The sequence below is a fragment of the Phyllobates terribilis genome, unplaced genomic scaffold (genome assembly GCF_046119375.1).
Source record: "Phyllobates terribilis strain yellow unplaced genomic scaffold, ASM4611937v1 Scaffold_3__8_contigs__length_932513732, whole genome shotgun sequence".
Lineage (NCBI taxonomy): Eukaryota > Metazoa > Chordata > Amphibia > Anura > Dendrobatidae > Phyllobates > Phyllobates terribilis.
The window spans coordinates 635130983-635203071 of NW_027362763.1; positions in this window are offsets into that span (position 1 = coordinate 635130983).

A 72089-nucleotide genomic window follows, 5' to 3' on the forward strand; every position below is an offset into this window, starting at 1 on the left:
TATATATATAACAGGGGTAAAATTGAAAAAAGTTGAAAAAATTTTTTTTGGGACTTAGTCATTTTTCCCACGCTTGTCACAATTTCAGAGAGTGGAAAAAGTGAGGGAGAGTTCCGATTTCAGTTCCAGAGCGATACGCCCGATGAGTACTTGATATTTAGTCGTTTTCAGCCAATTTTCTGACTTTTTGAAAATTTCACTTTTTGGTGAAAATATCCATTAGGGTTAGGGTTAAGGTTAGGGTTAGGATTCCAAATGTTTGTAGGTAGAATATATATATAACGGCGGTAAAATTGAAAAAAGTTGCAAAAAATTTTTTTGGGACTTAGTCATTTTTCCGGCGTTCGTCAGACTTTCAGAGAGAGGAAAATGTCAGTGAGCTTTCTGAATTCAGTTCCAGAGCGATTCGCCAGATGAGTCCTTGATATTTAGTCGTTTTCAGCCAATTTTCTGACTTTTTGAAAATTTCACTTTTTGGTGAAAATATCCATTAGGGTTAGGGTTAGGGTTCCAAATGTTTGTGGGTAAAATATATATATAACGGGGGTAAAATTGAAAAAAGTTGCAAACATTTTTTTTTGGACTTAATCATTTTTCAGGCGTTTTTCAGACTTTCAAAGAGAGGAAAATATCAGTGAGCGTTCCGATTTCAATTCCATAGCGATTCGCCAGATGAGTCCTTGATATTTAGTCATTTTCAGCCAATTTTCAGACTTTTTGAAAATTTCACTTTTTGGTGAAAATATCCATTAGGGTTAGGGTTAGGGTATCAAATGTTTGTGGGTAGAATATATATATAACAGGGGTAAAATTTTAAAAAGTTTAAAAAAGTTTTTTTGGGACTTAGTCATTTTTCCCGCGTTTGTCAGACTTTCAGAGAGGGGAAAATGTCAGTGAGCAAGCCGTTTTCAGTTCCAGAGCGATTCACCCGATGAGTCCTTGATATTTAGTCGTTTTCAGCCAATTTTCAGACTTTTTGAAAATGTCACTTTTTGGTGAAAATATCCATTAGGGTTAGTGTTAGGGTTAGGGTTAGAGTTCCAAATGTTTGTTGGTAGAATATATATATAACGGGTAAAATTGAAAAAAGTTGAATTTTTTTTTTTTGGGACTTAGTCATTTTTCCCACGTTTGTCACACTTTCAGAGAGTGGAAAAAGTGAGGGAGAGTTCCGATTTCAGTTCCAGAGCAATACGCCCGATGAGTACTTGATATTTAGTCGTTTTCAGCCAATTTTCTGACTTTTTGAAAATTTCACTTTTTAGTGAAAATATCCATTAGAGTTAGGGTTAGGGTTAGGGTTAGGCTTCCAAATGTTTGTGGGTAGAATATATATATATAACGGGGGTAAAATTGAAAAAAGTTGCAAAAAATTTTTTTGGGACTTAGTCATTTTTCCGGCGTTCGTCAGACTTTCAGAGAGGGGAAAATGTCAGCGATAGTGTTGAGCGATACCCTCCGATATCAGGAAATATCGTATCGGATTGGATCGGACCGATACTCAAAAAGTATCGGGTATCGCCGATTCCGATACCGGAAAAAAATGCAAGTCAATGGGACACTAATATCCGAAAGAAAATAAACCCTTTCTTTCCTTGTAGGTTAATTCTACATGAAGTAAAACAACTAAGAATAATGTAGAATGTATTATGCGAAAAGCCGGCAATACATCAGCGCATACACCGGTACCCGACAATTTACAACAGAAAGAATAGAGCTTCACACATAGATTAGATAGATAGAAACATGTCAGTCACATATATATGAAGTACTGTGACAGTGTTGGTTACTGTACTTGTCATTTAGTGTAAAGGATTTCTTTAAAAAAATAATAGTGTTTTCATGCACCGTCTCTTTAAAAAAGCCGGCCGGCAATTCAGCATCTGTACCCGACAATTTAGAATAGAAAGAATAGAGAATCATACATAGATTAGATAGATAGAAACATGTCAGTCACATATATATGAAGTACAGTGACAGTGTTGATTACTGTACTTGTCATTTAGTGTTAAAATAAAGGATTTATTTAAAAAAAAATTGGCTTGGGGTTCCCCTTAATTTTAGTCTCTAGCGGAGGTTAAGCAGACAGCTGGGGCAGATGTTTGAAGCCTGGGAAGGGGGTAATACCCACGGAGCTTCCCAGGCTACTAATATCAGCCCCCAGCTGAATACATAGCCTTTACTAGCTATTAAAATGGGGGACCACCCCAAAAAAATGACGTGGGGTCCCCCCTAATTTAATAGCTAGCAATGGCTTGGCAGACAGCTGGGGGCTGATATTAATAGCCCAGGAAGGGAGCCATGAATATTGGCCCCCTCCCAGGCTAGAAACACCAGCCGTCAGCCGCCCCAGAAATGGCACATCCATAGGATACGCCAATTCTGGCACTTAGCCTCGCTCTTCCCACTGCCCTGTAGCGGTGGCAGTGGGGTAATAGGGCTGGGGTTGATGTCAGCTTATAATGCCAGCTGACATCAAGCCCAGGTTGGTAATGGAGAGGCGTCTATAAGACACCCCCATTACTAACCCCATAGTCAAAGTTAAAAAAAAACCAAACACCCAGAATAAAGTCCTTTAATTGAAATAAACACACAATTCTTTATTGTTCTAAATTAAACCATACTTACAGTCACGCCCATTCCAGCTGAAGCCAAAGATCTCCTGCAATAAAAGAAAAATAATAAACCAACATCATCCTTACCTTTCCATGGTTCCCACGATGGCTCCAGCTCTGCTACATCGAGATGACAGGCTGGACCGCAGCAGAACACTGCCATCCAGCCTGTCATCCCGCGGACACTGAGAAGCACAGGTATGCTTGCGCTCCTCAGTGTCTCTCTGTGACGTCATCCAGATGAGCCGACAATGAACTCAGCTCACCTCATGCACGTCACTGACAGCGTGGCATAATTCTCCTGCACTCAGCGCTTCAGCGTGAGAATTTTCCCACGCTGTCAGTGACGTGCATGAGGTGAGTTCATGTCCAATGAACTCTGCTCACCTCATGCACGTCACTGACAGCGTGGGAGAATTCTCACGCTGAAGCGCTGAGTGCAGGAGAATTTTCCCACGCTGTCAGTGACGTGCATGAGGTGAGCCGAGTTCATTGGACATGAAATCACCTCATGCACATCACTGACAGCGTGGGAAAATTCTCCTGCACTCAGCGCTTCAGCGTGAGAATTTTCCCACGCTGTCAGTGACGTGCATGAGGTGAGCTGAGTTCATTGGACATGAACTCGGCTCATCTGGATGCCGTCACAGAGAGACACTGTGGAGCGCAAGCATGCCTGCACTTCTCAGTGTCCGCGGGATGACAGGCTGGATGGCAGCGTTCTGCTGCGGTCCAACCTGTCATCTCGATGTAGCAGAGCTGGAGCCATCGTGGGAACCATGGGAAGGTAAGGATGATGTTGGTTTATTATTTTTCTTTTATTGCAGGAGATCGTTGGCTTCAGCTGGAATGGGCGTGATGGTAAGTATAGTTTAATTTAAAGAATTGTGTCTTTATTTGAATTAAAGGACTTTATTCTGGGTGTTGTGTTTTTTTTAAATATTTTACTAGAAATTCATGGTGGTCATGTCTAATATTGGGGTGACCCCATGAATTTCAGGCTTAGGGCCAGCTGATAATGCCAAGCTGGCCTTAACCCCTTTATTACCCAGTGAGCCACCGCACCAGGGCCCTGGATGAGTTGGGTACAGCGCCAGAAGATGGCGCTTCTATGAACGCGCCATTTTCCGGGGCGGCTGCGGACTGCAATTTGCAGCGGATGGGGCCCAGAAAGCTTGGGCCTCCCTGCGCTGCGGATTCCAGCCCCCAGCTACCTAGTTGTACCTGGCTGGACACAAAAATAGGGCGAAGCTCCACGTATTTTTTTTTTTAATTATTTCATGAAATTCATGAAATAATTAAGAAAAAAAGGGCTTCCCTATATTGTTGTGTCCGGCCAGGTACAAATAGGCAGCTGGTGGTTGGGGGCAGCCCGTTCCTGCCTGCTGTACCTGGCTGGACACAAATATAGGACGAAGCCCCACATCAATTTTTTTTTAATTATTTCATGAATTTCCTGAAATAATTAAAAAAAAATTGACGTGGGGCTTTGCACTATATTTGTGTCCAGCCAGGTACAGCAGGCAGGAACGGGCTGCCCAAAACCACCAGCTGCCTATTTGTACCTGGCCGGACACAACAATATAGGGAAGCCCTTTTTAAAAAAAATTATTTCATGAAATAATTAAAAAAAAAATGACGTGGAGCTTCGCACTATATTTGGGTCCAGCCAGGTACAGCAGGCAGGAACGGGCTGCCCCCAACCACCAGCTGCCTATTTGTACCTGGCCGGACACAACAATATAGGGAAGCCCTTTTTTTCTTAATTATTTCATGAATTTCATGAAATAATTAAATAAAAAAATACGTGGAGCTTCGCCCTATTTTTGTGTCCAGCCAGGTACAACTAGGCAGCTGGGGGATGGAATCTCCAGCGCAGGGAGGCCCAAGCTTTCTGGGCCCCACCCGCTGCAAATTGCAATCCACAGCCGCCCCATAAAATGTTGCGTTCATAGAAGCTGGATGCTGTACCTGGCTGGCATACAAAAATATGGCAAAGCCCACGTCAAAATTTTTGGGAAAAATTAATTAAAAAATAAATAATAATTTAGGGACTGCATCTTTATTAACTCCTCAAATGTCATTTAGTGTTAAAATAAAGGATTTATTTAAAAAAAAAATTGGCGTGGGATCCCCCATAATTTTAGTCTCTAGCGGAGGTTAAGCAGATGGCTGGGGCAGATGTTTGAAGCCTGGGAAGGGGGTAATACCCACGGAGCTTCCCAGACTACTAATATCAGCCCCCAGCTGAATACCTAGCCTTTACTAGCTATTAAAATGGGGGACCCCCCAAAAAAATGACGTGGGGTCCCCCCTATTTTAATAGCTAGCAAAGGCTAGGCAGACAGCTGGGGGCTGATATTAATAGCCCAGGAAGGGAGCCATGAATATTGGCCCCCTCCCAGGCTAGAAACACCAGCCGTCAACCGCCCCAGAAATGGCGCATCCATAGGATGCGCCAATTCTGGCACTTAGCCTCGCTCTTCCACGCTGCCCTGGTGCGGTGGCAGGGGGTAATAGTGGTGGGGTTCATGTCAGCGCCAGCTGCCATGAAGCCCAGGTTAGTAATGATGGGCGTCTATAAGACACCCCCATTACTAACCTACAAAGTGTTAAAGAGAAAAAACACACTACACCCAGAAAAAAATAATTTATTTAAACTAAAACACACCATTTTATTTAATTCTTAGATTACAAAAAAAAAATAGTTACCTGTCCACGTTCCTGCGCTGATCTCCCATGCACAGCTGTCACATCTGGAGATGGTGACAGCTGTGCATGGCTGCTGTCAGCTCACACTGCCGGGAACACGTCCGCTCCCGGCAGCGTGAGCCCCTGACTGAGGTCACCGGAGTGCAATCAGGCAGCGCAGCTCCGGAGACCTCCTTTACTGCACTGCTGTACCGTGGGAATTTCTCACGATACAGCAGGGCCGTAAAGCAGCTAACCGGAGCAGCGCTGCCTGAACTCCGGTGAACCCGCTTATGCAATGACGGGGCTGCTTTATGGCCCCGTCATTCTAGCGGCGGCAGCGGTTCAGAGCGGTCACATTCTATGTGGCTGCTCTGAACTGGAGATCATCGTGGGAAACTCGTGGACTACTACGGAGGGGTAAGGATAAGGTTGTGGTTTATTATTTTATATTTTATTACAGGAGATCGATGGCTTCGGGGAATTAGGTGTCTAGGTGAGTATAGGTGTAGTTTTTTATATTTTACTTTATTTTAGGTGGCGATCGGCGGGGACAGGTAATGTATGAACTAATTTAGTGTAGGTAACCACTGGCCACCAATGACATGTATTTAACATTTATTGGGGACCATGGGGCAATTTAAATAGCAGGATCAGGCTGATGGGAACAACTGCTCCCATCGAGCTGATCCTGCTGGCACGAGTGGACGGGGAACAGACATAGGCCGATGGGAGTAGTAGTGTCACATCGGCCTATGTCTGCCTGCACGCACACACCCCCAGACATCGCACAGACACCGCGCACACACACCCGCAGACATCGCACAGATACCGCGCACACCCGCACACACTCGCAGACATCGCACAGACACCGCGCACACCCCCGCAGACATCGCACAGACACCGCGCACACCCGCACACACTCGCAGACATCGCGCACACCCGCAGACATCGCACAGACACCGCACACACCCGCACAGATACCCACACACACCAATCATGACGGGTCTGGGAGGTGAGGCTGACCTGTGCGACCGTGGGAAAGTTCATGTGAGTTCATGCAATGCAGTCAAGCATGAACTCACATGAACCGTCCCAGGGCACCGCGGCGACTTCAAATGAACAGCTGATCGGCATCACCTGATACCTCAGCTGTTCATTTGAAATAACCGGCGGGAAAGCGCAGCACAGAACGGGAAAGCCGGCGGTGAAGTCTTTTCACTGCCGGCTTCCCCGCCCGGGTCCTTCGCTCCCCGCTCCTTGGGGCTGCGCTCCCCGCCCGGTCCTAACTTACGAACGGGATGGGAGGTGGCGAGGGGAGTGGAGGATCGGGGTGGGAGGCTGCGGGGAAGCAGTATGGGGCTGTGTGATTGTTTAAAAGCCGGCGGCTTTTTACCGCCCGCCGGCTTTTAAACAATCAGGAGAAATCTCCGACGCTGGGATGGCATTCTGATGACAAGCTGGATCGCAGCTGAGCGCTGCCATCCAGGTTGTCATACTTCAGAGACACTGCAGAGCGCAGGCATTATGGGAACTTCCAATTCCGGTATTCGATATTGTAAAAGTATCGGAATTAAGTATCGGAATTCCGATACCACGAATATCGGCTGATACCCGATATTTCAGTATCGGAATGCTCAACACTAGTCAGTGAGATTTCTGAATTCAGTTCCAGAGCGATTCGTCAGATGAGTCCTTGATATTTAGTCGTTTTCAGTCAATTTTCTGACTTTTTGAAAATTTCACTTTTTGGTGAAAATACCCATTAAATGAGGGAATAATATGTGTGAGGGTACCCCAGGAGAGTTCCAAATGTGTGTGGGTAGAATAAATATCCCACGGGGGTAAAATTGAAAAAAGTTGAAAAAATTTTTTGGGACTTAGTAATTTCTCCGGGATTTTTCAGACTGTCAGAGAGGGAAAAATGTCAGTGAGCGTTCTGATTTCAGTACCAGAGCGACTCGCCTGATGCGTCATTGATGTTTAGTTGTTTACAGCCAATTTTCTGACTTTTGGAAAATTTCACTTTTTGGTGAAAATATCCATTAAATGAGGGAATAATATGTGTGAGGGTACCCCAGGAGAGTTCCAAATGTGTGTGGGAAGAATATATATCCCATGGGGTAAAATTTAAAAAAGTTGAAAACAAAATTTTTTTGGACTTAGTCATTTTTCCGGCCTTTGTCAGACTTTCAGAGAGGGGAAAATGTCACTGAGCATTCCGATTTCAGTTCCAGAGCAATTCGCCTGATGAGTTCTTGATATTTAGTCATTTTTAGCCAATTTTCTGACTTTTTGAAAATTTCACTTTTTGGTGAAAATATCCATTAAATGAGGGAATAATATGTGTGAGGGTACCCCAGGAGAGTTCCAAATGTTTGGGTAGAATGTATATCACACGGGGGTAAAATTGAAAAAAGTTGAAAAAATTTTTTTTTGGACTTAGTCATTTTTCCGGCATTTTTCAGACTTTCAGAGAGTGGAAAATATCAGTGAGCGTTCTGATTTCAGTTCCAGAGCGATTCTCCCGATGAGACCTTGTTATTTAGTCGTTTTCAGCCAATTTTCTAACATTTTGAAAATTTCACTTTTTTTGTGAAAATATCTATTAAATGAGGGAATAATATGTGTGAGGGTACCCCAGGAGAGTTCCAAATGTGTGTGGGTAGAATATATATTTAACGGGGGTAAAATTGAAAAAAGTTGAAAAATTTTTGGGGGGTACTTCGTCATTTTTCCGCCATTTTTCAGACTTTCAGAGAGGGGAAAATGTCAGTGAGCGTTCTGATTTCAGTTCCAGAGCGATTCTCCCGATGAGACCTTGATATTTAGTCATTTTCAGCCAATTTTTTGACATTTTGAAAATGTCACTTTTTTGTGAAAATATCTATTAATAGAGGGAATAATATGTGTGAGGGTACCCCACAAGAGTTCCAAATGTGTGTGGGTTGAATATATATCCCACAGGGGTAAAAAAAATTTTAGGATATTGTCATTTTTCCGGTATTTGTCAGACTTTCAGAGAGGGGAAAATGTGAGTGAGCCTGCTGATTTCAGTTCCAGAGCGATTCGCCCATTGAGTCCTTGATATTTTGTCGTTTTCAGCCAATTTTCTGACTTTTTGAAAATTTTACTTTTTGGTGAAAATATCCATTAAATGAGGGAATAATATGTGTGAGGGTACCCCAGGAGAGTTCCAGATGTGCGTGGGTAGAATATATATATAACGGGGATAAAATTGAAAAAAGTTGAAAAAATTTTTTTTGGACGTAGTCATTTTTCTGCGTTTGTCAGACTTTCAGAGAGGGGAAAATGTCAGTGAGCTTTCAGATTTCAGTTGCAGAGCAATTCGCCCCATGAGCCCTTGATATTTAGTCATTTTCAGCCAATTTTCTGACTTTTTGAAAATTTAACTTTATGGTGAAAACATCTATTAAATGAGGGAATAATATGTGTGAGGGTACCCCAGGAGAGTTACAAATGTGTGTGGGTAGAATATTTATCACACGGGGGTAAAATTGAAAAATGTTGAAACATTTTTTTTTTGGAATTAGTAATTATTCTGACATTTTTCAGACTTTCAGAGAGGGGAAAATGTCAGTGAGCGTTCCGATTTCAGAACCAGAGCGACTCGCCTGATGAGTCCTTGTTATTTAGTCGTTTTCAGCCAATTTTCTGACTTTTTGAAAATTTCACTTTTTGGTGAAAATATCCATTAAATGAGGGAATAATTTGTGTGAGGGTACACCAGGAGAGTTCCAAATGTGTGTGGGTAGAATATATATCCCACGTGGGTAAAATTGAAAAAAGTTGAAAAAATTTTTTTGGATTTAGTCACTTTTCCGGCGTTTTTCATACTTTCAGAGAGGGGAAAATGTCTGTGAGTGTTCCAATTTCAATTAACAGAGCAATTTGCATGATGAGTTCTTGATATGTAGTCGGTTTTAGCCAATTTTCTGACTTTTTGAAAATTTCACTTTTTGGTGAAAATATCCATTAAATGAGGGAAAAATATGTGTGAGGGTACCCCAGGAGTGTTCCAAATGTGTGTGGGTAGAATATATATCCCACGGGGGTAAAATTGAAAAAAGTTGAAAAAATTTTTTAGCACTTAGTAATTTCTCCAGGATTTTTCAGACTGTCAGAGAGGGAAAAATGTCAGTGAGCCTTCCGATTTCAGTTCCAGAACGACTCGCCCGATGATTCCTTGATATTTAGTCGTTTACAGCCGATTTTCTGACTTTTTGAAAATTTCACTTTTTGGTGAAAATATCCATTAAATGAGGGAAAAATATGTGTGAGGGTACCCCATTAGAGTTCCAAATGTGTTTGGGTAGAATGTATATACCACGGGGGTAAGATTTAAAAAAGTTGAAAAAAAATTTTTTGGACTTCATTTTTCTGGCATTTTTAAGAGTTTCAGAGAGGGGAAAATGTCTGTGAGCATTCCGATTTCAGTTTCAGAACAATTCGCCTGATGAGTTCTTGATATTTAGTTGTTTTTAGACAATTTTCTGACTTTTTGAAAATTTCACTTTTTGGTGAAAATATCCATTAAATGAGGGAAAAATATGTGTGAGGCCACCCCAGGAGAATTCCAAATGTGTGTGGGTAGAATGTATATACCACGGGGGTAAGATTTAAAAACCTTTAAAAAATTTTTTTTGAACTTAGTAATTTTTCCTGCGTTTTTCATACTTTCAGAGAGGGGAAAATGTCAGTGAGCATTAGGATTTCAGTTCCAGAGCGATTCGCCCGATGAGTCCTTGATATTTAGTCATTTTCGGCCAATTTTCTGACTTTTTGAAAATTTCACTTTTTGGTAAAACTTTTCATTAAATGAGGGAATAATATGTGTCAGAGTACAACAGGAGCGGTCCAAATGTGTGTGGGTAGAATATATATCCCACGGGGGTTAAATTGAAAAAAGTTGAAAAATTTTTTTTTGGAGTTAGTCATTTTGCCAGCGTTTGTCAAACTTTCAGAGAGGGGAAAATGTCAGTGAGTGTTCTGATTTCAGTTCCAGAGCAATTTGCATGATGAGTCTGTGATATTTCGTCATTTTCAGCCAATTTTCTGACTTTTTGAAAATTTCTCTTTTTGGTGAAAATATCCATTAAATGAGGGAATAATATGTGTGAGGGTACCCCAGGAGAGTTCCAAATGTGTGTGAATAGAATATATATATAACGGGGATTAAATTGAAAAAAGTTAAAACAATTTTTTTGGGGATTTCCGCATTTTTCTGGCGTTTTTCAGACTTTCAGAGAGTGGAAAATGTCAGTGAGTGTTCCGATTTCAGTTACAGAGCGATTCGCCCGATGAGTCCTTGATATTTAGTCCTTTTCAGCCAATTTTCTGACTTTTTGAAAATTTCACTTTTTGGTGAAAATATCTATTAAATGAGGGAATAATATGTGTGAGGGAACCCCACGAGAGTTCCAAATGTGTGTGGGTAGACTATATATCCCACGGGGGTAAAATTGAAAAAAGTTGAAAAATTTTTTTTGGACTTCGTCATTTTTCCGGCGTTTTTCACATTTTCAGAGAGGGGAAAATGTCAGTGAGCATTCCGTTTTCAGTTCCAGAGAAATTTGCCTGATGAGTTCTTGATATTTAGTCGTTTTTAGCCAATTTTCTGACTTTTTGAAAATTTAGCTTTTGGTGAAAATATCCATTAAATGAGGGAATAATATGTGTGAGGGTACCCCAGGAGAGTTCCAAATGTGTGTGGGTAGAATATATATCCCACGAGGGTAAAATTGAAAAAAGTTTAAAACATTTTTTTTTGGACTTAATCATTTTTTAGGCATTTTTCAGACTTTCAGAGAGGGGAAAATGTCAGTGAGCGTTCCGATTTCAGTTCCAGAGCGATTCACTCGATGAGTCCTTGATATTTAGTCGTTTTCAGCCAATTTTCTGACTTTTTGAAAATTTCACTTTTTGGTTAAAATGTCCACTAAATGAGGGAATAATATGTGTGAGAGTACCGCAGGAGAGTTGCAAATGTGTGTGGGTAGAATATATATATAACGGGGTAAAATTGAAAAAAGGAAAAAAAGAAAAAAAAAATTTTTATGGACAAAGTCATTTTTCCGCCATTTGTCAGACTTTCAGAGAGGGGAAAATATGCACTAAATGAGGGAAAATATGTGTGAGGGTACCCCAGGAGAGTTCCACATGTGTGTGGGTAGAATATATATCCCACGGGGGTAAAATTGAAAAAAGTTGAAAAAAATTTTTTTTGGACAAAGTCATTTTTCCGGCATTTTGAGACTTTCAGAGAGGGGAAAATGTCAGTGAGCGTTCCGATTTCAGATCCAGAGCGATACGCCTGATGAGTCCTTGATATTTAATCGTTTTCAGCCAATTTTCTGACTATTTGAAAATTTCACTTTTTGGTGAAAATATCCATTAAGTGAGTGAATAATATGTGTGAGGGTACCCCAGGAGAGTTACAAATATGTGTGGGTAGAATATATACCCCACGGATGTAAAATTGAAAAAAGTTTAAAAAAATTAAAAATCTTTTTTTTGAACTTAGTAATTTTTCCGGCATTTTTCAGACTTTGAAATCGGAAAGCTAAAAGACATTTTCCCCTCTCTGAGTTCGAGTGTGATTAGCCCGATGAGTCCTTGATATTTAGTCGTTTTCAGCCAAATTTCTGACTTTTTGAAATTTTCACTTTTTGGTGAAAATATCCATTAAATGAGGGAATAATATGTGTGAGGGTACCTCAAGAGAGTTCCAAATGTGTGTGGGTAGAATATATATCCCACTGGGGTAAAATTGAAAAAAGTTGAATAAACTTTTTTTTGAACTTAGTCATTTTTCCGCCATTTTTCAGACTTTCAGAGAGGGGAAAATGTCAGTGAGTGTTCCAATTTCAGTTTCAGAGCAATTCACCTGATGAGTCCTTGATGTTTGGTAGTTTTTAGCCAATTTTCTGACTTTGTGAAAGTTTCACTTTTTTTGTGAAAATATCCTCTAAATGAGGGAAAAATATGTGTGAGGGTACCCCAGGAGAGTTCCAAATGTGTGTGGGTAGAACATCTATCCCACGGGGGTAAAATTGAAAAAAGGTGAAAAAATTTTTTTTTGCACGTAGTCATTTTTCCACCATTTTTTAGACTTTCAGAGAGGGGAAAATGTCAGTGAGCGTTCCGATTTCAGTTCCAGAGCGATTCGCCCGATGAGTCCTTGATATTTTATCGTTTTCAGCCAATTTTCTGACTTTTTGAAAATTTTACTATTTGGTGAAAATATCCACAAAATGAGGGAATAATATGTGTGAGGGTACCCCAGGAGAGTTCCAAATGTGTGTGAGTAGAATATATATAAAATGGGGGTAAAATTGAAAAAATGTAAAAAAAAATTTTTGGGACAAAGTCTATTTTCCCTCATTTTTGAGACTTTCAGAGAGGGGAAAATGTCAGTGAGCGTTCCGATTTCAGTTCCAGAGCAATTCGCTTGATGAGTCCTTGATATTTGGTCGTTTTAACCAATTTTCTGACTTTTTGAAACCTTCACTTTTATTGTGAAAATTTCCACTAAATGAGGGAAAAATATGTTTGATGGTACCTCAGGAGAGTTCCAAATGTGTGTGGGTAGAATATATCCCACGCGGGTAAAATTGAAAAAAGTTGAAAAAATTTTTTTGGGGACTTAGTCATTTTTCCGGCATTTTTCAGACTTTCAGAGAGGGGAAAATGTCAGTGAGCATTTCCATTTCAGTTCCAGAGTGATTCGCCCGATGAGTCCTTGATATTTAGTCGTTTTCAGCCAATTTTCTGACTTTTTGAAAATTTCACTTTTTTTTTGAAAATATCCACTAAATGAGGGAAAAATATGTGTGAGGGTACCCCAGGAGAGATCCAAATGTGTGTGGGTAGAATATGTATCCCGCGGGGGTAAAATTGAAAAAAGTTGAAAAATTTTTTTCTTGGACTTAGTCTTTTTTCTGCGTTTGTCAAGACTTTCAGAAAGGGGAAAATATCAGTGATCGTTCCGATATCAGTTCCAGAGCGATTCGCCCGAATAGTACTCGATATTTAGTCGTTTTCAGCCAATTTTCTGACTTTTTGAGAATTTCATTTATTTTGTGAAAATATCCACTAAATGAGGGAATAATATGTGTGAGGGTACCCCAGGAGAGTTCCAAATGTGTGTGGGTAGAATATATATCCCATGGGCCTAAAATTGAAAATTTGAAAAAAAAATGTTTTGAACTTAGTCATTTTTGCGCATTTTTCAGCCTTTCAGAGAGGGGAAAATGTCAGTGAGCTTTCCGATTTCAGTTCCAGAGCGATTCGCCCGATGAGTCCTTGATATTTAGTAGTTTTCAGCCAATTTTCTGACTTTTTGAAAATTTCACTTTTTTGTGAAAATATCCACTAAATGAGGGAAAAATATGTGTGAGGGTACCCCAGGAGAGTCCCAAATGTGTGTGGGTAGAATATATATACATAACGGGTGTAAAATTGAAAAAAGTTGAATAAAAATTTCTTTTGGACTTAGTCATTTTTCTGCCATTTTTGAGACTTTCAGAGAGGGGAAAATGTCAATGAGCGTTCCGATTTCTGTTCCAGAGCAATTCGCCCGATGAGTCGTTGATATTTAGTCGATTTCAACCAATTTTCTGACTTTTTGAAAATTTCACTTTTTGGTGAAAAGATCCATTAAATGAGGGAATAATATGTGTGAGGGTACCCCAGGAGAGTTACAAATGTGAGTGGGTAGAATATATATCCCACCGGGGTAAATTTGAAAAAAGTTGAAAAAAATAATTTTTGGGACTTTGACATTTTCCCCTTTCTGAAAGTCTGACAAACGCAGGAAAAATGACTGTGAGTATTCCAATTTATAATAATAATAATAATAGTTTATTTTTATATCGCCAACATATTCCGCAGCACTTTACAAATTTTAGGGGGGACTTATACAGACAATACAGAATAAGCATATCTCATATCGAAAGGAGTGAGGGCCCTGCTCGTGAGCTTACAGTCAATGAGGAAGTGGGGGAGACACAAAAGGTAAAAAGTACATATATTGTATAATGCAGCCTTGATATACTGAATAGGATAAATAATAATACATGGACTGGTCGCCAGCCAGTATGTGTGCAGTCCTGACAGAGGCTATTATGTGCATGGTTGGTTTGAACCCGAAGTTGAAGAAGATTTTAATATGGGGGAAAGCTGGGATGGACAGAGTGTGTTTAGGTGATACGCCAGTCTAAAGAAATGTGTTTTTAGGGTTCGCTTGAAACTGTGGGTATTGGGAATTAATCGAACTGTCCTGGGTAGTGCATTCCAGAGAATTGGCGCAGCACGCGAGAAATCTTGGAGACGGGAGTGGGAAGTTCGGATTATGGAGGATTTTAGTTTCAAGTCATTTGCAGAATGGAGGGCACGTGTAGGGTGGTAGACTGAAACAAGGGAGGAGATGTAGGGGGGTACTGAAGCATGGAGCGCTTTGTGGGTAAGCGTGATAAGTTTAAAATGAACTCTATATTGGATGGGCAACCAATGCAATGACTGGCACAGGGAAGAGGCATCTGAGTAGCGGTTGGCGAGGAATATGATCCTGGCTGCTGCGTTCAGGACGGATTGGAGAGGGGAGAGTTTAGTAAGAGGGAGACCGATTAGTAGAGCGTTGCAATAGTCAAGACGAGAATGAATAAGAGCTACAGTAAGAGTTTTTGCTGAGTCAAAGGTGAGAAAAGTCCTGATTCTTGAGATGTTTTTGAGGTGTAGATGACATGAACGAGCGAGTGATTTGATGTGAGGAGTGAAAGAAAGATCTGAATCAAAAATGACCCCAAGACAGAGGGATTGTTGCTGTGGTTGAGCCACAAACGGAAATGGCAATATTGGGCACAGGTAGGTTAGTGGAGGGAGGAAATACGAGTAGTTCAGTTTTTGACAGATTCAGTTTTAGGTAGAGGGAGGACATAGTGTTAGACACAGCAGAAAGACAATCACTGGTCTTTTGTAGTAATGCAGGGGTGATGTCCGGAGCAGAGGTGTATAATTGGGTGTCATCAGCATAGAGATGGTACTGAAAACCGAATCTACTGATTGTTTGTCCAATAGGAGCGGTGTATTAGGAGAAAAGAAGGGGGCCTAGGACTGAACCTTGAGGAACCCCGACAGTAAGAGGAAGTAGGGAGGAGGAGGAGCCGGCAAAAGACACAGAGAAGGAGCGGTCAGAGAGATAAGAGGAGAACCAATAGTGAGGCCAATAGTGCGGAGCATAGTGAGGAGGAGCTGGTGATCCACAGTGTCGAATGCTGCAGAGAGATCCAGGAGAATCAGCAGGGAGTAGTGACCATTAGATTTAGCTGTTAGTAGATCATTAGAGACTTTAATGACGGCAGTTTCAGTAGAATGTAAAGAGCGGAAACCAGATTGTAAAGGGTCAAGAAGAGAGTTGTCTGAGAGATAGCGGATTAGACTGGAATGGACCAGGCGTTCCAGGAGATTAGAGATAAAGGGAAGATTGAAAACAGGTCTGTAGTTGGCCGTGCAGTTCTGGTCGAGGGATGTCTTTTTAAGTAATGGTTGTATGCTGGCGTGTTTAAAAGAAAAATGACTGTGAGTGTTCCGATTTCAGTTCCATTTAATGGAAATTTTCACAAAAAAAGTGAAATTTTCAAAAAGTCAGAAAATTGGCTAAAAACGACTAAATATCAAGGACTCATCGGGTGAATCACTCTGGAACTGATATCGGAACGCTCACTGACATTTTCCCCTCTCTGAAAGTCTGACAAACGTCGGAAAAATGACTAAGTCCAAAAAGAAAATTTTTCAACTTTCTTCAATTTTACCCCGGTTATATATATTATCTACCCACACACATTTGGAACTCTCCTGGGGTACCCTCACTCATATTGTTCCCACATTTAGTACATATTTTCACAAAAAAAGTGAAATTTTCAAAAATTCAGAAAATTGGCTGATAACGACAAGATATCAAGGATTCATCGGCCGAATAAATCTGGAACTGAAATCGGAACCCTCACTGACATTTCCCCTCTCTGAAAGACTGACAAAAGCCGGAAAAATGACTAAGTCCAAATAATTTATTTTTTTCAACTTTTTTTCAATTTCCCCCCCGTAGGATGTATATTCTACCCACACACATTTGGAACTCTAATGGGGTGCCCTCACACATATTATTACCTCATTTAGCGGATATTTTCACAAAAAAAGTGAAATTTTCAAAAAGTCAGAGAATTGGCTGAAAACGACTAAATATCAAGGACTCATCGGGTGAATCACTCTGGAACTGAAATCGGACATGCTCACTGTCATATCCACTTATCTGAAAGTCGGACAAACACCGGAAAAATTACTAAGTCCAAAAAAAATTTTTTTTCAACTTTTTATCAATTTTACCCCAGTGGGATATATATTCTACCCCCACATATTTGGAACTCTCCTGGGGTACCCTCACGCATATTATTCCCTCATTTAGTGGATATTTTCACAAAAAAAGTGAAATTTTCCAAAATTCTGAAAATTGGCTGAAAACGACTAAATATCAAGTTCTCATCGGGTGAATCGCTCTGGAACTGAAATCGGACATGCTCACTAACACATCCCCCTCTCTGAAAGTCAGTCAAACGCCAGAAAAATGACTAAGTGCAAAAAAAATTTTTTCAACTCTTTATCAATTTTACCCCGGTGGGATATATATTCTACTTAATCACATTTGGAATTCTCCTGTGGTACCCTCACACACATTAATCCCTCATGTAGCGGAAATTTTCACAAAAAAAGTGAAAATTTCAAGAATTCAGAAAATTATCTGAAAACGACTAAATATCAAGAACTCATCAGGCGAATCGCTCTGGAACTGAAATCGGAATGCTCACTGACATTTACCCTCTCTGAAAGTCTGACATACGCAGGAAAAATGACTAAGTCCAGAAAAAATTTTTTTTTCAACTTTTTGTCAATTTTACCCCGGTGGGATATATATTCTACCCACACACATTTGGAATTCTCTTGGGGTACCCTCACACATATTAATCCCTCATGTAGTGGATATTTTCACAAAAAAATGAAATTTTCAAAAATTCAGAAAATTGGCTGAAAACGACTAAATATCAGGGACTCATCGGGCGAATCGCTCTGGAACTGAAATCGGACATGCTCACTGCCATATCCACCTCTCTGAAAGTCTGACAAACGCCGGAAAAATGACTAAGACAAAAAAAAATTTTTTTTCAACTTTTTGTCAATTTTACCCCGGTGGGATATATATTCTACCCACACACATTTGGAACTCTCTTGGGGTACCCTCACACATATTATTCCCTCATTTTGTGGATATTTTCACAAAAAAAGTGACATTTTCAAAAAGTCAGAAAATTGGCTGAAAACGACTAGATATCAAGGACTCATCGGGCGAATCGCTCTGGAACTGAAATCAGAACCCTCTCTGACATTTCCTCTCTCTGAAAGTCTGACAAACACCGGAAAAAGGACTAACTCCCCAAAAAATTTTTTTTAAAACTTTTTATCAATTTTACCCCCGTGTGTTATATATTCTACCCACACACATTTGGAACTCTCTTGGGGTACTCTCACACATATTATTTACTCATGTAGTGGATATTTTCACAAAAAAAGTGAAATTTTCAAAAAGTCAGAAAATTGGCTGGAAATGACAAAATATCAAGGAAGCAATGCGCGAATTGCTCTGGAACTGAAATCAGAATGCTCACTGACATTTCCCTTCTCTGAAAGTCTGACAAACGCCGGCAAAATGACTAAGTACAAAAAAAAAAATTCTCAACTTTTGTACAATGTTACCCCCGTTACTACCCACACACATTTGGAATTCTCCTGGGGTACCCTCACACATATTATTCCATCATTTAGTGGATATTATCAGCAAAAAAGTGAAATTTTCAAAAAGTCAGAAAATTGGCTGAAAATGAATAAATATCAAGGAATCATCGGGTGAATTGCTCTGGTACTGAAATCGAACATGCTCACTGTTATTTCCCCTCTCTGAAAGTCTGACAAACGCCGGAAAAATGACTAGGTCCAAAAAAATTTTTTTTTACTTTTTTTCAATTTTACCCCGGTGGGATATATATTCTATCCACTCTCATTTGGAATTCTCCTGGGGTACCCTCACACATATTAATCCCTCATTTAGCGGATATTTTCACAAAAAAGTGAAATTTTCAAAAATTCAGAAAATTGACTGAAAACGACTAAATATCTAGGACCCATCGGGTGAATCACTCTCGAGCTGAAATCGGACATGCTCACTGACATTTTCCCCTCTCTGAAAGTCTGACAAATGGCAGAAAAATTACTAAGTCCAAAAAAAAATTTTTTTCAACTTTTTTTCAATTTTACCCCCATGGGATATATATTCTACCCACACACATTTGGAACTCTCCTGGGGTACCATCACACATATTATTCCCTCATTTAGTGGATATTTTCACCAAAATAGTGAAATTTTCAAAAAGTCAGAAAATTGGCTGAAAATGACTAAATATCAATGACTCATCGGGTGAATCGCTCTGGTACTGAAATTGGACATGCTCACTGACATTTCCCACTCTCTGAAAGTCTGACAAATGCCGGAAAAATGACTACGTTCCTAAAAAAAAATTTTTCAACTTTTTGTCAATTTTACCCCGGTGGGAAATATATTCTACCCAAACACATTTGGAATTCTCCTGGGGTACCCTAACACATATTATTCCCTCATTTAGTGGATATTTTCACCAAAAAAGTGAAATTTTCAAAAAGTCAGAAAATTGGCTGAAAATGACTAAATATCAAGGAATCATCGGGTGAATTGCTCTGGTACAGAAATCGAACATGCTCACTGATATTTCCCCTCTCTGAAAGTCTGACAAACGCTAGAAAAATGACTAAGTCCAAAAAAATTTTTTTTAACTTTTTTTCAATTTTACCCCGGTGGGATATATATTCTATCCACTCTCATTTGGAATTCTCCTGGGGTACCCTCACACATATTAATCCCTCATGTAGAGGATATTTTCACAAAAAAGTGAAATTTCCAAAAACTCAGATAATTGGCTGAAAGCGACTAAATATCAAGGACCCATCGGGTGAATCACTCTCGAACTGAAATCGGACATGCTCACTGACATTTTCCCGTCTCTGAAAGTCTGACAAATGGCAGAAAAATTACTAAGTCCAAAAAAAAATTTTTCAACTTTTTTTCAATTTTACCCCCATGGGATATATATTCTACCCACACACATTTGGAACTCTCCTGGGGTACCATCACACATATTATTCCCTCATTTAGTGGATATTTTCACCAAAATAGTGAAATTTTCAAAAAGTCAGAAAATTGGCTGAAAATGACTAAATATCAATGACTCATCGGGTGAATCGCTCTGGTACTGAAATTGGACATGCTCACTGACATTTCCCACTCTCTGAAAGTCTGACAAATGCCGGAAAAATGACTACGTTCCTAAAAAAAAATTTTTCAACTTTTTGTCAATTTTACCCCGGTGGGAAATATATTCTACCCAAACACATTTGGAATTCTCCTGGGGTACCCTAACACATATTATTCCCTCATTTAGTGGATATTTTCACCAAAAAAGTGAAATTTTCAAAAAGTCAGAAAATTGGCTGAAAATGACTAAATATCAAGGAATCATCGGGTGAATTGCTCTGGTACAGAAATCGAACATGCTCACTGATATTTCCCCTCTCTGAAAGTCTGACAAACGCTAGAAAAATGACTAAGTCCAAAAAAATTTTTTTTAACTTTTTTTCAATTTTACCCCGGTGGGATATATATTCTATCCACTCTCATTTGGAATTCTCCTGGGGTACCCTCACACATATTAATCCCTCATGTAGAGGATATTTTCACAAAAAAGTGAAATTTCCAAAAACTCAGATAATTGGCTGAAAGCGACTAAATATCAAGGACCCATCGGGTGAATCACTCTCGAACTGAAATCGGACATGCTCACTGACATTTTCCCGTCTCTGAAAGTCTGACAAATGGCAGAAAAATTACTAAGTCCAAAAAAAAATTTTTCAACTTTTTTTCAATTTTACCCCCATGGGATATATATTCTACCCACACACATTTGGAACTCTCCTGGGGTACCCTCACACATATTATTCCCTCATTTAGTGGATATTTTCACCAAAATAGTGAAATTTTCAAAAAGTCAGAAAATTGGCTGAAAATGACTAAATATCAATGACTCATCGGGTGAATTGCTCTGGTACTGAAATCGGACATTCTCACTGACATTTCCCACTCTCTGAAAGTCTGACAAATGCCGGAAAAATGACTAAGTCCCCCAAATTTTTTTTTTAACTTTTTGTCAATTTTACCCCGGTGGGAAATATATTCTACCCATACACATTTGGAATTCTCCTGGGGTACCCTCACACATATTACTCCCTCATTTAGCGGATATTTTCATAAAAAAGTGAAATTTTCAAAAATTCTGAAAATTGGCTGAAAACGACTAAATATCAAGGACTCATCGGGCGAATCGCTCTGGAACTGAAATCGGAATGCTCACTGACATTTACCCTCTCTGAAAGACTGACAAATGCCGTAAAAATTATTAAGTCGAAGAAAAAATTTTTTTCAACTTTTTTACAATTTTACCCCCGTGGGATTTATATTCTACCCACACACATTTGGAGATCTCCTGGGGTACCCTCACACATATTATTCCCTCATTTAGTGGATATTTTCACAAAAATAGTGAAATTTTCAAAAATTCAGAAAATTGGCTGAAAACGACTAAATATCAAGGGCTCATCGGGTGAATCGCTCTGGAACTGAAATCGGACATGCTCACTGACATTTCCCCCTCTCTAAAAGTCTAACAAACGCCAGAAAAATGACTAAGCCCCAAAAAAATATTTTTTATTTTTTTTTCAATTTTACTCCGGAGAGCTATATATTCTACCCACACACATTTGGAACTCTCCTGGGGTATCCTCACACATATTATTCTGTCATTTAGGGGATATTTTCACAAAAAAGTGAAATTTTCAAACATTCAGAAAATTGGCTGAAAACGACTAAATATCAAGGACTCATCAGGCGAATCGCTCTGGAACTGAAATCGTTACCCTCACTGACATTTCCCCTCTCTGAAATTCTGACAAACGCCGGAAAAATGACTAAGTCGAAAAAAAAAAGTTTTCAATTTTTTAACAATTTTACCCCCGTGGAATATATATTCTACCCACACACAGTTGGAACTGTCCTGGGGTACCCTCACACATATTATTCCCTCATTAATGGATATTTTCACAAAAAAAGTGAAATTTTCAAAAAGTCAGAAAATTGGCTGAAAAAGACTAAACATCAAGGACTTATCGGGCGAATCGCTCTGGAACTGAAATCGGAACGCTCACTGACATTTCCCCTCTCTGAAAGTCTGACAAATGACTAAGTCCCCCCCAAAAAAATTTTCATCTTTTTTTCAATTTTATCCTGGTGGGATATATATTCTACCCACACACATTTGGAATTCTCCTGGGGTACCCCTCACACATATTATTCCCTCATTTAGCGGTTATTTTCACAAAAAAAATTAAATTTTCGAAAATTGGCTCAAAACGACTAAATGTCAGTGAGTCATCGGGCAAATCGCTCTGGAACTAAAATCGGACATGCTCAATGACATTTCCCCCTCTCTGAAAGACTGACAAACGCCGGAAAAATGACTAAGTCAAAAAAAAAAAAGTCCACACCTCCACACCTTCGGCAATTTTCACAAGTAGCATTTTTTATGCGTTTTTGCACTTTTGTATTGCTTTCAACTATGACAAATGCATTCACCGTGAAATGTCATTTTAACATTTTACAACCTTATCTGGCCATGTGCTGTGTGACACATGCATAAAGTGCTGAAAAGACAAGGGAACAGCATGGGGAAGACCCCTGGAAGCATCTCTGACTCCCAGGTCATTGTCTAAAAGTGTGCCCATCATAAGTGATCCTTACCGCATCAGAAGATGCAGACTTGCAACTATCCCCAAGCAAGTTCTAGTCCCAGGGCAGTGTTCAATTGTACCTCCCCCATTCCTTGCAATACAAGCTCAAGTATGCAGCCTGCCACCCACCCACCCCCAGGCTGCAATACCATGCTGCTTGCTTGCTTGAACTTGAAATTGGGCCTTTTAGGCATGTGGAGGTGGAATCTGGCCACCACGCCATGGCTGTGTCGGCGGCCTGGTATCCATAATCAGTCCCCAGCCGCCTGGTGGCTGTGTGTCCCCGCTTTCTCCCCAGCCTCCAAGGGGTGGACGGGTGTCAATACTCGGTCCCCATCCACCCCTATTTGTCCCGGTAACCTTTCCCACACTTTTCTTAGCCTAGCCTGCTTTAGGGCAGCATTGGCCGAGCCCACGGGACTCCTCCCGTGGGCCCTGGCTTCTCCATCAGGGGAGCTGAGAGTCCCAAGGTGAGGAGCATGATGAGGATGATAGAAGTTAGCATCTGCTTTGTTTTGTTGTAATGCAAGCGCATGTTTGTAGTAGCGGCTGGCTTGAGGTGGTCAGCGTTTTGGCGCATATCCTACCTCCTCCGAGAATTGCTGGATGTTTTCCTGCTACTATCCAAGTTCTATGACTCCCGTTAAAACAAAGCTTCAGGTGATAAATGATGGATGAGGTAGTGGCAAAGGAGAAAGAGCAGAAGGAACAGCGACCATTCACATCAATATCAGGCCAGTCAACCAGATATGTCTTGTAGGATATGTTTCTGTAACAAAAGGAGCGGTTCGGCTACACAGTTATAGGGCATACAGTGAGTGCAATGCCTACCAAAAATTTCGAGCCACTCCAATGCCCCTTGGAAATGACATGGAGGTCAGAGGGTGTTAACTAAACCTTTTTTTCCATTTATAGCAACTGGGTCTCCCGTGCACTGTTGGCCTAAGCAGTGAATGGAAGGCTTTCCAAAAATTATGAGGAACTGCAATGCCCCTTACAAGAGCCATGTGTGGCACCCCAGGGGTCTGGTCACAACAGTAATAGAGATATTACGTCGGAGAGCAAGTGGGAGGTTTCCTGGTCAGGATCCCTTAAACATGCAACATCCTCCTGCCCCAATCCTGGGAGGGGAGAATTCTGCCCTTATAAAGTGGATCTGGGGCGGGGTTGAGTGAGTTAGAGAACAGTCAGAGTCAGAGTGAGAGCAAGGGAAAGTAACAGCAAGGAGCTCTGTAGGAGCTAGGAGCTAAAGACCAGGGGCTGGAAGCTGAGCAGAGCTCGCCCTGGCAGAAGACAATAGGAACCGGACACAGGAGTCCGAAGCTGTGAGGACTTATATATCCAGCAGCAGAAACCAGCCGGCAGGGGATTTCAGGGCCTCTGGCCATAGAAGCCCGGAGGCTCAGTCACAAGCAAGGGACCAGCACCGCCGTCGTGGAGTGGAGGCTAACAGAAGGCCCCAAGTCACCAGCCATACGGGTGAGCACTACACGGTACACTCAGGGACGTGGGCTACTTCTACCCGCTTACAGCCAGGTAGCCAGGAAGAGTGCAGACAGACGGGGAGGCCTACAACTCCACCTGGCCAGGGGAACTCCTGCTTGCTCACAGACTGACCAGGTCTCTTATGCTAGCCAGTACTCCCGGGAGGGTCTACCTTATAATCATCAGTAAAGACCCTGAACAGCACTGCAAAGACTCTGAGTCATTCCTGCTGCGCTCGTGCACCATCACCCCCATCATCCACACTCACTGCCCTGAGGCTATACTCCTCCCGAGGGGAGTTATCCCATTCTATGCTGTGCACACAACACCAGCCTCAGCGGTCTGCCTCGCAGCGGTGGTACTCCCTGACCGCAATCCACGGGTGGCGCAGTCGGACAATTAACCTCAAAACCTAAGAAAGACTGCCACTGGTTTGACCAGCCTGAGCCACGGGATCGGGTCACCTGCCACGGAGACTACAGACCCCAGAGACCCGGCACCAGGTATCCCACACACGTGTACACACAGCCCAGGGGGCGCGTCACATGCAGTACAGCATATTACAAACATAAGTCCCATTATTGGGGAGTGGGTTTCCCATAGTATTTGCTTATGCCTTGCAAGCAAAAGCTTCCAAAAATTAGGACGGAGCAACTTGCAAAGCCCCTTACATGAGCCATGCAGTACAGCATATTACAAACATAAGTCCCATTATTGGGGAGTGGGTGTCCCATGGTATTTGCTTATGCTTTCCAAGCAAAAGCTGCCAAAAATTAGGACGGAGAAACTTGCAATGCCCCTTACAAGAGCCATGCAGTACAGCATATTACAAACATAAGTCCCATTGTTGGGGAGTGGGTGTCCCATAGTATTTGCTTATGCTTTCCCAGCAAAAGCTGCCAAAAATTAGGACGGAGCAACTTGCAATGCCCCTTACAAGAGCCATGCAGTACAGCATATTACAAACATAAGTCCCATTATTGGGGAGTGGTCGTCCCATAGTATTCGCTTATGCTTTCCCAGCAAAAGCGGCCAAAAATTAGGACGGAGCAACTTGCAATGCCCCTTACAAGAGCCATGCAGTACAGCATATTACTAACATAAGTCCCATTATTGGGAAGTGGGTGTCCCATGGTATTTGCTTATGCTTTCCAAGCAAAAGCTGCCAAAAATTAGGACAGAACAACTTGCAATGCCCCTTACAAGAGCCATGCAGTACAGCATATTACTAACATAAGTCCCATTATTGGGAAGTGGGTGTCCCATGGTATTTGCTTATGCTTTCCAAGCAAAAGCTGCCAAAAATTAGGACGGAGCAACTTGCAATGCCCCTTACAAGAGCCATGCAGTACAGCATATTACAAACATAAGTCCCATTATTGGGGAGTGGGTGTCCCATAGTATTTGCTTATGCCTTGCATACAAAAGCTGCCAAAAATAAGGACGGAGGAATTTGCAATGCTGGCACCCTGGTGGTATAGTGGTGGTGGAGGCTGAGGATAAGGAGAAGAAGATTAAACAGCCGAAACTAGGAAGCGTATTCCCATGTGTGGGTGTGAAGCGTTGCATGTGAATACACCTCCCGAAATAACACAGTGGATTTGACTTTATGTTACTCTGCTGTCATTTGGTGGTGATGAGAAGTCTGGCCCAATCCAGCCCTTGTTCATTTTGATAAGGGTCAGCTTGTCAGCATTGTCAGTTGACAGGCGAGTGTGCTTATCAGTTATAATTCCCCCAGCAGCACTAAAAACACGCTCCGATAACACGCTAGAGGCAGGGCAGGCCAGGACCTCCAAGGTTTACGGAGCAAGTTCATTCCAAGTGTCCAGCTTGGATACCCAATAATTAAAAGGCACAGAGGAATCATGGAGGATGCTGGTACGATCGGCAATATACTCCCTCACCATCTTTTGAAACTTTCCATTCCTTGTGAGAGTACCCCGCGCCTCAGGGCCTGTAAGCTGGGCGGGTGTCAGAAAACTGTCCCAGAACATTGACAGTGTTCCCCTGCCTCTGCTGGATTGGAGTTGCATCTCTCTCGCCTGTATGCCTTGGTTGGGCAACAAACTGTGACCTCTGCCGCTAGCGTGTTCAGATGGGAAATTTTTAAGAGTTCTGCAGCAAGGGCCTTCTGGTATTGCCCCATTTTTGTAGACCTCTCCACCTCAGGAATAAGAGAGGGAAAGTTCTCCTTGTAGCGGGGGACTACAAGTGTCACCAACCAGTAATGACTGTCACCCAACATTTTGACAACGCGAGGGTCACGGTTAAGGCAGTGTAACATAAAGTCAGCCATGCGTGCCAGACTGGTAACGGGCAAGATTTCCGTGTCCTCACCAAGATGACGACTGACCATGCTCTCCTCCTCCTCCTCCTCTTCCTCCTCCCCCCTGTCCTCAGGCCACCCACGCTGAACCGACGGTATGACACTTGTACAGGTACTACCGTCTACAACGCATGATAGCAGCTCCTGTTCTTCCTCCTCCTCCTCCTCTCCCTCATTGTCCCCCAATGCACGTTGGGATTAGATGAGGCTGGGCTGTGTGTAATCGCCCGCTACGGCTTCTTGATCCATCTCATCATACTCTGGCTGCAATGCCTCCTCTTTAATTCTCTGCAGAGAGCGTTGCAAAGACAGACAAGTGGGATGCTGACACTAATGATGGCATCATCGCCACTCACCATCTTGGTGGCCTCCTCAAAGTTTGTCAGGATGGTACATATGTCAGACATCCAGGTCCACTCCTGAGGTCTTATGTGTGGAGTCTGACCTGAATATTGACGGCCTTGTTGCAGCTGGTACTCCACAACTGCTCTCTTCTGCTCACAAATCCTTTGTAACATGTGGAGGGTAGAATTCCAACGTGTGGGGCCTCACACACCAGTCAGTGTGCCGGAAGCTGCAAACGCTGCTGCAACACAGCAAGGGCGGCGGAAGCTGTAGCCGACTTGTGAAAATGAGCTGACAGGCGGCGTACTTTCACGAGCAGATCTGGCAACTCGGTACGATTTAAGAAACCGCTGAACCACGAGGTTAAGCACATGAGCCAGGCATGCTATGTGTGTGATCTCACCTCGCCTCAGAGCCGCCACCAGGTTACGGCCATTGTCACACACGACCATGCCGGGATGGAGGTTCAGCGGTCTCAGCCACAGATCTGCCTGCTCTTTCACAGCTGTCCACAACTCACAAGCAGTGTGAGGTTTATCACCTAAGATTATGAGTTTCAGCACAGCCTGTTGCCGCTTGGTGGAGGCAGTACTGCAATGCTTCCAGCTTGTAACTGATGTGGTGATATCTGAGATGGTGGCTGAACATGAGGAGGAGGAGGATGCGCAGGAGCTGTACACTGTGGGGGCAACTCTGACTGACATAGGGCCCGCAATCCTCGGTGTGGGGAGGATGTGTTCCGTCCCAAGGTCCGACTGGGTCCTGGCTTCCACTATGTTTACCCAGTGTGCCGTCAGAGAGATGTACCGTCCCTGGCCACAAGCACTTGTCCACGTGTCCGTTGTCAGGTGGACTCTCCCAGTAACTGCGCTGTTGAGGGCACGGCAGATGCTTTGGGACACATGCTTGTGTAGTGCGGAGATGGCACACCGGGCAACATAGTGTCGGCTGGGGACCGAGTACCGAGGGACGGCCACCGCCATAAGATTGCGGAAGGATTCCGTCTCCACCAGCCTAAAAGGCAGCATTTCCAATGCAAGCAGTCGTGAAATGTGCGAATTTAGGACTGTGGCCTGTGGGGCATTAGCTGCGAATTTCTGCTTTCGTTCAAAGGTCTGGGATATGGACAATTGAAAGCTGCGGTGGGACGTGGACGTTGATGCTGTTTCTTGAGAAACTGCCATAACAAGTGAAGACTGAGAGAAGGGGGCATGTTTACATGCAGTATGGACAGGGGATTGCCTTGCACACACAACAGGGGGTTCTATTGCACGCACAACAGTGGAAGAAGCAGTGGTGACACCCGCTGACACTGGTCGTGGACCCTGGGTTTCGCCCCACAAAGTCGGGTGCTTTGCTGCCATGTGCCTGATCATGCTGGTGGTGGTCAGGCTGGTAGTTTTGTCACCCCTGCTGATGCTGGCATGGCAGGTGGAACATATGGCCTTTTTTGGGTTATCAGCAGAGTCTTTAAAAAAATTCCAGACTCTGGAAGACCTACCGCTTGTACTGGCAACGTCCCTCGTGTTGGTGTTAAGGGGAATGGTTGCCTGCCTTCTGTCAGCGGCCACCACACTGCTTCTTCCTGCCTGTTGGGGTACTCTGCCTCCCTCCCCCTGTGTGCTGCTGGCCTCACTCTGCATGTCCTCCTTCCACGTTGGGTCAGTTACTAGATCATCCACCACCTCCTCCTCTTCCACTTGCGCACCACGATCCTCCTCCTCACTTCCTGGCAATTGTGTCTCATCATTGTCCACCTCTTGTGACAGATTGCCAACGTCGGCTTCCTGTGGCCGTGGCTGTTCAAATATTTGGGCATCGCAACATGGGATCTCCTCTTCCACCACTTCAAGCGTATCAGGCGAGGGACCCAAATATGGAAATGGACCAGTGAACAGCTCTTCAAAGTGTCCAAGTGTGGGATCACTTGCTGTATGACGACACTCGGCATGGTGGTAGGAAGAAGCATCAGGGTGAGGAGGAGTATGCGGTCGAGACTCACGGCTACTAAGAGTTGACCGTGTGGAAGACAGACTGGAGGTGGTGGTGCCCAGGTAACTGGAAGTATTATCTGCTATATAATTAATAACCTGTTCACACTGATCAGTTCTCAATACTGGTGTTGCTCTGTGCTTCCCTAGTAATTCGGTCAAGAAGTGGGAGCGAGAAGATGTGGCTGTTGGTTGTGGCACATTTTCACCTTGGCCACGGCCGCGTCCTCTGCACGAACCATTACCAGAACGTCCACTTCCATGTTCCTTGCCATGCGCCTTGCCCATTGTAAATGAAGTAAAATAGCTTACACTTGCACTATCAATGGAAAAAGGGTAATAAAGAGTAGATTAGAACCGTGGAAGAGGAAAACCACAGTTATTGTTTACTGGGGTATACCACACTTTTTTAAATAGAGATATTTGCGGCTGAACAGTGAGCGACACACTCAAACTGCTTTTTTTTTTAGATACCAAAGGCCCAAAACTGGATAGTACAGCGATTTGACCCGTGGAACTGCGAAACCACACTGGGATGTCGGGCCTACACAAGACTATTTTCAACAGATATATTTTTGTGTCACAACAGTCAGGAGACACTACTGTTTTTCTTTACGGAAAAAACTAACAAAAACTAAATAATAGAGATTTTTTACCGTGGGATGGCAAAACCACAGTTATTGCTTACTGGGGTATACCACACTTTTTTAAATAGAGATATTTGCGGCTGAACAGTGAGCGACACACTCAAACTGTTTTTTTTTTAGATACAAATGGCCCAAAATGGATAATACAGAGGTTTGAACCGTGGAAGTGCAAAACAACACTTCTGTTTCTCTAGCCTACACCAGACTATTTTCAACAGTTATATTTGTGAAAAATCAGAGACACGCTTTTTTTTGGGGGGGGGGGACACACCAAAAGGTTAATAAGACGGGTATTTGTACAATGTGAAGGAGGAAAAAAAAAGGAGGATTTAGATAAAAAAAAAAGGATTTTTCCTGGCCCCCGACACCTGGTGCTAAGTCCCGCAATTTCAGCAACAGGAGCACACAAGACTGTAATGCAGCGTTTGCTGGTATAACCACTTTGTCTCTTATACAGCCTGCCTGCCTGGTATCTGGGATGGATATTAGTCCTGAAAAGGACTGTTTGTTTGTTCTGGCAGCCTTTACAGACCCTACACTAACTATTTTGCAGTTTATATCTCTCCCTAAATCAGCAGCGCTGTCCCTACACTGTCTAATCCGGAGCGACTGTGTCCAAGATGGCGGCGCCCCATTTTAAATACTCGAGGTGACGCTATGCGGCCAGCCAATCACTGTAATGCCCACAACCAACATGGCTGCAGCATTACAGTGACTGGTTGGCAATCCCTGCATGTTCATTGGCTCTGTAAGGAGCGCCAAACATGCAGGGCGGAGACCCGAGCTCCCGCCGGAGTAACCCGGAAATGCTCGGTGCTCGCCGAACATCCCGAGTAGCGTGATGCTCAGGCGAGTACCGAGCAGTGTCGAGCATGTTCGCTCAACACTAGAGATTTTCACAAAAAAGTGAAATTTTCAAAAAGTCTAAAAATTGGCTTAAAATGACTAAATATCAAGGACTCATCGGGTGAATCACTCTGGTACTGAAATCGGACATGCTCACTGACATTTCCCCATCTCTGAAAGTCTGACAAATGCCGGAAAAATGACTAAGTCCCCAAAAAAATTTTTTTCAACTTTTTTACAATTTTACCCCCCGTGGAATATATATTCTACCCACACACATTTGGAACTGTCCTGGGGTACCCTCACACATATTATTCCCTCATTAAGTGGATATTTTCACAAAAAAGTGAAATTTTCAAAAAGTCAGAAAATTGTCTGAAAACGACTAAATATGAAGGACTCATCGGGCGAATCGCTCTGGAACTGAAATCAGAACCCTCACTGACATTTCCCCTCTCTGAAAGTCTGACAAACGCCGGAAAAATGACTAAGGCCAAATAATTTTTTTTTTCAACATTTTTTCAATTTTACCCCGGTGGGATATATATTCTACCCACAGACATTTGGAACTCTCCTGGGGTACCCTCACACATATTATTCCCTCATTTAGTGGATACATTCACAAAAAAAGTAAAATTTTCAAAAAGTCAGAAAATTGGCTGAAAACGACTAAATATCAAGGACTCATCGGGCGAATCGCTATGGAACTGAAATCGCAATGCTCTCTGACATTTCCCCTCTATGAAAGTCTGACAAACGCCGGCAAAATGACTAAGTCCAAATAAAAAATGTTTAAAACTTTTTGTCAATTTTACCCTGGTGAGATATGTATTCTACCCACACACATTTGGAGTAGAGATGAGCGGTGTTCGACTAGAACTGTTCGCCAATCTCAAATTCGAGCTGTTTTGGGCGGTGTTCGAGTTGTTCGACGAACCCGAACGATTTGCAAAAAATTCGGCTGTTCGAGTTTATGTTCGATAACTGTTCGTGCACCAAAAGCGTGTCCTGCATGTCTGGCGCTATTTAGAGCACCAATCATGCAGGGATTGTCTGCCACTCACTGTAATGCCACAGCCATGGTGGTTGTGGCATTAGAGTGATTGCCCAAATCGATGGGAACTGTGATCACAGTGAAACATGAAAAGCCGGCAATTCAGCAGCGGCGTACACCGGTACCCGACAATTTAGAACCGAAAGAATAGAGCTTCACACATAGATTAGATAGATAGAAACAGGTCAGTCACATATATATGAAGTACAGTGACAGTGTTGCTTACTGTACTTGTCATTTAGTGTAAAGGATTTATTTAAAAAAATAATAGTGTTTTCATGCACTGTCTCTTTAAAAAAGCCGGCCGGCAATTCAGCAGCGGTACCCGACAATTTAGAATAGAAGGAATAGAGCTTCACACACAGATTAGATAGATAGAAACATGTCAGTCACATATATAATAAGTACAGTGATAGTGTTGATTACTGTACTTGTCATTTAGTGTTAAAATAAAGGATTTATTTAAAAAAAAATTGGCGTGGGGTTCCCCTTAATTTTAGGCTCTAGCGGAGGTTAAGCAGACAGCTGGGGCAGATGTTTGAAGCCTGGGAAGGGGGTAATACCCACGGAGCTTCCCAGGCTACTAATATCAGCCCCCAGCTGAATACCTAGCCTTTACTAGCTATTAAAATGGGGGACCCCCCAAAAAAATGACGTGGGGTCCCCCCTATTTTATTAGCTAGCAAAGGCTAGGCAGACAGCTGGGGGCTGATATTAATAACCCAGGAAGGGTGCCATGAATATTGGCCCCCTCCCAGGCTAGAAACACCAGCCGTCAGCCGCCCCAGAAATGGCGCATCCATAGGATGCGCCAATTCTGGCACTTAGCCTCGCTCTTCCCACTGCCCTGTAGCGGTGGCAGTGGGGTAATAGGGCTGGGGTTGATGTCAGCTTATAATGCCAGCTGACATCAAGCCCAGGTTAGTAATGGAGAGGCGTCTATAAGACACCCCCATTACTAACCCCGTAGTCAAAGTTAAAAAAAAACACAAACACCCAGAATAAAGTCCTTTAATTGAAATAAAGACACAATTCTTTATTGTTCTAAATTAAACCATACTTACAATCACGCCCATTCCAGCTGAAGCCAACGATCCCCTGCAATAAAAGAAAAATAATAAAGCAACATAATCCTTACCTTTCCATGGTTCCCATGACAGCTTCAGCTCTGCTACATCGAGATGACAGGCTGGACCACAGAAGAAAGCTGCCATCCAGCCTGTCATCCCGCAGGCACTGAGAAGCGCAGGCATGCTTGCGCTCCTCAGCGTCTCTCTGTGACGGCATAAAGATGAGCCGAGGTCATGTCCAATGAACTCGGCACACCTCATGCACGTCACTGACAGCGTGGGAAAATTTTTACGCTGAAGCGCTGAGTGCAGGAGAATTCTCCCACGCTGTCAGTGACGTGCATGAGGTGAGCTCATGTCCAATGAACTCAGTTCACCTCATGCACGTCACTGACAGCGTGGGAAAATTCTCCTGCACTCAGCGCTTCAGCGTGGGAATTCTCCCACGCTGAAGCGCTGAGTGCAGGAGAATTTTCCCACGCTGTCAGTGACGTGCATGAGGTGAGCCGAGTTCATTGGACATTAACTCGGCTCATCTGGATGCCCTCACAGAGAGACACTGTGGAGCGCAAGCAAGCCTGCGCTTCTCAGTGTCTTCGGGATGACAGGCTGGATGGCAGCGTTCTGCTGCGGTACAGCCTGTCATCTCGATGTAGCAGAGCTGAAGCTGATATGGGAACCATGGAAAGGTAAGGATGATGTTGGTTTATTATTTTTTTTTTATTTCAGGAGATCGTTGGCTTCAGCTGGAATGGGCGTGATGGTAATTTAGAACAATAAAGAATTGTGTGATTATTTCAATTAAAGGACTTTATTCTGGGTGTTGTGTTTTTTTAAAATACTTTACTAGAAATTCATGGTGGTCATGTCTAACTGGCTGCGGACTGCAATTTGCAGCGGGGGTGGCCCAGAAAGCTTGGTTCTCCCTGCGCTGCGGATTCCAGCCCCCAGCTGCCTAGTTATACGTGGCTGGACACAAAAACAGGGCGAAGCCCCACGTCAATTTTCTTTAAATTATTTCATGAAATAATTAAGAAAAAAAGGGCTTCCCTACATTGTTGTGTCCGGCCAGGTACAAATAGGCAGCTGTTGGTTGGGGGCAGCCCGGTCCTGCCTGCTGTACCTGGCTGGACCCAAATATAGTGCGAAGCCCCACCTCAATTTTTTTTTAATTATTTCATGAAATAATTAAAAAAAAAAGGTCTTCCCTATATTGTTGTGTCCGGCCAGATCATTGGACATGAACTCACCTCATGCACGTCACTGACAGCGTGGGAAAATTCTCACGCTGAAGCGCTGAGTGCAGGAGAATTTTCCCACGCTGTCAGTGACGTGCATGAGGTGAGCCGAGTTCATTGGACATGACCTCGGCTCATCTGGATGCCGTCACAGCGAGACACTGAGGAGCGAAGCAAGCCTGCTCTTCTCAGTGTCTGCGGGTTGACAGGCTGGATGGCAGCGTTCTGCTGCGGTCCAGCCTGTCATCTCGATGTAGCAGAGCTGGAGCTGTCCTGGGAACCATCGAAAGGTAAGGATGAGGTTGCTTTATTATTTTTCTTTTATTGCAGGAGATCATTGGCTTCAGCTGGAATGGGCGTGATGGTAAGTATGGTTTAATTTAGAACAATAAAGAATTGTGTGTTTATTTCAATTAAAGGACTTTATTCTGGGTGTTGTGATTTCTTTTAACTTTCACTATGGGGTTAGTAATGGGGGTGTCTTATAGACGCCTCTCCATTACTAACCTGGGCTTGATGTCAGCTGGCATTATAAGCTGACATCAACCCCAACCCTATTACCCCACTGCCACCGCTACAGGGCAGTGGGAAGAGCGAGGCTAAGTGCCAGAATTGGCGCATCCTATGGATGCGCCATTTCTGGGGTGGCTGACGGCTGGTGTTTCTAGCCTGGGAGGGGGCCAATATTCATGGCACCCTTCCTGGGCTATTAATATCAGCACCCAGCTGTCTGCCTAGCCTTTGCTAGCTATTAAATTAGGGGGGACCCCACGTCATTTTTTTGGGGGGTCCCCCATTTTAATAGCTAGTAAAGGCTAGGTATTCAGCTGGGGGCTGATATTAGTAGCCTGGGAAGCTCCGTGGGTATTACCCCCTTCCCAGGCTTCAAACATCTGTCCCAGCCATCTGCTTAACCTCCGCTAGAGACTAAAATTAAGGGGAACCCCACGCTAATTTTTTTTTTTAATAAATCCTTTATTTTAACACTAAATGACAAGTACAGTAACCAACACTATCACTGTACTTATTATATATCTGACTGACATGTTTCTATCTATCTAATCTATGTGTGATTCTCTATTCTTTCTGTTCTAAATTGTCGAGTACAGATGCTGAATTGCCGGCCGGCTTTTTTAAAGAGACAGTGCATGAAAACACTATTATTTTTTTAAATAAATCCTTTACACTAAATGACAAGTACAGTAAGCAACACTGTCACTGTACTTATTATATATGTGACTGACATGTTTCTATCTATCTAATCTATGTGTGAAGCTCTATTCTTTCTGTTCTAAATTGTCGGGTACCGCTGCTGAATTGCCGGCCGGCTTTTTTAAAGAGACGGTGCATGAAAACACTAATATTTTTTTTAATAAATCCTTTACACTAAATGACAAGTGCAGTAACCAACACTGTCACTGTGCTTCTTATATGTGTGACTGACATGTTTCTATCTATCTAATCTATGTGTGATGCTCTATTCCTTCTTGTCTAAATTGTCGGGTACCGGTGTATGCCGCTGCTGAATTGCCGGCCGGCTTTTTTAAAGAGAGTGTCTTCTGAGCAGTTTGTCAGCTTTTGGACACCTTTGAAGGTGTTTTCTATGTGTTTTTGTTTGCCTGCCATTGGTTTTAACGGTGTTCGACGGTGTTCTAAGGTGTTCGACGAACAGTTCGACGAACTGTTCCTCGAACATCCCGGTGTTCGACGAACCGAACCCGAACACTATGGGGGTGGCTCAACACTAATTTGGAGCTCTCCTGGGGTACCCTCCCTCATATTATTCCTGTAAAAGGAGGTGTCCCAGCTTATACTTACATATAATGCCCTCACGTCACCCCATGTTTCCCTCTTATGAACGTCCCCCTTATCATAATGTCCCCATGCATATGCCCCTGATATAATATGCCCAAGACAAGAAAGTCTGGGCATATCAAAAGAGGTGGACATCTGTCCATCTTATTGTCTGTGGCTATATGCTGACTTGGTTAATTACCATGTCAGTATATAGTCACCACACTGCTAGGACAAAAAGGATGAATGAGATCCTTTGTCCTGGAGCAGACTCTGCCTGCAGGGGTCTGAGAGGCAGCACTGATATAATCATATCAGTGTGGATGCTCTGCACTTCAAAGTGCCCTGCCGACAGGTCGCGAGCAGATACCTGCAGGGATGCATGTGCCCAGAGATATGCTGGGCTCTCGCACCCTGCATGCACACCTTCAGGAGGCAGATGGGGGCATGGCAAAACGGGAGTGGGGGCGTGGCCTAACGGGAGTGCGCCCTGCCGGATTTAAATACCCAGCAGCAGCAGTGCTCGGTCTCTTCTTCTTTTGCTGACACCTGCCATCTGTGCTTTCTCCCCTCTGTGTCCCCTCTCCTGCCCCACGTGTCCTGTCTGCCCCTCTGTGTCCTAATGCTCTTAGTCCAGCCACTGTCCCTCTGCCCTCTCCTCTGCAGACCTGCCAGCAGCATCTGTGTCTGTGTGCAGCAGCCTGCAACTGACCTCTCACAGCATCACACTCTGCTGCTCTGCTTCTACTCCCCTTCATCTCCCTACCTCTCAGCCCCCAGCCTTAACTCTTTGAGTCCCCTTTTCTGCCTCTCCTTATTCAGCAGCACATCTGCAGCCAAGGCATCTTCAAGTGGCTAAGTATCACTGCTTGTAACCTCTTTTCTCCATAAGGATAGTATAGTGATAGGCAGGTGAGCTGTAATTAATGTATGTATGTTTTTAGGTAAGTGGGTGGGAAGTGTAACTAGGTTATTTTGGGGTTAATTGTATATCCGTATTATTATTGTTATATTCAGTGTCAGTGTGGTATTAAATAGTAGAATTAACTGTAGACTTGTGTAATAAATATATTTTATTGATAACACTTTTTTTGTCTCAGTTAGTCGCCATTTAGTATAGTGTATAGTAAAGGAATCGGAGTAGTAACAGGCAAGGTATTAGCCGGATATTGATTATTGATAGTCAAGCCTGACATTAATAATTAATACACGGAGTACCGTCCTCTAACATTTTGGCGAGCCAGGCCCAACTGTTGTAATTTCGTTTTCGCGTTTCGCTCTGTCAATATCTGTGATTGCTGTTCGTGAGCTGATCAGGCCAGAGGGACGTGGACAGATATAGCATTGATACACAGTGAAGTGTTGTGCTATTCTGTGCGTTCGGTGCCCTGGTAGTTCAGACGAGTGACAGCTATTCAATCTGAGTGATACATGAGACAAAATCCACAACAGAAGAACCTTTATCTGATTTTTAACGTTTTTATGATTCCTTTACTCGCTCCCTAAAATGCACACGGTTACTGGAAGTCCATCATGTCACATCGTGGGAGAACCATCAACGTTCGGGTTCATCTAAGGAGTCCAGCTGGTCAGGAAAAGACGTTTCGGACGTAAAAGGACCTTTTTCAAGCAGCACAGAAGGGACAATGAGGATGACTGTGATGGCTCCAGGAAGAGTGAGTATGGATTTATCCACCCTGAAATGTTTGGCAAAACACAGTAAATTTAACCCAGTGCCCCCAGTACACCCAAATCTGCAGAATTGCTGTGGTCTGTTCTATTGGAGCAAGCATGTGCTCATGATAGCATGTGTATAGACAGACGGTCTGTTTTGAATAAAACAAGCAAACGGCTCCACATGCTAGCAAAACTGATTTGTGTATATGAGGACTCACTGTGTAAGGAAGATCCCCAAAAGTTTCACTGCCAGTGTTGTGTAACAAATTTGAAGAGAGTTTGTGCCTTACAGACACAACTGGCAGAGAATGGTAAATGTGATATGGATAGAGATAAGCAGATCTGCATGCTTCAATCGCAACTGCTTGAGATGAAAAATCATTGTCTTGATATTGGTGCACAGCTGACTCAGTCTGGGGCTGAGATCAAAGCTTTTATGGACAAGGCAGCAGCTAGTGATGCCATAATCAATCAGTTGAGTGTTGATCTTGATACTAGATCCCAACTGATTAAAAATTTGTAAAATATCATCAAATGATTTTTCAAACATGGTGCCGGCCTTCTCTTTGTCTCTGATACCAAGGCCAGATTCTCTATCAATTGTGCCCTGTGCAGGGCAAAAAGGGGGGAGTGATGGATCAAATATTTCATCAAATTTTGATCCAATCAATAAATGTAACGACAAGTGTAAAATGATGAGAAAATGCAAACGTAAAATTGTTAAAAGTGCATCCCTAGTGATGGAACAGTTTAAAATATCCAGACAAAAGGAAGTATGTTCTGTTAGGTGCCCTACATCAAGCATAGCATCCATTAGATGTTATGCCTGTGATGGCTCAGGTCATATTGCCAGGTACTGCAAATGGTCAGGTACAAGGAGAGAGAGGAAATATTGCTCTGTTAAATGTTTTAAATGTGGTCACTTTGGACACATTGCAAGGAATTGTCATTGCACAATTAATTGTGAGAAGTCCAGCATGGAGAACAGACATTTACAGAGACAAAATAGTATTTTCTCTCAGTCTCATGTGCCACACCATGTGCAGATGTGTCAAAATGGCCAACTGCAAGCAAGGGATGAAAGGGTGAATTTTGCTCCCTGTAAGGCCTTGATTTAAACTCTATCAGCAGAGTTTCTAACAGTCCTGTACTGTTCTTTATGTATACAGTTGTTTTGTCTTATTAGTTTATTATAATGTTCGGTTGTTTACTAGGTTTGTTCTTTTACAGTTTAAATATATCTTTAGACCTGTGAGGCTCAGACAGGTGGCAGAAAGGCTTTATAGGAGACTCAATGTGTATGCAATTTATAACAGGATTTGTTAGTATGCTGGTTGTTTTCTGTTTTCTATTAGACCCCCTGTCAAGTAGATGAGGTGTATTTGCTGGTACTTTTATTTTTAGCTCCAGTTTTTCCATAGAATTCATAAGGTTAAGAGTAGCACAAATCGCAGGAATGTGTATTTTATTTTTTGTTTTCATTTGGTAATAGTCACATCCGTGGATGAGCTGGTTTTGCTGCATGGACTAAGATAGGTAGAGAGGTGTGGACAGGTATATATTGTGCACCTAGGCCTTGAAGTTGAGGCGGATAATTTGTTAATGTTTTTTTTTTTTTTGTTTTCTGTGCATTTTGGATTGAATAAAGGGTGTATTACGTGAGCTAAGACAGGCAGAGAAGCATGGACAGGTAACGGATGTACACGATGGAGTGTCGTGTTATACTGTGTGCTTAGACCTTGAAGTTTGGACGGATAACCTGGTTTTGTTTAAATCTTGATGCAGAATACAAATTAAAACAGTGAACCTTAGTTTGAACATTTTCCCTTTGATAATAGAGCCATATCCACGAGTGAGCTGGTTTTTCAGCATGGACTAAGATAGGTAGAAAGGTGTGGATAGGTATATATTGTGCACCTAGGCCTTGAAGTTCCAGCTGGTTGTGGTTGCCTACATATCTTAATAGGTAGTATGTGGCAACAGGGAGTACCAAACCCAGGGATGGGCAGTTTCATGATGAGGCATGAGGGTGGCAAACTGGGATGTTACTCCAGAAATCCTGAATTAGTTCAAGCCAACTATACATGATGAGCCTTTGTCTCTGTGTCATCTGTTTGAAGCTATATATAGGAGAATAAGTAGCTGCGAGGGCTGTGTATTACACTTTTGTATTGTGAAAAACTAGAAGGGGTGTGAAAAACTGGAAGGGGTGTCTGTATGGGAAACAGAAGCAATTGACTAAGAGCATACTAAAGAAAAATTGCATTCATTTTGTTGGGTTCAAGAGAGTCAAGGCATTGCCTATGCAATAGGAACTTGCTAGGCAGCTCAGAAAGGTTAACAGGGGGAGGTCACCCTGAAGGAAAGGGAGTTTGATGGGACAAGGATGATCAAAATAAGGGAGGTTATCCAGTGCCAGGATGTTGAATAACTGCACCGGGAGAACTCCCAGGAGCGTATTGTTCCCTTAATCCCATTTTAGGTATCGATGTAGCAGAGCATAGTGCTGAAGAACACCTATCACTCCTGAGAGAAGTCTTGACCTTCACCCAGATACCCCTGAGAGATGCCAGAAGACCCCTCTTGTGTTTGTCACAGAGCTGAAACATCTCTCCGATTTCAGCCAAGAGGAGACTGTAATAAAGCCCCAAAGCTGCCTCTTCCTGTCATGGCCTCCTGGTCGTAATCCTATATATTGGACTGTTTCTGATTTGCAGGAGGATCAAAAGACTGTCTGCCCAACTGCACAGAAGTCAGGCTGAGCACCATGAGCTCAGCCAGAGACGGGGGTTAAGGACATAAGACAAACACAGTCCTTTACCCCGAATCCAATATATATTGTGTATATGTATAATTTAATGTAAATTTATGAGTTTTACTGTATACTGAAATTCCATATGTGTGTATATTGACACTTTTGGTGTAAGTGCAGAACTACCTGTGCATGGACATACTCAGTCCACAGTAAGTGTGTTCATGTAACGATGTTCATGCATTTGCAGCCGGTAGTTACTCCAATTGCACATGGGTCAATGATCTGCATGTGCTCTGTGGATCAGTTAGAATACATGCTATTTTAGCTCAAGTCTCTATATGTATTCAAACCAAAAGCTTATTTTGGAATGGAATTGTAATGTGTGTTCTGTGTGAATGGGGGAATAGAGTTAGGTTTCCCTAGGGACAGGTCCCCTCACTTTATAATGTATTTGCCACTTCAACCCTAGTTATTGTGAAGTTCGTAAGGGATGGATTGAATGTCTGTTAGAATCAGATGGTGTTTCTTCCCGCAGTCTATTTAGGTATTGTGACATCACTCCCTACTCGAGAAACTCTGACCTGCCTAGTAAAGATCTGTGTATCTATCCATGGAAGAAACTCATCAACGATCTTCAATCAAGACTACAGGCCTGATGAAAGTCTTGCCTGAGGGATGTCGTGCCTCTACTGAAAGACCACGAATGACCGTACCCCAAAAAGAAGGAGGTGCTCAAAGAAGCCACATGGTGAGGCCCAACTACAGACTGACACCCAGCAGTCTCATCATGCCAGACCTACTCATAACCCTGCAGAAGCAAGCTGCGGGAGAGGAATAGAAAGACTGGCAGGGTGAGGGGTGTACACAGGTAGTGACTTTGGCCAACCTATAGACTGAGGGTAAAGCCATTCCAGAGTCTGACCAGCAAGACGACTTTGGGATAGGCAGATACCTGAATACAGGCAACGACATGACCACAGCAAAAAGACTTTAACAACAAAAAGACTTTGATTAAAGATCCAAGAAACAAGCAGAGTGTATTCTTTGGAGGGATACATTGGATTACGGTGAAAGGCAGGGAAGAGCTAATGGCCGTAATGGGTGATGTCTAAATACCTAAGTGCAGAATTAGACTTTATTCCATCCTGAACTGTTACAAGTTATTCTGAGTTTGAGTAGGCAAATAAATCCCAGTACAACACTTCCCTCAAATTTCATTGTCGTGTTCTCGACAACAGGGGGATTGTAAAAGGAAGTGTCCCAGGTTATACTTACATATAATGCCCTCACATCACCCCATGTTTCCCTCATATGAACGTCCCCCTTACAATAATGTCCCCATGCATATGCCCCTGATATAATATGCCCAAGACAAGAAAGTCTGGGCATATCAAAAGAGGTGGACATCTGTTCATCTTACTGTCTGTGGTATATGCTGACATGGTTAATTACCATGTCAGTAGATAGTCACCACACTGCTAGGACAAAAAGGATGAATGAGATCCTTTGTCCTGGAGCAGACACTGCCTGCAGGGGTCTGAGCAGCAGCACTGATTTAATCATATCAGTGTGGATGCTCTGCACTTCAAAGTGCCGTGCTGACAGGTCGCGAGCAGATACCTGCAGGGATGCGTGTGCCCAGAGATATGCTGGGTTCTCGCACCCTGCATTCACACCTTCAGGAGGCAGATGGGGGCATGGCAAAACGGGAGCGGGGGGCGTGGAGTAACGGGAGCGCGCCCCGCCGGATTTAAATACCCAGCAGCAGCAGTGCTCGGTCTCTTCTTCTTTTGCTGACACCTGCCCTCTGTGCTTGCTCCCCTCTGTGTCCCCTCTCCTGCCCCACGTGTCCTGTCTGCCCCTCTGTGTCCTACTGCTCTTAGCCCAGCCATTGTCCCTCTGCCCTCTCCTCTGCAGACCTGCCAGCAGCATCTGTGTCTGTGTGCAGCAGCCTGCAACTGACCTCTCACAGCATCACACTCTGCTGCTCTGCTTCTACTCCCCTTCATCTCCCTACCTCTCAGCCCCCAGCCTTAACCCTTTGAGTCCCCTTTTCTGCCTCTCCTTATTCAGCAGCACATCTGCAGCCAAGGCATCTTCAAGTGGCTAAGTATCACTGCTTGTAACCTCTTTTCTCCATAGGGATAGTATAGTGATAGGCGGGAGAGCTGTAATTAATGTATGTATGTTTTTAGGTAAGTGGGCGGGAAGTGTAACTAGGTTATTGTGGGGTTAATTGTATATCCGTATTATTATTGTTATATTCAGTGTCAGTGTGGTATTAAATAGTAGAATTTACTGTAGACTTGTGTAATAAATATATTTTATTGATAACACGGTTTTTGTCTCAGTTAGTCGCCATTTAGTATAGTGTATAGTAAAGGAATTGGAGTAGTAACAGGCAGGTATTAGCCGGATATTGATTATTGATAGTCAAGCCTGACATTAATAATTAATACACGGAGTACAGTTCTGTAACAATTCCCTCATTTAGCGGATATTTTCACAAAAAAGTGAAATTTTCAAAAATTCAGAAAATTGGCTGAAAACAACTAAATATCAAGGACGCAACGGGCGAATCGGTCTGGAACTGAAATCGGAACCCTCACTGACATTTGCCCTCTCTGAAAGTCTGACAAACGCCGGAAAAATGACTGTCAAAAAAAAAAAATTTCAAATTTTTTACATTTTTTTTGTCAATTTTACCCCGGTGGGACATACATTCTGACAACACAGATTTGGAACTCTCCTGGGGTACCCTCACACATATTTTTCCCTCATGTAGTGGATATTTTCACAAAAAAGTGAAATTTTCTAAAATTTTATAAATTGGCCGAAAACAACTAAATATCAAGGTCTCATCGGGAGAATCGCTCTGGAACTGAAGTCGGAACCCTCAGTGACATTTCCCCTCCCTGAAAGTCTGACAAACGCTGGAAAAATGACTAAGTCCAAAAAAATGTTTTTTTTAACTTTTTGTAAATTTTACCCCTGTGGGATATATATACTAGCCACACACATTTGCAACTCTCCTGGGGTACCCTCACACATATTATTCCCTCATTTAGTGGATATTTTCAAAAAAAAAGTGACATTTTCAAAAAGTCAGAAAATTGGCTTAAAATGACTAAATATCAAGGACTCATCGGGCGAATCGCTCTGGAACTGAAATCGGAACCCTCACTGACATTTCTCCTCTCTGAAAGTCTGACAAACGCCGGAAAAATGACTAAGTCCAAAAAAATTTTTTTAAAAACTTTTTGTCAATTTTACCCCATGTGGGATATATATTCTAGCCACACACATTTGGAACTCTCCTGGGGTACCCTCACACATATTATTCCCTCATTTAGTGGATATTTTCACAAAAAAAGTGAAATTTTCAAAAATTCCGAAAATTGGCTGAAAACAACTAAATATCAAGGACACAACGGGCGAATCGCTCTGGTACTGAAATCGGAACCCTCACTGACATTTCCTCTCTCTGAAAGTCTGACAAACGCCGGAGAAATTACTAAGTCCAAAAAAAAATTTAAAAAAATTTTTTTTACATTTTACCCCGGTGGGATATATATTTTACCCACACACATTTGGAACTCTCCTGGGTTACCCTCACACATATTATTCCCTCATTTAGTGGATACTTTCACAAAAAAAGTGAAATTTTCAAAAAGTCAGAAAATTGGCTGAAAACGAATAAATATCAAGGACTCATCGGGCTAATCGCTCTGGAACTGAAATTGGAACCCTCACTGACATTTCCCCTCTCTGAAAGTCTGACAAACACTGGAAAAATGACTGTCGAAAAAAAAATAATTTTCAATTTCTTTTCAACATTACCCCGGTGGGATATATATTCTACACACACACATTTGGAATTCTCCTGGGGTACCCTCACACATATTATTCCCTCATTTAGTGGATATTTAAAAAAAAAAAGTGAAATATTCAAAAATTCAGAAAGTTGGCTGAAAACTTAATATCAAGGACGCAACGGGTGAATCGCTCTGGAACTGAAATCGGAACCGTCAGTGACATTTCCCCTCTCTGAAAGTCTGACAAACGCTGGAAAAATGACTAAGTCCAAAAAAATTTTTTTTTAACTTTTTGTAAATTTTACCCCTGTGGGATATATATACTAGCCACACACATTTGCAACTCTCCTGGGGTACCCTCACACATATTTTTCCCTCATTTATTCGATATTTTCACAAAAAAAGTGAAATTTTCAAAAATTCTGCAAATTGGCCGAAAACAACTAAATATCAAGGTCTCATCGGGAGAATCGGTCTTGAACTGAAGTCGGAATGCTCACTGACTTTCCCCCTCTCTGAAAGACTGACAAACGCCGGAAAAATGACAACGCAAATAATTTTTTTTTTCAACTTTTTTTCAATTTTACCCCTGTGGGATATATATTCTACCCACACACATTTAGAAATCTCCTGAGGTAACATCACACATATTATTACCTCATTTAGTGGATATTTTCACAAAAAATTGAGCTTTCCAAAAATTCAGAAAATTGGCTGAAAACGTCTAAATATCAAGGACTCATCGGGCGAATCGCTCTGGAACTGAAATGAGAACGTTCACTGACATTTCCCCTCTCTGAAAGACTGACAAAGGCCGGAAAAATGACTAAGTCCCCCCAAAATTTTTTTTAAACTTTTTGTTAATTTTGCCACAGTGGAATATATATTCTACCCACACACATTTGGAACCCTCCTGGGGTGCCCTCACACATATTATTCCCTCATTTAGTGAATATTTTCACCAAAAAAGTGAAATTTTCAAAAATTCTGAAAATTGGCTGAAAACGACTAAATATCAAGGAATCACCGGGCGAATCGCTCTGGAACTGAAATCGGAACCGTCAATGACATTTCCCCTCTCTGAAAGTCTGACAAACGCCGGAAAAATGACTAAGTCCAGAAAAAATTAGTTTTAATCTTTTTGTCAATATTAACCCGGTGGGATATATATTCTAGCCACACACATTTGTAACTCTTCTAGGGTACCCTCACACATATTATTCCCTCATTTAGTGGATATTTTCACAAAAAAGTGAAATTTTCAAAAATTCAGAAAATTGGCTGAAAACGACGAAATATCAAGGAATCATCGGGCGAATCACTCTGGAACAGAAATTGGAAATCTCACTGACATTTCCCCTATCTGAAAGTCCGACAAACGCCAGAAAAATGACTAAGTTGAAAAAAAAAAAATTTAAAACTTTTTTTCAATTTTACCCCCGTGGGATATATATTCTACCCACACACATTTGGATCTGTCCTGGGGTACTTCACACATATTATTCCCTCAATTAGCGGATATTTTTACAAAAAGGAATCATCGGTCGAATCGCTCTGGAACTTAAATCGGAACCCTCACTGACATTTCCCTTCTCTGAAAGTCTGACAAATGCCGGAAAAATGACTAAGATCCCCCAAAAAATGTTTTCAACTTTTCTTCAATTTAACCCCGGTGGGATATACATTCTACCCACACACTTTTGGAATTCTCCTGGGGTGTCTTCACACATATTATTCCCTCATTTAGTGGATATTTTTGCAAAAAAGTGAAATTTTCAAAAAGTCACAAAATTGGCTGAAAACGACTAAATATCAAGGACTCATCGGGTGAATCGCTCTGGAACTGAAATCAGTACCCTCACTGACATTTCCCCTCTCTGAAAGACTGACAAAAGCCAGAAAAATGACTAAGATCCCCCAAAATTTTTTTTCAACTTTTCTTCAATTTTACCCCCGTGGAATATATATTCTACCCACACACATTTGGAATTCTCCTGGGGTGCCTTCACACATATTATTCCCTCATTTAGTGGATATTTTTACAAAAATGTGAAATTTTCAAAAAGTCAGAAAATTGGCTGAAAACGCCTAAGGCTGTGTGCCCACGTAGCGTTTTTCAAGCGTATATGCTGCGGATTTTTCCGCAGCGTATATGCTGCGGTCAAAAATCCGCAGCATGTTCATTAATTTTGCGGAAGCGCAGCGGAATCAATGTGCGAATGGTACCCAAGTCTGGATGAGAGGAGACTCTCATCCAGACCTAGGTACCAAAGAACCTGTAAAAAAAAGAATAAAATAAAGTTTATACTTATCTTCTGATGTTTTCCCTCCGTCACGCTGTTGTCTGAAGGACCTGCCACGTCATTGAGTCATGTGACCCACCACATGACTCAATGACGTCACCGCAGGTCCTGCACACAACAGCGTGAGCCGCTCAAGCCTACGGACGGGGCAGAGAATGCATCAGAAGGTGAGTATAAAGTTTATTTTTTTAATTTTTACCATTCTGAACAAGTTGTTAAGCACTTTTCCAAGTGATGCTTGGAGAAGTGCTTGAGAACCCGCATGCGGAAATGCATGCAAAGACGCCTCACAAACGCTTCTACCTGGCGGGAAAACCGCATATAATATCCGCATGCGATTTTCCCGCCAGGGAGAAGCGTAAAAAATATGCTTCAGGTCCGCAACGTGGGCACATAGCTTTAATATCATGGACTCATGAGGCGAATTGCTCTGAAACTGAAATCGGAACGCTCACTGACATTTCCCCTCTCTGAAAGTCTGACAAACGCCGGAAAAATAACGAGATCCCAAAAATTTTTTTTTTAAACTTTTTGTCAATTTTACCCCAGTAGGATATATATTTAATCCACAAACATTTTGAACTCTCCTGGGGTACCCTCACACTTATTATTCCCTCATTTAGCAGATATTTTCACCAAAAAGTGAAATTTTCAAAAATTCAGAAAGTTGGATTAAAACGTCTAAATATCAAGGACTCATAGGGCGAATCAGTCTGGAACTGAAATGACAACGCTCACTGACATTTCCTCTCTCTGAAATTCTGACAAACGCCGGAAAAATGACTAAGTTCAAAAAAAATTTTTTTTCAACTTTTTTTCAATTTTACCCCGGTGGGATATATATTCTACCCACACACATTTGGAACTGTCCTGGGGTACCCTCACACATATTATTCCCTCATTTAGTGGATACATTCACAAAAAAAGTGAAATTTTCAAAAAGTCAGAAAATTGTCTGAAAACGACTAAATATGAAGGACTCATCGGGCTCTGGAACTGAAATCAGAACCATCACTGACATTTCCCCTCTCTGAAAGTCCGACAAACGCCGGAAAAATGACTAAGTCTAAAAAAATTTTTTTTAAACTTTTTTTTCAATTTTACCCCGGTGGGATATATATTCTACCCACACACATTTGGAACTCTCCTGGGTACCATCACACATATTATTCCCTCATTTAGTGGATACTTTCACAAAAAAGTGAAATTTTCAAAAACTCCTCAGAAAATTGGCTGAAAATGACTAAATATCAAGGACTCATTGGGCGAATCGCTCTGGAACTGAAATGAGAACACTCACTGACATTTCCCCTCTCTGAAAGTCTGACAAACGAAGGAAAAATGACTAAGTCCCAAAAAATTTTTTTTTCAACTTTTTTTCAATTTTACCCCGTGGGATATATATTCTACCCACAAACATTTGGAACTCTCCTGGGGTACCCTCACACATATTATTCCCTCATTTAGCGGATACTTTCACAAAATAAGTGAAATTTTCAAAAAGTCAGAAAATTGGCTAAAAACGAGTTAATATCAAGGAATCATCGGGCGAATCGCTTTGGAACTGAAATCGGAAATCTCACTGACATTTCCCCTATCTAAAAGACTGACAAACGACGGAAAAATGACTAAGTCCAAATAATTATTTTTTTCAACTTTTTTTCAATTTTACCCCCGTGGGATATATATTCAACCCACACACGTTTGGAATTCTCCTGGGGAACCCTCACACATATTATTCCCTCATTTAGTGGATATTTTAACAAAAAAAGTGAAATTTTGCAAATATTTAGAAATTTGGCTGAAAACGACTAAATATCAAGGACTCATCGGATGAATCGCTCTGGAACTGAAATCAGTACCCTCACTGACATTTCCTCTCTCTGAAAGACTGACAAAGGCCGGAAAAATGACTAAAATCCCCCAAAAAATTTTTTCAACTTTTCTTCAATTTTACCCCCGTGGAATATATATTCTACCCACACACATTTGGAATTCTCCTGGGGTGCCTTCACACATATTATTCCCTCATTTAGTGGATATTTTTACAAAAATGTGAAATTTTCAAAAAGTCAGAAAATTGGCTGAAAACGACTAAATATCAAGGACTCATCAGGCGAATTGCCCTGGAACTGAAATCGGAACGCTCACTGACATTTCCCCCTCTCTGAAAGTCTGACAAATGCCGGAAAAGTAACGAGGTCCCAAAAATTTTTTTTTCAACTTTTTGTCAATTTTACCACGGTGGGATATATATTTTATCCACACACATTTTGAACTCTCCTGGGGTACCCTCACACTTATTATTCCCTCATTTAGTGGATATGTTCACGAAAAAAGTGAAATTTTCAAAAACTCCTCAGAAAATTGGCTGAAAATGATTAAATATCAAGGACTCAAAGGGCGAATCGCTCTGGAACTGAAATGAGAACCCTCACTGACATTTCCCTTCTCTGGAAGTCTGACAAACGCTGGAAAAATGACTAAGTCCCCCCCAAAATTTTTTTCAACTTTTCTTCAATTTTACCCCCGTGGGAAATATATTTTATCCACACACATTTTGAATTCTCCTGGGGTACCCTCACACTTATTATTCCCTCATTTAGCAGATATTTTCACCAAAAAGTGAAATTTTCAAAAATTCAGAAAATTGGATGAAAACGTCTAAATATCAAGGACTCATCGGGCGAATCAGTCTGGAACTGAAATGACAACGCTCACTGGCATTTCCTCTCTCTGAAATTCTGACAAACGACGGAAAAATGACTAAGTTCAAAAAAATTTTTTTTTCAACTTTTTTTCAATTTTACCCTGTTGGGATATATATTCTACCCACACACATTTGGAACTGTCCTGGGGTACCCTCACACATATTATTCCCTCATTTAGTGGATATGTTCACAAAAAAAGTGAAATTTTCAAAAAGTCAGAAAATTGGCTGAAAATGACTAAATATCAAGGACTCATGGGGTGAATCGCTCTGGAACTGAAATCGGAACCCTCACTGACATTTCCCCCCTCTCTGAAAGTCTGACAAATGCAGGAAAAAGAACTAAGTCGAAAAAAAAAATTTTTTCAACTTTTTGTCAATTTTACCCCCGTGGAATATATATTCTATCCACCCACATTTGGAACTGTCCTGGGGTACCCTCACACAAATTATTCCCTAATTTAGTGAATATTTTCACAAAAGAAGTGAAATTTTCAAAAAGTCAGAAAATTGGCAGAAAATGACTAAATATCAAGGACTCATCGGGTGAATCGCTATGGAACTGAAATTGGAACCCACACTGACATTTCCCCTCTCTGAAACTCTGACAAACGGCGGAAAAATGACAAAGTCCCCCAAAAAATTTTTTTCAGCTTTTTTTCAATTTTACCCCCGTGGGATATTTATACTACCCAAACACATTTGGAATTCTCCTGTGGTACCCTCACACATATTATTCCCTCATTTAGAGGATATTTTCACAAAAAAGTGAAATGTTCAAATAGTCAGAAAATTGGCTGAAAACGACTAAATTTCAAGGACTCATTGGGTGAATCGCTCTGCAACTGAAATTGGACATGCTCACTGACATTTCGCCCTCTCTGAAAGTCTAACAAACGCCGGCAAAATGACCAAGTCCAAAAAAAAATTTTTTTAAACTTTTTTTCAATTTTACCGCCGTTGGATATATATACTACCCACACACATTTGAAATTCTCCTGGGGTACCCTCACACATATTATTCCCTCATTTAGCGGATATTTTCATAAAAAAGTGAAATTTTCAAAAATTCTGAAAATTGGCTGAAAACGACTTAATATGATGGACTCATCGGGTGAATCGCTCTGGAACTGAAATCGGAACTCTCACTGACATTTCCTCTCTCTGAAAGTCGGACAAATGCCGGAAAATTTACTAAGTTCAAAAAAAAATTTTTTTAAACTTTTTTTCAATTTTACCGCCGTTGGATATATATTCTACCCACACACATTTGGAACTCTCCTAGGGTACCCTCATACATATTATTCCCTCATTTATCGGATAATTTCACAAAAAAGTGAAAATTTCAAAAAGTCAGAAAATTGGCTGAAAACGACTAAATATCAAGGACGCATCTGGTGAATCGCTCTGGAACTGAAATCGGACATGATCACTGACATTTCCCCCTCTCTGAAAGTCTGACAAACGACGGAAAAATTACTAGGTCCCCCACAAAAAATTTTTTGAACTTTTTTCAATTTTACCCCCGTGGGATATTTATTCTACCCACACACATTTGGAATTCTCCTGGGGTACCGTCACACATATTATTCCCTCATTTAGTGGATATTTTCACAAAAAAGAGAAATTTTCAAAAATTCTGAATATTGGCTGAAAACTACTAATTATCAAGGACTCATCAGGTGAATCGCTCTGGAACTGAAATCGGACATGCTCACTGACATTTCCCCCACTCTGAAAGTGTGACAAACGTTGGAGAAATAAATAAGTCCAAAAAATTTTTTTTTTCAACTTTTTTTTTATTTTACCTCTGTGGGATATATATTACACCCTCACACATTTATAACTCTCCTAGGGTACCCTCACACATATTATTCCCTCATTTAGCGGATATTTTCACAAAAAAGTGAAATTTTCAAATAGTCAGAAAATTGCCTGAAAATGACTAAATATCAAGGACTCATCGGGTGAATCGCTCTGGAACTGAAATCGGAACCCTCAATGACATTTCCCCTCTCTGAAAGTCTGACAAACGCCGGAAAAATGACTAAGTCCCAAAAAAATTTTTTTTTTCAACTTTTTTCAATGTTACCCCCTTGGGATATATATTCTACCCACACACATTTGGAACTCTCCTGGGGTACCGTCACACATATTATTCCCTCATTTAGCGGATATTTTCACAAAAAAGTGAATTTTTCAAAAATTCTGAAAATTGGCTGAAAACGACTAAATATCAAGGACTCATTAGGCGAATCGCTCTGGAACTGAAATCGGAATGCTCACTGATATTTCCCCTCTCTGAAAGTCTGACGAACGTCAAAAAATTGACAGCCCCCAAAAAATTTTTTTAACTGTTTTTCAGTTTTAACCCCGTGGGATATATATTCTACCCACACACATTTTGAATTCAACTGTTGTACCATCACACATGTTATTCACTCATTTATTGGATATTTTCACAAAAAAGAGAAATTTTCAAAAATTCTGAAAATTGGCTGAAAACGACTAAAATTCAAAGACTCAAAGGACGAATCGCTCTGGAACTGAAATCGGAGCCCTCACTGACATTTCCCCCTCTCTGAAAGTCTGAGAAACGCCGGAAAAATAACGAAGTCCCAAAATATTTTTTTTTCAACTTTTTGTCAATTTTACCCCGGTGGGATATATATTCTACCCACAAACATTTGGAACTCTCCTGGGGTACCCTCACACATATTATTCCCTTATTTAGTGGATACTTTCACAAAAAAAGTGAAATTTTCAAAAAGTCAGAAAATTGGCTGAAAATGACTAAATATCAAGTACTCATGGGGTGAATCGCTCTGGAACTGAAATCGGAACCCTCACTGACATTTCCCCTCTCTCTGAAAGTCTGACAAATGCAGGAAAAAGAACTAAGTAAAAAAAAAAAATTTTTTCAACTTTTTGTCAATTTTACCCCGGTGGGTTATATATTCTACCGACACACATTTGGAACTCTCCTGGGGTAACCTCACATATATTATTCCCTCATTTAGTGGATACTTTCACAAAAAAAGTGAAATTTTAAAAAAGTCAGAAAATTGGCTGAAAACGACTAAATATCAAGGACTCATCAGGCGAATTGCTCTAGAACTGAAATCGGACATGCTCACTGACATTTCCCCCTCTCTGAAAGTCTGACAAACGGCGGAAAAATGACTAAGTCAAAAAAAAAAATTTTTCAACTTTTTTTCAATTTTACCGCGGTGGGATATTTATTCTACCCACACACATTTGGAATACTCTTGGAGTACATTCACACATATTGTTCCCTTATTCAGCAGATATTTTCACAAAAAAGTGACATTTTCAAAAATTCTGAAAATTGGCTGAAAACAACTAAATATCAAGAACTCATCAGGCAAAATGCTCTGGAACTGAAATCTGAAATGCTCACTGACATTTCCCCTTCTCTGAAAGTCTGACAAACGCCGGAAAAATGACAAAGTCCCCCAAAAATTTTTTTTCAGCTTTTTTTCAATTTTACCCGCGTGGGATATATATACTACCCAAACACATTTGGAATTCTCCTGTGGTACCCTCACACATATTATTCCCTCATTTAGCGGATATTTTCACAAAAAAGTGAAAATTTCAAAAATTCAGAAAATTGGCTGAAAACGACTAAATATCAAGGACTCATTGGGTGAATCGCTCTGGAACTGAAATTGGACATGCTCACTGACATTTCCCCCTCTCTGAAAGTCTGACAAACGGCGGAAAAATGACTAAGTCGAAAAAAAAAAATTTTTCAACTTTTTTTCAATTTTACGGCGGTGGGATATTTATTCTACCCACACACATTTGGAACTCTCCGGGGGTACCCTCACATATATTATTCCCTCATTTAGTGGATACTTTCACAAAAAAAGTGAAATTTTAAAAAAGTCAGAAAATTGGCTGAAAACGACTAAATATCAAGGACTCATCAGGCGAATTGCTCTGGAACTGAAATCGGAATGCTCACTGATATTTCCCCTCTCTGAAAGTCTGACAAACGCCGGAAAAATGACAAAGTCCCCCAAAAATTTTTTTTCAGCTTTTTTTCAATTTTACCCGCGTGGGATATATATACTACCCAAACACATTTGGAATTCTCCTATGGTACCCTCACACATATTATTCCCTCATTTAGCGGATATTTTCACAAAAAAGTGAAAATTTCAAAAATTCTGAAAATTGGCTGAAAACGACTAAATATCAAGGACTCATTGGGTGAATCGCTCTGGAACTGAAATTGGACATGCTCACTGACATTTCCCCCTCTCTGAAAGTCTGACAAACGGCGGAAAAATGACTAAGTCGAAAAAAAAAAATTTTTCAACTTTTTTTCAATTTTACGGCGGTGGGATATTTATTCTACCCACACACATTTGGAATACTCCTGGAGTACATTCACACATATGGTTCCCTTATTCAGCAGATATTTTCACAAAAAAGTGAAATTTTCAAAAATTCTAAAAATTGGCTGAAAACAACTAAATATCAAGAACTCAGCAGGGCGAATCGCTCTGGAACTGAAATCGGACATGCTCACTGATATTTCCCCTCTCTGAAAGTCTGACAAACGCCGGAAAAATGACAAAGTCCAAAAAAAAAATTTTAAAAACTTTTTGTCAATTTTACCCTAGTGGGATATATATTCTACCCACACACATTTGGAATTCTCCTAGAGTACATTCACACATATTATTCCCTCGTTTAGTGGATATTTTCACAAAAAAAGTGAAATTTTCAAAATTTCTGAAAATTGGCTGAAAACAACTAAATATCAAGAACTCATCGGGCAAAACGCTCTGGAACTGAAATCTGAAATGCTCACTGACATTTCCCCTTCTCTGAAAGTCTGACAAACGCCGGAAAATTTACTAAGTTAAAAAAAAAAATTTTTTCAACTGTTTTTCAATTTTACCCCTGTGGGATATACATTCTACCCTCACACATTTGGAATTCTCCTGGGGAACCCTCACACATATTATTCCCTCATTTGGTGGATATTTTCACAAAAAAGTGAAATTTTAAAAAATTCTGAAAATTGGCTGAAAACTACTAAATATCAAGGACTCATCGGGTTAATCACTCTGGAACTGAAATCAAAATGCTCACTGACATTTCCCCTCTCTGAAAGTCTAACAAACGCAGGCAAAATTACTTAGTCAAAAAAAGTTTTTTTTTCATCTTTTCTTCAATTTTACCCCCGTGAGATATAAATTCTACTCACAAATTTGGAATTTTCCTGGGGTACCCTCACACATATTATTCCCTATTTAGAAGATATTTTCACAAAATAGTGAAATTTTCAAAAATTCTGAAAATTGGCTGAAAACAACTAAATATCAATGACTCATCGGGTGAATCGTTCTGGAACTGAAATCACAACGCTCACTGACATTTCCCCTCTCTGAAAGTCTGACAAAAGCGGGAAAAATGACTAAGTCCCAAAAAAAAATGTTTTCAACTTTTTTTAATCTTACCCCCTTGGAAAATATATTCTACCCACAAATTTGGAATTCCCCTCTGGTACCCTCACAGATATTATTGCCTCATTTAGCAGATATTTTCACAAAAAAGTGAAATTTTCAAAAATTCTGAAAATTGGCTGAAAACTACTAAATATCAAGGACTCATCGGTAGAGATTTGCGTTGTTCGACTCGAACTGTTCACCAATCTCAAATTCGATCTGTTTTGGGTGGTGTTCAAGCCGTTCGGCGAACAAGAACGATTTGAAAAAAATTCGGCTGTTCGAGGTTATGTTCGATAACTGTTCATGCCCCAAAATCATACCTGGATTTTTTCTCAGTTATGCTGAAAATTAATGTTCATACGCATTTTTAGTGTACAGCGGGGCGGGGGGAGGGGCTGTTGATGGATCTCTGCAGAAATAATGAAGATATCCATTTTTTTTCTCTTTCCCGCATTGACAGTGGGGAGGTGCAATCTTTCAGCCTATCAGCAGAGCACACATGGAGCGAACTGCTTTTTTTCACACAAGCAAGGGCATATGTCATTGGCAGTGTATGTCACATGTCCTTGCCCTATAAGACCCAGCCATTATCCCCGTTGCCACCATTTTCTCACTGCTACAACTGCGTGTTAGATGGCACCGCTGTTCCTGTGTGCGCTATACCTTGTTAATTTCAAGCCAATTTTCGCACAAATCTACAGATAGCTTGGGAGTAGGGAAGAGTTGTGATTGCAGTCCTTTTAAGGACTAGGTTACAGCATTTCCTACTACTTTTATCAGGCAGGTCTGTGCTCTTAAATAGATAGGTTGGGAGTAAAGACTAATTGTAATTGCAGTCCTTTTCAGGAGTAAGTTACATCAGTTCCTATCAGTTTTTGCCAGGCAGGTCTGTGCCAGTGCTGTGCAAGTTTTTTTCACAGCATTTGGATAATCTAGCAAAGCTAATCCTTTTTGGCCTATTGCAGAGTGTGTTAGTCAGTGGAGTAGCCTATATGTGTTGCAACCTACACCACCTGTGTATAGAATACCAATTTTTTTTACTGCACCTAGTGAAGTAAAACCTTTTGGGCATAGTATCATTCTATTAGTCCATCTATACTGACCTCCATCAGGTTGCAAATTGAATATAATTTTTTTTCTGCTTCTAGCTCTGAAAAAAAAAATTGGGCTTCTAGCAGTGTGTGGCACTTGTTCTATTAGTCCATCTATACTGACCTCCAACAGGTTGCAAATTAAAAATATTTTTTTTCTGCATCTAGCTCTGAAAAAATAATAGGGCTTCTAGCAGTGTGTGGGACTTGGTCTATTAGTCCATCTATACTGACCTTCATCAGGTTGAAAATTGAATATAATTTTTTCCTGCATCTAGCTCTGAAAATTTTTTTTGGCTTCTAGCAGTGTGTGAGACTTGTTCTATTAGTCCATCTATACTGACCTCCATCTGGTTGCAAATTCAATATAATTTTTATCTGCATCTAACCCAGCCAATACTTTTGGCCTAATACCACAGTTTGGCCACTCAGCTCTGCTCGGTTCCCATCCATTGTTTTTTTGTGCAAATAACTCCAGAGTTGTGAATTAGTTAACCACCAAATTGAGTGGAAAAAGGCCTGCTGCTCGTGGAAAGGGGAATAGGCGTGATGGGAAGGGGAAAAAAGGTTGTGTCCGTGGGGTAGGTGTTAAAGCAACAGTAACATCTGCAGAAGAAAGACCATCTTCCAGCCAAACTAAAATGTCTACTTCTTTTAGCGGACAATGCGATAAGATCCCTTTCTTACGACCACGCCAATCGCTACAAATTCCAGATGAGGCACAAAAACAGCAGGTGCTTCAACGGATATCAAGTGCTCCTTTAAGTGGGCTCTCCTCCACCTCAACTTCAACATCACAAATACTCCAGTCCTCAGAGGTGTCACCCCAATCGCACCTGCTTTCTCGCAGCTCCCAAATCTCCAACTACTCATCTGAGTATGGGGTCGAACAGATGGTTGAGTCTGCATAGCTGTTTACTCATACTATAGCCTGGGAATCAGAGGTCGGCTCCAGAGCTTCTGTGAATCCAGATGAGGAAATGATCTGCACTGATGCCCAGAATCTTTATGAGTCGGATCCAGGACCAGACGCAGAAGGTTCTGACCATAATGTAGACCCTCATTCCCAAACTGTAACTCCTGTTGGTGGAGACAGTGAGGAAGACGATGATGAGACTCAAATACCTGATTGGAGCGACAACTTTAGTTTTTTGTCAGGGCAGGAACAGGTTGGCTCTGAGGACAACGGGTGTGATAACACACAGGGTGATGATGATGAGGTTGGAAATCCCACTTACTGTCAACCCACAGTCAGCCAAGAGATGAGGTCAGCAGAGGAGGTGGAGGAGGATGCTAGTGACTATGAGGTCAGGTTGCACCTTCCTGGACAGAGACGTAGTACTGGAAGCAAGTCAACAACTGAATCCTCAAACACAACTCTGCCTCTGACCACAAGTCATGGTGGCTCTTCAGGTCGCATGGGTGCTAAGCCTTGCATAGCCTGGGCATTTTTTCAGATTGATAAAGATGACCCAACTCGTGTTATCTGTAACATTTGTCAGCAAAAGCTAAGTAGAGGCCAAAAAATACATAGTTTGAGTACTTCATGCATTAACCGGCACATGGACATGAAGCATAAGTTGCAGTGGGAAGCTCACTGTGCTACAATGTGGTGTAGCCGGCCGAGCCAACCACTGTCTGCCACATCTTGTGCATAGGCGGCCTCTTCATTCTCTATGACTGGGGGGACAGCAGTCACACCTGTTTTGGGACGCAGACCTGCCAATTCTTTACCCCCAACAGCCAGCGTGATTGGCAGGTCATCATTTTCTTTGGAGGTGGTAACACCAGCTGGTGTTGAGCGCTGTCCGACATCGATAGCACGACCTTTGGATCAAGGCAACCTAACATGTCCGCCTGCATCTTCCTCACAGACCGGCAGTTTGCCGCCGACACCCTTATCAACCCTATCTAAGCACAATAGCCAGCCCTCGGTCCCTCAGATGTGGACAAGTAAAAGACCATTTCCTCCTAGCCATGAGAAAGCTAAGAGGTTGAATTTCACCATCTGCAAGCTCTTGGCTACAGAAATGCTGCCTTTCCGCCTGGTGGACACAGAGGATTTTTGAGACCTTATGTCCGTCGCAGTGCCCCTGTACCAGATGCCCAGTCAGCACTACTTCTCAAAGAAAGGTGTGCCTGCGCTCCACCAGCATGTAGCTCACAACATCACCACTTCTTTGAGAAACTCTGTGTGTGACAGGGTGCATTTCACCACAGACACTTGGACGAGTAGGCATGGACAGGGGCATTACATGTCGCTGACTGGACACTGGGTAACTATGGTGACAGCAGGACAAGGGGCTGCTGTCCAAGTCTTGCCGTCCCCACGAGTTGTGCGTCAATTCTCTTTATCTCAAAGTTCCTCCACTGCTTCTGCCTCCTCAACCTCCTCTTGGTCCTCCATCTGCACCCAAAGCCTGTCTGGTCATGCCACAAGCTTTCTAACTGCGCAGAAGGGATCCTGAACACCTTCTTACTATGCTGGCAGTAGGGATCAACGTCATCAGGCGATTTTTACTTTGAAATGTCTGGGAAATGTGAGTCACACAGCAGAGGAGTTGTGGTCAGCTCTGGAGAACCAATTTCATGAATGGTTGTCTCCACTGGACCTGAAACCAGGGAAGGCCGTCTGCGACAATTATGCAAACCTGGGTGCGGCCCTTCGCCAGGGCAATGTCACACACGTGCCTTTTATGGCTCATGTGTTGAACCTGGTTGTCCAGCAATTTTTCGCCCACTATACCGGACTAGATGGCCTTCTGCAGAGGGCACAGTCACTGAGTGCTCACTTCCGCCGTTCGCATCCCGCAGCTCAGCGACTTACATCTCTACAGAAGTCGTTGGGCCTGCCACTTCACTGGCTAAAATGCGATGTGCCTACCCGGTGGAATTAAACTCTGCACATGTTGCAGCGACTGTGGCAGCACCGAAAAGCCCTGATGCAATTCGTTTTTACATATAACCTGGGCCAACGAGATCCAGAGGTGGGGCAAATCACGATGGAGGAGTGGTCTCAGATTAGGGACCTATGCACCCTTCTGCACAGTTTTGAAATGGCGACGAAGATGTTTAGTGCTGACGATGCCATTATCAGCATGACTATTCCGGTGATTTACATGCTGGAGCACATGTTAAACAGAATTCGGAGTCAGGTGGTGGCACAAGAGGAGGTGGAGGAAGTAGAGGAGGAGGAGTTGTATGCGGAAGGCTTAACATCTGCAAGGTCCAGACGGTCGGCAGCACCAAGGCGGCAGGCATGTGAGGGTGGGGGAGATGGTTTTACCAGGGCGCATGGTAGCAGCCAAACTAGTGAGGAAGGTGCAGGAGCCCAGGAAGAAGTGGAGGATGAACTGATGGAAGACTCATCAGATGAGGGAGACCTTGATCACATTTCTGTTTTGCGAGGTTGGGGGGAGAGGACAGAGAAAGGAAGCATGATTGTTACCTCGCCACCAACACAACATGGACTTGGTGCTCCTGGATGCACAAGACACATGAGTGCCTTCTTGCTGCACTACCTGCAACATGACCCTCAAATTGTTAGAATTAGAAATAATCCTGACTACTGGGTTGCCACACTGTTAGATCCCCTTACAAAAGTAAATTTGCAGAAATTATTCCTGCCATAGAAAGGGATGCACGCATGCAGGAGTATCAGCAGAGACTGTTGCAGAATCTTACATGTGCTTTTCCACAAAACACCAATGGTGCATGTAGTGAATCTCACAGTTCCAACTTGCCAACCGTGGGACCGTCAAGTGTTCAGCACCCAAACCGTAACAGAAACACAATATCTGCTGGTAACATCAATTTTGCAGAATCATTTCACCACTTTTTTAGCCCATCCTTTGCAAGGCCACAGGAGACAAGAAGTCTGACACATAGTCAACGTCTAGAGACGATAGTACATGAGTATCTCCAAGTAAACATTGAAGCCATGACTGTGTCACTGGACCCTTGCTCTTTTTGGGCTTCCAATCTGGATAAATGGCCGGAGCTCGCCACTTATGCCTTGGAGATCTTGTCATGCCCCGCAGCCAGCGTTCTGTCTGAACGTGTGTTCAGCGCTGCTGGTGGTGTGCTGACAGATAATCACACGTGGCTGTCCACTGATAATGTAGACAGACTCACGTTCATAAAAATGAACAAATCATGCATCCGAAACGACTTTTCTACCCTTGTGTCTTCCTGGGGAGAGTAAAAGCTTGATGATTGGTTAAAATCACCTCACCAACCGTTTTAAGCTTTCAAATTACTAATCATGTTTATCTGTATCTTGGCTGGAAAATAATTTGGGCTTTGTAGCAGTGTGCAGTAATGATTCTATTAGGCCATCTATACTAAGCTCCACCAGATTTAAAATTACTAATCATGTTTATCTGTATCTTGGCTGGAAAATTATTTGGGCTTTGTAGCAGTGTGCAGTAATGATTCTATTAGGCCATCTATACTAAGCTCCACCAGATTTAAAATTAGTAATCACATTTATCTGTATCTTGGCTGGAAAATTATTTGTGCTTTGTAGCAGTGTGCAGTACTGATTCTATTAGGCCATCTATACTAAACTCCACCAGATTTAAAATAAATAATAATTTTTAGCTGCATCTAGCCCGGAAAATAATTTTGGGGCTCCTAGATTCACAAGACACATGAGTGCCTTCTTGCTGCACTACCTGCAACATGACCCTCAGATTGTCAGAATTCGAAGTAATCCTGACTACTGGGTTGCCACACTCTTAGATCCCCCACACTCTTCAATCAACCTTTTCATTTTAATAAACAACAAAAAATGGTCATTTTTGAAATTATAAGCATTAGCAGGTTAATAGAAACTGAAATCAAACAGTTTTCAACTCAAAACTTTATTCTAGGTGATGTTACATTTGCACATAGGACCCCTTGTTTGAAATGAGCTTCTGAACTCTCTCGTCCATTGAATTTGTCAGGTTTTCGATGGTTTCTGCTTCAATTGTTTTGCAAGAGGACAGGATACCATCCCAGAGCTGTTGCTTAGATGTGAACTGCCTCCCGCCATCATAGACACTCCTTTTGATGATGCTCCAGAGGTTCTGAATGGGGTTGAGGTCAGGGGAACATGGGGGTCACACCATAAGTTTGTCCCCTTTTATGCCCATATCAGCCAGAGATGCAGATGTGTTATGTGCAGCATGAGACGGTGCATTATCATGCATGAAAATGATCTTGCTGTGGAATACACGGTTCTTCTTCTTGAACCATAGCAGGAAGTGCTGTTTGAGAAACTCCACATACATAATGGAGTTTATCTTTACCTCTTCAAGGATCCTAAAGGGGCCCACAGACTCTCTCCCCATGATTCCAGGTCAAAACATTACTCCACCTCCTCCTTGTTGGCGCTGTAGCCGTGTTTGCGTGGGGTGTCCATCAACCAGCCATCCTCCACTCCATCAATTTGGACCATCGAGCGTTGCACTGCACTCATCCGTGAACAAAACAGTTTTGAAGTCAGTCTTCATGTATTGTTTGGCCCACTGGAGCCGTTTCTGCTTGTGTGCAGTGGAGAGAGCATGTCGACAGGATGTCTTACGCACAGCTGCAAACCTTTGAAGGACCCTGCATCTTGTTGTTCGGGGGACGTTGGAGGCACCAGCAGCTTCAAAAACTTGTCTGCTGCTATGACAAGGCTTTTTTGCCGCTGCTCTTTTAACCTGACGTAATTGCCTGTAGGAAAGAGTGCTCAATTTGCCCTTATCAGCACGCACATGTGTGTACTGTGAATCAGCTGCATACTTCTTGACTGCCAAGACACTTCATCCTGATCATCGCACAATGTTGATTGTAGTCATGCCTTGAGCTAAACACTCCACAATTTGTTGCTTCTCAGCAACCGACACATCCTTTTTCTTTCCCATTTTGGCAGAAAATGTAGGCTGCTTAATAATGTGGGACAGACTTCTTAAGTAGTCTTGTCTTTCGTTGGACACACCTGCCAAACTAATTAGCACAGGTGTCTGCAATTGCTTACAGTGATATAAAGAGCCTTGACACACATCACCATCAATGAGTTTAACTGACAAACAAACAAATTCTTCCCTTATCACTCCTAACAATTTTTGCATAATAAATTGTAACACTGTGTACATGTGCTTTTTCACAAAACACCAGTGGTTCACGTAGTGAATCTTACAGTTCTAACTTGCCAACCGTGGTCTGTATGGAGTTGTTCAATAAAGGGCCCAAAAATAAGATAACATCGACGGGAGAGGTCTCTATGAATAGAAATTCCTAAGTATTCCTGTGAGGGCCAGGCAAAGGGAAAGTTGGACTGGATGGAATCCTGTATGGATTTGGGGAGGGAGACATCGAGGGCCTCAGACTTCGCTGCATTGATTTTAAAATTTGACTGTGTAACAAAGTGATCTATTTCAGCCATAACAGCAGGGATGGATATATGTGATTGAGTGATATATACTAGGACATCATCAGCAAATGCAGAGCACTTGTACTTGGTGCCTCCCACCTCAATCCATCTAATATGGTGAATTGATGAGAGCAGGTGCCCCGTCACTAGGATGTATAAGAGAGGGGACAGAGGACATCCCTGCCTTGTCCCATTGGTGATTATGAAAGGTGATGAAAATGTTCTGACGCACCCCCTGGGCCTTGGGACACGCGGAGCCGGACCCTTTTTGGTGGATGCTGGTGGTTGTAGTCTCCATGGCAGCGACCCAGTTCCGTGGCTCAGGGCGTTCAAACCAGTGGCGGAACTATTTATGTGGTATTGATGTTTAAATGTCCGACTACGCCACCCGTGGATTGCGGTCAGAGTGTACCGCTGCTGCAGGGCAGACCGCTGAGGCTGGTGTGGGTGCAGCAGAGCGTAGTATTACTCCCCACGGGAGGAGTATCGCCTCCGGGCAGTGTATGCAGAGGATGGGGGTGATGGTGCAGGGCAGCAGCAGTAACGACACGGAGTCAGCGATGCAGTCCAGGGCCTTTACTCACAGTTCTTATTATCCAGACCACTTCTGCAGGTAACGGCTGCCCACGTCGTACTGTGCTCACCAGGTGATTGGCCCAGACAACTCCCAGATAACTTTGGAGCACTTCACAGGACCCCCTTTGTGTGTTCTTTGTCTGGCCTTTCTTACCAACGCTTCTGTCCAGCTGCCTCGGGACTCCTCTTGGTAAACTTGGCGCCAGTTTCCCTGACCCTATGTGGTGCCTTCCTAGCGGGTGTAGCGAGGGGCTGCGCCACATAAAATGTCACAGCCTCCGGTTTCTAGCTGAGGGTCGTTTCCCACCTCCACTAGTTTCGGGGACTGGTCTCCCCCTTTGGCCTGACCACGCAGGTGGATTTGGGCGTGCGGTGGCGACTCGCCTGTCCGCACCCCTGGGATCCTTTTATTCCTCATTCCTGGAGCCTTCTCCCCTCCTCTTCCTTCCTTCTCCCTCTTCCAGGCCTGGGCCTCTGTTACTAGGCCCACCTCCGGAGCAGAGCTCATGCTGAGCCCCTGCTCCCTGTCACTTCTGCTCAGACTTCTCTGCACTGAACTAAAATGGTGCCCACCATTTATACTCCCTTCTCAATGCACCCAAGAACTGCTTCCTCCCTGCTCCTGCTCTACAGGGTTCCCCTTCCTCGTTGTTCCCTCCCCCCACTCCAGCCAGGGACAGGGACTGTCGTGCCCATCTCAGGGGCATATTGGTCGCCCTGCCCCACGGCAATGTGGTGTAATGCATGCAGGTGTCGAGGTCCTGATCCACACTCCATCCTTACCTGAGAGTGAGATATCACACCTCTGGGTGAGGTGCAATACCTCTGTAGCAACCGAGCCCTCGGGGTGCTACAGTTCCATTTATCTTCAGCCTAGGTGACGTATTGCGATACAGGGCCGTGATTTTGGCTATAAAAGGGTCCCCTAGACACCTACCCCAACCTTTTTAAGAGAATAATATATGGCGTGCCAGGACCCGACACCTGCATGCATTATACCACATTGCCGTGGGGCAGGGCGACCAATATGCCCCTGAGATTGGCACGACAGTCCCTGTCCCTGGCTGGAGTGGGGGGAGGGAACATCGAGGAAGGGGAACCCTGTAGTGCAGGAGCAGGGAGGAAGCATTTCCTGGGTGCATTGAGAAGGGAGTATAAAACGTGGGCACCATCTTAGTTCAGTGCAGAGAAGTCTGAGCAGAAGTGACAGGGAGCAGGGGCTCTGCATGAGCTCTGCTCCGGAGGCGGGCCTAATAACAGAGGCCCAGGCCTCGAAGAGGGAGAAGGAAGGAAGAGGAGCGGAGAAGGCTCCAGGAATGAGGAAAGAATGGATCCCAGGGGTGCAGATGGGTGAGTCGTCACCACACGCCCGAATCCACCTGCGTGGCGGGGTCATGCCAAAGGGGGAGACCGGTCCCCGAGACTAGTGGAGGCGGGAAACGACCCTCAGCTAGAAACCGGAGGCTGTGACATTTTATATGGTGCAGCCACTCGCTACACCAGCTAGGAAGGCACCACATAGGGTCAGGTAAACTGGCGCCAAGTTTACCAAGAGGAGGCCCGAGGCCGCCGGACAGAAGCGTTGGTAAGAAAGGCCAGACAAAGGACACACAAAAGGGGTCCTGTGAAGCGCTCCAAAGTTATCTGGGAGTTGTCTGAGCCCCTCACCTGGTGAGCACAGTATGACGTGGGCAGCCGTTACCTGCAGAAGTGGTCTGGATAATAAGAACTGTGAGTAAAGGCCCTGGACTGCATCACTGACTCCGTGTCGCTACTGCTGCTGCCCTGCACCATCACTCCCATCCTCCGCATACACTGCCCGGAGGCTATACTCCTCCCGTGGGGAGTTATACTACGCTCTGCTGCACCCACAACACCAGGCTCAGCGGTCTGCCCTGCAGCGGCGGTTCACTCTGACCTCAATCCACGGGTGGCGTAGTCGGACATTTAAACATCAAAACCACAAATAGTTCCGCCACTGGTTTGACCGCCCTGACCCACAGAACCGGGTTGCCGCCACGGAGACTACATCCACCAGCATCCACCAAAAAGGGTCCTGCTCCGGGTGTCCCAAGGCCCAGGGGGTGCATCAGAACATTTTCATCACCTTTCATAATCACCAATGGGACAAGGCAGGGATGTCCTCTGTCCCCTCTCTTATACATCCTAGTGACGGAGCACCTGCTCTCATCAATTCGCCATAATCCCAATATTAGGTGGATTGAGGTGGGAGGCACCGAGTACAAGTGCTCTGCATTTGCTGATGATGTCCTAGTATATATCACTCAATCACATATATCCATCCTTGCTGTTATGGCTGAAATAGATAACTTTGTTACATGGTCAAATTTTAAAATCAATGCAGCGACGTCTGAGGCCCTCGATGTCTCCCTCCCCAAATCCATACAGGATTCCATCCAGTCCAACTCTCCCTTTGCCTGGCCCTCACAGGGTATCAAATACTTAGGAATTCCTATTCATACAGACCTCTCCCGTCTATGTTATCTTAATTTTTGGTCCTTTATTGAACAACTCCATATAGACCACAGTTGGCAAGTTAGAACTGTAAGATTCACTACGTGAACCACTGGTGTTTTGTGGAAAAGCACATGTACACTGTGTTCCAAATTATTATGCAAAAAGTGTTTAGGAGTGATAAGGGAAGAATTTGTTTGTTTGTCAGTTAAACTCATTGATGGTGATGTGTGTCAGGGCTCTTTATATCACTGTTAGCAATTGCAGACACCTGTGCTAATTAGTTTGGCAGGTGTGTCCAATAAAAGACAAGACTTAAGAAGGCTGTCCCACATTATTAAGCAGCCTACATTTTCTGCCAAAATGGGAAAGAAAAAGGATGTGTCGGCTGCTGAGAAGCAACAAATTGTGGAGTGTTTAGGTCAAGGCATGACTACAATCAACATTGTGCGATGATCAGGATGAAGTGTCTTGGCAATCAAGAAGTATGTAGCTGATTCACAGTACACACGTGTGCGTGCTGATAAGGGCAAATTGAGGAGTCTTTCCAACTGGCAATTACGTCAGTTTAAAAGAGCAGCGGCAAAAAAGCCTTGTCATAGCAGCAGACAAGTTTTTGAAGCTGCTGGTGTCTCCAACGTCCCCCGATCAACAAGATGCAGGGTCCTTCAGAGGTTTGCAGCTGTGCATAAGCCATCCTGTCGACCTCCGCTATCCACTGCACACAAGCAGAAACGGCTCCAGTGGGCCAAACAATACATGAAGACTGACTTCAAAACTGTTTTGTTCACGGATGAGTGCCGTGCAACGCTCGATGGTCCAGATGGATGGAGTGGAGGATGGCTGGTTGATGGACACCCCACGCAAACACGGCTACAGCGCCATCAAGGAGGAGGTGGAGTAATGATTTGAGCTGGAATCATGGGGAGAGAGATTGTCGGCCCTTTTAGAATACCTGAAGGGGTAAAGATGAACTCCATAATGTATGTGGAGTTTCTCAAGCAGCACTTTCTGCCATGGTTCAAGAAGAAGAACCGTGTATTCCACAGCAAGATCATTTTCATGCATGATAATGCACCGTCTCATGCTGCACATAACACATCTGCATCTCTGGCTGATATGGGCATAAAAGGGGACAAACTTATGGTGTCACCCCCATGCTCCCCTGACCTCAACCCCATTCAGAACCTCTGGAGCATCATCAATAGGAGTGTCTATGATGGCGGGAGGCAGTTCAAATCTAAGCAACAGCTCTGGGAGGGTATTCTGTCCTCATGCAAAACAATTGAAGCAGAAACCATCCAAAACCTGACAAATTCAATGGACGAGAGAGTTCAGAAGCTCCTTTCAAACAAGGGGTCCTATGTGCAAATGTAACATCACCTAGAATAAAGTTTTGAGTTGAAAACTGTTTGATTTCAGTTTCTAATAACCTGCTAATGCTTATAATTTCAAAAATGACCATTTTTTGTTCTTTATTAAAATGAAAAGGTTGATCTAAGAGAGTGGCAACCCAGTAGTCAGGATTACTTCGAATTCTGACAATCTGAGGGTCATGTTGAAGGTAGTGCAGCAAGAAGGAACTCATGTGTCTTGCGCATCTAGGAGCCCCAAAATTATTTTCCGGACTAGATGCAGCTAAAAATTATTTTTAATTTTAAATCTGGTTGTGCTTAGTATAGATGGCCTAATAGAATCATTACTGCACACTGCTACAAAGCTCAAATAATTTTCCAGCCAAGATACAGATAAACATGATTAGTAATTTTAAATCTGGTGGAGCTTAGTATAGATGGCCTAATAGAATCATTACTGCACACTGCTACAAAGCCCAAATTATTTTCCAGCCAAGATACAGATAAACATGATTAGTAATTTGAAAGCTTAAAACAGTTGGTGAGGTGATTTTAACTAATCATCAAGCTTTTACTCTCCCCAGGATGACACAGGGGTAGAAAAGTTGTTTAGGATCCATGATTTGTTCATCTTTATGAACGTGAGTCTGTCTACATTATCAGTGGAGAGCCGCGTGCGCTTATCTGTCAGCACATCACCAGTAGCGCTGAACACACGTTCAGACAGAACGCTGGCTGCGGGGCATGACAAGATCTCCAAGGCGTAAGTATTGAGCTCCAGCCATTTATCCAGATTGGAAGCCCAAAAAGAGCAAGGGTCCAGTGACACAGTCATGGCTTCAATGTTTACTTGGAGATACTCCTGTACCATCGTCTCTAGGCGTTGACTATGTGTCAGACTTCTTGTCTCCTGTGGCCTTGCAAAGCATGGGCTAAAAAAGTGGTGAAATGATTCCGCAAAATTGATGTTACCAGCAGATACTGTGTTTCTGTTACGGTTTGAGTGCTGAACACTTGACAGTCCCACGGTTGGCAAGTTGTAACTGTTAGATTCACTACATGCAGCACTGGTGTTTTGTGGAAAAACACATGTAAGATTCTGCAACAGTCTCTGCTGATACTCCTGCATGCGTGCATCCCTTTCTATGGCAGGAATAATTTCTGCAAATTTACTTTTGTACCGGGGATCTAACAGTGTGGCAACCCAGTAGTCAGGATTATTTCTAATTCTCACAATTCGAGGGTCATGTTGCAGGTAGTGCAGCAAAAAGGCACTCATGTGTCTTGCGCATTCAGGAGCACCAAGTCCCTGTTGTGCTGATAGCGAGGTAACAATCATGCTTCCTTCCTCGGTACTCTCCCCCCAACCTCACACAACATAAATGTGATCAAGGTCTCCCTCATCTGATGAGTCTTCCATCAGTTCGTCCTCCACTTCTTCCTGGGCTCCTGCACCTTCCTCACTAGTTTGGCTGCTACCATGCGCCCTGGTAAAACCATCTCCCCCACCCTCACATGCCTGCTGCCTTGGTGCTGCCGACCGTCTGGACCTTGCAGATGTTAGGCCTTTCGCATACAACTCCTCCTCCTCTACTTCCTCCACCTCCTCTTGAGCCACCACCTGACTCCGAATTCTGTTTAACATGTGCTCCAGCATGTAAATCATCGGAATAGTCATGCTGATAATGGCATCGTCAGCACTAAACATCTTCGCCGCCATTTCAAAATTATGCAGAAGGGTGCATAGGTCCCTGATCTGAGACCACTCCTCCAGCGTGATTTGCCCCACCTCTGGATCTCGTTTGCCCAGACTATACGTCAGAACGTATTGCACCAGGGCTTGTCGGTGCTGCCACTGTCGCTGCAACATGTGTAGAGTTGAATTCCACCGGGTAGGCACATCGCATTTTAGCCGGTGAAGTGGCAGGCCCAACGACTTCTGTAGAGATGTAAGTCGCTGAGCTGTGGGATGCGAACGGCAGAAGTGAGCACACAGCGACCGTGCCCTATGCAAAAGGCCATCTAGTCCGGGATAGTGGGCTAAAAATTGCTGGACAACCAGATTCAACACGTGAAACATACAAGGCACGTGTGTGACATTGCCCTGGCGAAGGGCCGCACCCAGGTTTCAGGTCCAGTGGAGACAACCATTCATGAAATTGGTTCTCCAGAGCTGACCACAACTCCTCAGCTGTGTGACTCACATTTCCCAGACATTTCAAAGTAAAAACCGCCTGATGACGTTGAGCCCTACTGCCAGCAAAGTAAGGAGGTGTTCAGGATCCCTTCTGCGCAGTTAGAAAGCTTGTGGCATGACCAGACAGGCTTTGGGTGCAGGTGGAGGACTGAGACGAGGTTGAGGAGGCAGAAGCAGTGGAGGAACTTTGAGATAAAGAGGATTGACGCACAACTCGTGAGGACGGCAAGACTTGGACAGCAGCCCCTTGTCCTGCTGTCACCATAGTTACCCAGTGTCCAGTCAGCGACATGTAACGCCCCTGTCCATGACTACTGCCGGTCTGTGAAGAAGATGCAGGCGGACATGTTAGGTTGCCTTGATCCAAAGGTGGTGCTATCGATGTCGGACAGTGCTCAACACCAGCTGGTGTTACCACCTCCAAAGAAAATGATGACCTGCCAATCACGCTGGCTGTTGAGGGAAAAGAGGTGGCAGGTCTGCATCCCAAAACAGGTGTGACTGCTGTCCCCCCAGTCACAGAGGATGAAGAGGCCACGGATGCACAAGATGTGGCAGACGGTGGTTGGCCCTTTCGGCTAGGCCTCATTGTAGCACAGTGCGCTTCCCACTGCAACTTATGCTTCATGTCCATGTGCCGGTTCATGCAACCTCATCATCATCACCCTGTGTGTTATCACACCCGTCGTCCTCAGAGCCAACCTGTTCCTGCCCTGACAAAAAACTAAAGTTGTCGCTCCAATCAGGTATTTGAGTCTCATCATCGTCTTCCTCATTGTCTCCACCAACAGGAGTTACAGTTTGGAAATGAGGGTCTAAATTATGGTCAGAACCTTCTGCGTCTGGTCCTGGATCCGACTCAAAGATTCTGGGCATCAGTGCAGATCATTTCCTCATCTGGATTCACAGTAGCGCTGGAGCCGACCTCTGATTCCCAGGCTATAGTATGAGTAATCAGCTCTGCAGACTCAACCATCTGTTCTACCTCATACTTAGACGGGCAGCTGGAGATTTGGGAGCTGTGAGGAAGCAAGTGCGATTGGGGTGACACCTCTGAGGACTGGAGTATTTGTGATGTTGAAGTTGATGTGGAGGAGAGCCCACTTAAAGGAGCACTTGATATCCGTTGTATCACCTGCTGTTTTTGTGCCTCATCTGGAATTTGTAGCGATTGGCGTGGCCATAAGAAAGGGATCTTATCACATTGTCCGCTAAAAGAAGTAGACATTTTAGTTTGGCTGGAAGATGGTCTTTCTTCTGCAGATGTTACTGTTGCTTTAACACCTACCGCACGGACACAACCTTTTTTCCCCTTCCCAACACGCCTATTCCCCTTTCCACCAGCAGCAGGCCTTTTTCCACTCATTTTGGTGGTTAATTAATTCACAACTCTGTAGTTGTTTGCACAAAAATACAATGGATGGGAACCGAGCAGAGCTGAGTGGCCAAACTGTGCTATTAGGCCAAAACTATTGTCTGGGTTAGATGCAGAAAAAAATTATATTGAATTTGCAACCTGATGGAGGTCAGTATAGATGGACTAATAGAACAAGTCCCACACATTGCTAGAAGCCCAAATATTTTTTCAGAGCTAGATGCAGATAAAAATTATATTCAATTTGCAACCTGATGGAGGTCAGTATAGATTGACTAATAGAACAAGTCCCACACACTGCTAGAAGCCCAAATATTTTTTCAGAGCTAGATGCAGAAAAAAGTTATATTCAATTTGCAACCTGATGGAGGTCAGTATAGATGGACTAATAGACCAAGTCCCACACACTGCTAGAAGCCCAAATATTTTTTCAGAGCAAGATGCAGAAAAAAATTATATTTAATTTGCAACCTGATGGAGGTCAGTATAGATGGACTAATAGACCAAGTCCCACACACTGCTAGAAGCCCAAATATTTTTTCAGAGCTAGATGCAGAAAAAAATTAGATTCAATTTGCAACCTGATGGAGGTCAGTATAGATGGACTAATAGAACAAGTCCCACACACTGCTAGAAGCCCAAATATTTTTTAAAAGCTAGATGCAGAAAAAAATTATATTCAATTTGCAACCTTATGGAGGTCAGTGTAGATGGACTAATAGAATGATGCTATGCCCAAAAGGTTTTACTTCACTAGGTGCAGTAAAAAAATTGGTATTCTATACACAGGTGGTATAGCTTGCAACACAGATAGGCTACTCCACTGACTAACACACTCTGCAATAGGCCAAAAAGGATTAGCTTTGCTAGATTTAGCCAAATGCTATGAAAAAAACTTGTACAGCACTGGCACAGACCTGCCTAGCAAAAACTGATAGGAACTGATGTAACTTACTCCTGAAAAGGACTGCAATTACAATTAGTCTTTACTCCCAACCTATCTATTTAAGAGCACAGACCTGCCTGATAAAAGTCGTAGGAAATGCTGTAACCTAGTCCTTAAAAGGACTGCAATCACAACTATTCCCTACTCCCAAGCTATCTGTAGATTTGTGCGAAAATTGCCTTGAAATTAACAAGGTATAGCGCACACAGCAACAGCGGTGCCATCTAACACGCAGCTGCAGCAGTGAGAAAATGGTGGCGACGGGGAAAATGGCTGGATCTTATAGGGCAAGGATATGTGACATACACTGCCAATGACCCATGCCCTTGCTTGTGTGAAAAAAGGCAGTTCGCTCCTTGCGTGCTCTGCTGATAGGCTGAAAGATTGCAACTCCCCACTGTAAATGCGGGAAAGGGAAAAAAAATGGAGATCTTCATTACTCCAGCAGAGATCCATCCCCTGCCCCTCCCCCCGCCCCACTGTACACGCAAACTGTGTATTAACATTAATTTTCATCATTACTGAGAAAAAATCCAGTTATGATTTTGGTGCACGAACAGTTATCGAACATAACCTCGAACAGCCGAATTTTTTTCAAATCGTTCGTGTTCACCGAACGGCTCGTACACCGCCCCAAACTGCTCGAATTTGAGATTGGCTTACAGTTCTAGTTGAACAACGCTCATCTCTATTTGCAACCTGATGTAGGTCAGTATAGATGGACTAATTTACCAAGTCCCACACACTCCGAGAAACCCAAATTTTTTTTGAGACCTAGATTCAGAAAAAAATTATATTCAATTTGCAACCTGATGGAGGTCAGTATAGATGAACTAATAGAACAAGTACCACACGCTGCTAGAAGCCCAAATGTTTTTTCAGAGCTAGATGCAGAAAAAAAATATTTTTAATTTGCAACCTGATGTAGGTCAGTATAGATGGACTAATAGACCAAGTCCCACACACTGTTAGAAGCCCACATTTTTTTTCAGAGCTAGATGCAGAAAAAAATTATATTCAATTTGCAAACTGATGGAGGTCAGTATAGATGGACTAATAGAACAAATCCCACACACTACTAGAAGCCCACATTTGTTTTCAGATCTAGATGCAGAAATTTTTTTTATTCAATTTGCAACTTGATGGAGGTCAGTATAGATGGACTAATAGAACAAGTCCAACACATTGCTAGAAGCCCAATTTTTTTTTCAGAGCTAGATGCAGAAAAAAAATATTTTTATTTTGCAACCTGATGGAGGTCAGTATAGGTGGACTAATAGACCAATTCCCACACACTGCTAGAAACCCAATTTTTTTTTCAGAGCTAGATGCAGAAAAAAATTATATTCAATTTGCAACCTGATGGAGGTCAGTATAGATGGACTAATAGAACACGTACCGCAGAAAAAAATTATATTCAATTTGCAACCTGATGGAGGTCAGTATAGATGGACTAATAGAACACGTACCACACACTGCTAGAAGCCCAATTTTTTTTTCAGAGCTAGATGCAGAAAAAATATATTTTTAATTTGCAACCTGATGGAGGTTAGTATAGATGGACTAATAGACCAAGTCCCACACACTGCTAGAAGCCCAAATTTGTTTTCAGAGCTAGATACATAAAGAAATTATATTCAATTTGCAACCTGATGGAGGTCAGTATAGATGGACTAATAAAACAAGTCTCACACACTGCTAGAAGCCCAATTTTTGTTCAGAGCTAGATGCAAAAAAAAAATTATATTCAATTAGAAACCTGATGGAGGTCAGTATAGATGAATTAATAGAACAAGTCCCACACACTGCTAGAAGCCCA